General features: G+C 43.4%; 3 protein-coding genes across 5 annotated transcripts in view; all 3 read right to left on the bottom strand.

The window, feature by feature from the left end:
- Window positions 1-12020: 12020 nt before the first annotated feature.
- On the bottom strand, window positions 12021-53356 carry LOC129385606 (collagen alpha-3(VI) chain-like). The gene is made up of 4 exons (XM_055072401.1): window positions 53271-53356; window positions 41878-41944; window positions 33347-33565; window positions 12021-12136 (listed from the first exon to the last, which is right to left on the bottom strand). Exons 1-4 carry the CDS (start codon window positions 53316-53318, stop codon window positions 12081-12083), a joined length of 390 nt encoding a protein of 129 aa, XP_054928376.1. The 5' UTR covers window positions 53319-53356; the 3' UTR covers window positions 12021-12080.
- On the bottom strand, window positions 17775-26932 carry LOC129385607 (uncharacterized). Of its 3 annotated transcripts, none has more exons than XR_008613079.2 (5): window positions 26824-26931; window positions 24398-24544; window positions 23373-23441; window positions 22237-22317; window positions 17775-19919 (listed from the first exon to the last, which is right to left on the bottom strand). XR_008613079.2 is itself a non-coding variant. In XM_055072402.2 (5 exons), the coding sequence occupies exons 2-5, from the start codon at window positions 24448-24450 to the stop codon at window positions 19807-19809; spliced, it is 312 nt and encodes a 103-aa protein (XP_054928377.1). In that variant the 5' UTR covers window positions 24451-24544; window positions 26824-26921; the 3' UTR covers window positions 17775-19806. The 3 variants fall into 3 exon arrangements, 2 of the variants coding, with proteins under 2 accessions (XP_054928377.1, XP_054928378.1); XM_055072402.2 differs by having other exon boundaries at window positions 24402-24544; window positions 26824-26921; XM_055072403.1 differs by lacking the exon at window positions 24398-24544 and having other exon boundaries at window positions 26824-26932.
- Window positions 53357-61700: 8344 nt separating the features above from the next.
- Window positions 61701-64191, bottom strand: part of LOC126533813 (boophilin-G2-like) — an 8038-nt gene continuing 5547 nt past the window's right edge. The window contains exons 3-4 of the mRNA XM_050181017.3: window positions 63690-63899; window positions 61701-61823 (exon numbers count right to left, since the gene is read on the bottom strand). Of these exons, the coding sequence (XP_050036974.1) occupies window positions 61822-61823; window positions 63690-63899 (212 nt within the window). The 3' untranslated portion in view covers window positions 61701-61821. The remainder of the gene's footprint in view (window positions 61824-63689; window positions 63900-64191) is intronic.

Genomic DNA, 64191 nt, shown 5'->3' with positions numbered 1-64191 from the left:
TCATCTTTATTATGCTCCTACGGAAAGCCATCGCGCAAATAACAAAGCAACATATGTGCTGATCTGCACAGCATATGTTTTTCGCATCCTGCATTCTTTAGCCCGATAATTTGTTTGTTGAAACTTTCATTTGGTTTTTCTGTACTAGACTTCTGCACAACTCTTCTACACAACACTTCTACACAACACTTCTACACAACACTTCTGCACAATTGGATCCCGCGCCCTCGTGCTGAGCAGCTCAGCACCATAGCCACTGAGCAACTACGGCGCGTGTGACGGCTTTAGGTCGACCATTACTAACCTTTAGGTCGACAAATGCGAATTTGTTTTTTATCGCCGCCGTTGTCTTTTCTGAACCCTTCCAGGTATGAACATAGCACAAACTTCCATTATCGGACGTAAGAAACCGTAAATTGTTTCTCAAGCCAAAATTCACCACAGCCTTTACATGTTGCTAGTTTATGTTGGAAATATTTGTCCTGGAAAGCACATCCACACAGGAATCGATACGACAACGAGGAAGTGATCAGAAATTGCGTAAATGTGAACACTACTTCACAAGAGACATGTCATAAGTAGTTATTCACAAGTCCAACACATTGTCACAAGTCGGAGAAAATACCGCAGGTGGTATGATTAAGTCCGGAGAAAGATGAACATCTCACCGTGATTTTATTTCTAAATACAGGTTACTATGCGAAATCATCTATATAACGAAACATTTCCAATGACTGTTTGATGTCTATCTGTGTTGATTATTTCTAAAGGTGAATTCAAGATTAACAAAAACTGCAAGTATTTCGCCATCTTATGTTTCTGCGACCCGATTATGGCGGTCGGTTACAAAGATGACATTGCATTTAACAACAGCTTCATAGCGAGCATCAATGCGGTAAAATTACGATACGAGTTCATAATTATTTAAATTACTCATATAAGCTAAAATTGACACTTAACTGTCAAGTTCCTCACGGCGGTTCAATTAAGAATGCTTGTAGATAGGAGAGGTATAACAATATTCTTCCGAAACAAACCACGTTTTCGCGAACGTGAGTATATTAATGCGCCCGTCTAGTTAGAAAAAGCAAACTGTCAATTAATCTCAGTTGTTTTCGCCAGATATAAGTATAAAGCGTATGCCGGGGTCCTATAACGCAAAAGTATTCCAATGTGTTTTTATTACAATTTCCTGACGTCAAATTTGCGTAACTGCTGACGCAAGCATCGGGCGGTCACCCGCAGGGTTGTCGGAACAGACCAATCAAACGCTCTTTGAAAAACGAATAACATTGCCAACACTGAGCGGCTTGTTTTATCTAATTGGCTGACAAGAGGCCAGGAGCCCTCTCAAGTGGAGGGGGATTTGATGGGGCCGAGCCACTGCATGGGAAATCGATAACCGGATGAAGAGGCTGGTGCGACGTCTGCGATTGGTCTGCTTTCCCTTACTTAGCTTGCGGTGGCTGGTCGAAAATTGCGGCGGGGTGACAACTGAAGCTTAAGAATGACACTAAAACGGATCCTCAGCAAAGAAGAGTTTGTAGAACGAGGTCGTAAACGTGCGGAAAGTGCTCGAAAACGTTACGCAGCCACGCAAAAAGCTTTATTATATGGAAATAAACCCATGCTCTCCGGCAGGTGCGAATAGCCAGTGCCTGAGCGATTGGCGGCAGCCATCTTTTATTCCTTTCGGAACGGGGCAGCCTGCGGCTATTCAGAGGAAAATTTAGTTTTGTTCGGCATATTAATGCATCTTTAACGCGCACACGTCACGTTGACACGGTAAGTTTTTGTTGTTTTGTGACGTCTAGTGAGAGACAGATGAAGTGGGTGCAGCCCCGAGAACATTTGACCAATAGCCGAGGGCTAATGGCGAAAAGGCATGGAATCAAAACAACTATTTTTCTTTCGTTCAGTCAAATCATGCATAATCGTGACGTGTGTACACGTCATATCAGATGGGAAGCTATCGCGGTTTTCGTGACGTCGCGTGACAGACAGATGTAGTGGTGATGGTCCAAAAAAGCTTTTGGCTAATCGCGGAGGGCTGATTACAGAATTGGAACAGAAAAGTTTGGAATAGTTTTACGTTATAGCGCCCCCGTTGCGGCATTTCTAACATTGGTTTCTGACTATACTCTCAGAAACGTGCACTTAGTCCATAAAAAACAACGCAAACAAATGAATAGATCATTCTAAAATACAAATGCTGCGCACTTTGCAGAGGAAAGCGGCGCAACAATTTAAATTTACAAATCCGTTCTCTTTTTTACCGAATGAACAATTTCATCTTCGCGTGCTAGCTGAAGGAATCATTATTTTCGCCTGCAAATTCCTTTACCTGGCGGAGTAGTTTTCTTTTTATTTTTTCAGTTATGTTTTCACAGATCAAATTTGTTCGAGTTCGTGCTGCCTTGAACTTTGCTGTTCAAAGCAGCTGCTTTGAAGTTACTCGCAGTTAACTCTGACAACTTGATCGATTTGGCTACTTTGTTTGGCTTTGTCAGGATGGTTTCATTTTCGAATACCAGAATACCATTAACTTCAACATTAATCTTCGTACTGCGTTATTCGATGTCGCTAAGCGATGCTCCGACTTACTCGATGTCGCTTGGAATTTCACTGTCTCCAAATCTAAAAGTCATTTCTTCAATCGGGTTATTCCCTTCTTGCGTGCCACTTGACGACTCAGCATTTAATACTATTTTTTTGGACAATAGCTGGATTGAGGCATTGACTTCTACGTTTTGCGTCAAGCCAGTAAGCCTGTCTAGTCAGACTTATGTCTGCCATCAAGAAAAAAGTTCGGGATCTATCACCTATCCGTTTGTTGTGTTGGCTTTTGGTGCTCTGGACGTTTAACATCGTGACACCTTCTGTGTGCCGTGGTATTCTCTTTTGTGCATTGACCCACAGCAGCCGCATCAGTCACCGTGAGTGTAGCTACAAACGAATTCTGAGCACTTCATGAAGCGCTTACGAGTCGGTAGGGCGTCGTTGCGGGAGGCCACAGCTTCCTTTCGGCTCCATTTGTTGCGCACGTATTGCACGGAGCCAAAGCCCTACACACCAGAAATGGAGAGCATAAACCAAAAAAATGGCGAATCAAATGGCAGCGGCAGAAACATGGACCAGAAAAATTAGTTAAGATAAACTTGTGTTTCCGTCCTTCCGTCACCCCCGCCCGACATGCAAAATCGGTATGAGCCTAACCACCACAAGGGCAACCAATCAAATCAAGAATACCGTTATTCATGCTGATCCGGGCCAGAAAGCTTGAAGATGAGACAGCATGTTCCGTGTTAAACCGGGCTGCGAAGGGTATAATAAACCTGTAAAGGAGCGTCATTTCGTCCCCGTATTCACTAGCCGTGTGCTCCTGTCGTATTGCTGCTATCAACTACATAGTACCTTCGCATAAAAGGCACAAATAGTAGGTATACAAAAGCCGCATTGAACCAGCATCCTTCCCTTTATATCTACAGGCTGCATCGCTATTTTCCTGCGGCCCGATCGTAAGCCAATGCAGAAGTAGCAATGCATGCTCATGAACTCAGCGAGTTTACTATGTGAAAGTAGTAGGTTTCGTAATGGCAATTAATAGCATCGTTGATGTGTGGCAGAGGGTATACGGCCTATTTTATGGCTGCAGTAAATATTCGATAATCAACACAGAATCTCTATAGAATGTTCTTTGTCTCATCTAGCGTCACAGCAGCTGCCCGTGAACTCCAAGACTCCTCAAAAACGCGTTTCAGCAGAATTTTGATATTTGTTCATTTAATCTAACGTTCATTGATGATCCCGTTTGACCGATACATTGCTTCTTAGAGAACTGGCCAATCAATGAACGTCAGAATAAACGTCAATCGCACGGACACAGCTAAAATGCTTCTCAAAGCCATCGCCGAGCATTTCAACCGACCAGGTCATAACTTTGACCAATTTAAGCTCTACACCTTAGAGTCAAATTTCCGTTCTGGACGAGAAAGAAAATACAGAGAATTACACCTTATCCATAGGTTGAAAAGATTGCAACCAATAGGCATAAACGTTTCAAAGGGTGCTTTAAATTCTATTCACAATGCTAAATTTGAAGCTCTAAACAACACTTTGGTTTCCTAGCGTTCTTTTTCTTTTATGTATTTATTCGTTCCATTACAGTATTTTCTATTCTTTTATTGTTTTTTTTTCACGAGCACCGGTTTCTTCCGCTACTTCTATCACCTCTTTCAGATACACGATAGCCTACGACCACCAGCGAAACAGGTAATAGAGGGCGGCTGTGCACGCCGTTGACACGCCGGCTGACACACGGGCATTGACACGCTATTGACAGATGGCCGTGTCCCTGTCCCTCCTTTATTCACTCCTTTATTCTCGATTCGACACCCTCGCTGCTAGCACATCTTCTCTATTTGCCGCACCCACCCACCTTACGCCCTCTCCCCTTTAGAACACCACCTATATGTACTGTGGCGAGGAACGCTTAAGTCGCCTTGAAGAAGACAAGTCCATTTGTCGTAACCTTGGCTCCTGCTTTCACTTTGTTCTCGTTTTTCTCATTGTGTCAAGATGTGGTTCGAGGACAAGGTTTAAAATTCTGAGTAAGAGACGCTTCCGAGGACAGCAAGGGATGAACGGCAACACTCACCGCCCACAAACATATATTCAAACACCCAAAAGACAAGTACACAGCACAGGGCATGGGGGCAAGCAAGGTCAAGCGTCCCTACACAGCATTCAGAGCGGCTACTTCAGCGCACTCTTTTTCTTCTTTTTTCAGTTTTTTTCCCTTCACGCGTCATCCTAATTCTTTTGACAGTGATGACATTTTGTTTACTACAGCCCTCTAAGAGTTCAGGTTCACTTAGCTCCATCAAATCATCCGAAATTACACCATGACTGGTGTTCATAGTACAGTTCAGGATAACGGGGATAGGAAAGTCTCCAATTGATACTACATTCTGCAGTTTCTCATGTTTCACATGTAGAAATTCAAGGAGAACGTCGCTACTAGCCAATTTAGTAGCTTTGTAGCCGGCTCCTATAGCTTCTGTCAGACACTTTGAAACGAGCAAAGGATCGATGGCTTTCACTGTCTTTTCTAGTTTCATGCTGTGTGTTACGTGGTAACGGAGAATTTCTTTCTGGTGACTAAAACTGAAAGTCTTCTTTGGTGCTCCCCCTTTTCTGGCGGCGATAGGGTAATGGGTGGAAAGAGAAAGACATAAATATAATATTCCTTCGGCACGAACGCCAACCACACAATGGAGCCTAGAAAGGGGACGCTATAGGACCTGCAAGCCCCGGCCCCATAAATGCCAGCCGTGCGTTCGCGTTATAACGAAGGGTGGATATGACATAAAAGGTTAACTCCTGCCTCGAAGAATGTTGGAAGTAAATGGAAGAGGAAAGAAAACAGGAAAGATTAAATGTGAGGAAGATAGACGAACATTGGAGAGAAGAACAGGAAAAAGTTACTGGCTATTTTCTGCAGGTGGGTCAGTCTATAGGGGCCGTCTATGTGAAGCAGAGTCCAAAGAGTCGTGTTACCTCTGCCGGGGGCTTTGAAGTCCCCAACAACAGGCATCAACTCAACCCCCAGGATCTCTCTTTTCTCAGACACGGCTAACGCGCGCAAGGCTACGCGGGGGAAGGTCCAGCCCTCGTGTGCTCAGGTACGTGGTGTCGCAACACACTAAACGCCTACCGACGCAGACGCCCGTAAGGGGGTGCACGCCGTGTTTTCGCTTAGATTATCGTTATCTGAACCGAATTAAAAGAGCATGGATGCCTACCACTTGCTTTGAATTGACAGTGTCTTCAATTGTATCCATGGTGCCAAGTTCCGTTCATCAACAAACCTTCGATTTCTTTATTTGCATATTTCTGTCGATGAAAAGAATCAAGGAACTAACGCGTTCATCATCCCCGACGGTCTATATCAATTCAAAGCTATCCAATTTGCTCTATGCGATGCCCCAGCAACGTTCGAGTATATGATAGACTCTTTGTTTCAATGATTCAAATGGTCAACATGGCTTTGCTATCTAGACGACGTTCTCGCGTTCTACCCTACATTTGAGGCACATCTCAAGCGCTGATCAGCTATTGTGCAAGTCTTCCGCGAGGCTCGATGCCACCCAAATTCATCGAAGTGTCACTTTGGTCGTCGGCAGACTACAGTGCTTGACCACCTCATCTACGCTTCCGGTATTCAAGCACACCTTGACGAAATGCGTGCTATCACGTTTTTCTTCCTATGTCTCATTCTGTCAAAGACGTCCAAAGTTTTATAGCAGTAGGCTACTACTTTCGACGGCACGTCAAAGATTTCTCAGTGATTGTCCGAACAGCTCTGAAGAAGGATGTGCCGCTTGCATGGGGTTTCGCTTAAGCTGCCTGCTTTTGCCCACCTTACCACCCTTCTCACCACGCTAATTATACTGGCCCCCTTTTACGCGTCCCCTATAACAGAGGTCCATACCGATGCCAGTGGTCATGGGATCGGAGCCGTCATAGCCCAGTGCCAACGGTGGTAAGGTCGTCTTATCACCTACGATAGCCCCCTCCTTAAAGCAGCGGAACGCAACTGTTTGATTAAAGAGCGTGAATGTTTGGCTCTCGTCTAGACGATATCCTACTTCCGCCCGTATTTGTATAGTACGCACTTCTCTGTAATAACTGACCATCATGCGCTCTGCTGCTTTTCGTCACTCAAAGATCTCACCGGCCTCGCTTGGTCATTGGGTTCTGTGGCTACAGGAATATTCTTATTCAATAGTGTAAACGTCAGGCCACCTACATCAAGATGCACACTTTATCACGTTATCTTGTGGATGAATCACCCGCCATGGGTGACATCGACACCTACGCTTTCATTTTCTCTGTTTCTCAACTGCTCCACGTCATCGACGACCAACGCCATGATGCCTTCTTGTGCACTATCGTTGATCGCTTGGAAACTTCGCCTTCCTATTCGTCTCTTTAATGGCTTCTCCAGTGGAATGGTGTATTAAACCACCAAAATTTTCGCCGGGATGGTTCTACCTCACTCCTCGTGATTTCCAAGCACCTATGCTCAGCTGTTCCCAATGAACTTCACGACATACTAACCACCGGCCACATTGGTGTGATCGGCAGTTACGACCTGATTCACGGACGCGTCTTCTGGCCTGGCCTGCCCGCTCCATCCGTAAACACGCTGCAGCATGTGAAATATACCAGTGCCGAGAGAGACCATAGACGTCCCGTCCCGGATGCCCTCAACCAATCGAAGTCCAGTTAGAGCTGTTATGTCGCGTTGGCTTTACTATCTTGGCCCTTTCTTTCCCTCTGTTAACGTCTGGCAACAAGTGGGTCGCTTGGGCGACAGATTACCCCACGCACTGAGCACTCAGCAGAGCACTTCCAACAAGCTGCACTACAGATATCGCCGATTTTATTTTACAAGACGTGATTTCACAACATGGCGTCCCACGCCAACTGCACACAGACCATGGCTGGACATTCTTTTCGAAAGTCCTCGCCAACATCCTGCCGTATTGCGCAACCAGGTACAAGCAAATAACATCTTACTAACGGCAAGCTATGGTCTCACGATGCGTCTGAATCAAGTCCGGAGAGGCACACTTGCGAAGTACATCTCGTGAGACTACACTGATTGGGACCTTACTCTACCTTGTTTCACATTTGCATATAATTGTTCGCGGCATGACACTTCTGGTTGTTCCCCATTCTTGCGGTGTTCAGCCGCGAACCAACATTGCCGCTGGACAAATCCCTTCTATGCACTGCAGCAGAGGCCAGCGAATATGCACTTGACGACATCAACAGGGCAGCCCAAGCATGCGAAATCACCCACGCTCGCCTCCTGAACTCTGAAGAGAACCAACAGAGTTTTTATGACCGACAATACAGAGACGTGCACATTTCGCCTGGATCTTTGCTATTGCCATTGTTCTCTGCCGGTTATGTTGGGCTTTCAGAAAAACTCCTACCTTGGTACACCGGCCCGTAGGTGCTGCGTTCCATGTCTCGAGTTACATACGAAATCACACCAGTTAATGCCAGTGCGTTATCTGCCACGCAGTCGACAGACGCGGCGCATATCGCACGCCTCAAACCTTGTTGATGCGCAAGCATTCTTTGGTAAGTAACCCGGACATATTTGTGAATCACTCGAAAAGAGTAATGCCTCGTATCTGCACAAAGCGAAGACATTTCACCGTTATAATAGTCTAAATGTATATGATTGGTAGCTTTACAAGTGATAAGAATCAATTGAAACAAGAAAAATAATCAGAGAGAATACCATAATGATCAAATTTATCCCTTGGCGTACAGAGGGCTTCATAGAAAATTCATGGCAAAGTCTATAGTAGGGATGAACAGACTTGAAATTTCGGCGTGGGCACACTTGCAACGTGGGGGTGGGGCAAGTTAAATTTGGGGCTGGGCCAAGTTGCAATTGAGGGGGCCAACTTGCAATTGAGGGGGCCAACTTGAAGTTTAGGGTTGCGCCGACTTCAAATGTAGGTGTGGGCCCATGGAAATTTGTGGGTGGGCCAAGATGAAATTTGGGGGCGGCCAAACTTGAAATTTGGGCATGAGCAATCCTAAATTTGGGGGCGGGCCAACTTGACATTTGGGGATGGCCCCAGTTTAAATTAGGGAGTTCACCAAGTTGGCTGGTTATGGTGGAATAAAGGCCATCTCTAGGCGCAGATGTACAGCCACCTATGAACATCCTAGATATCAGGAGGGTCCTACTTTGCGAAAATTTTATGCCAAGCACGCCACATCGCCGATGCGTTTCAGTGGTCGCAGGATGCATCTTCCATTTGGGCATACCTTCAGCAACCGAAATTCTACCTGTCTCTGAGAGCTCATGCGTTCCGCGTCGCGCAACACTGGCACATAACAAATCAGTTTATCAGGATAAGCAGTGACGAGGGGTTATAAGCGTCTTATGAAGTTTGATAATTGTTCGACAGGTAGGAATAAGGTGCTAAAGAGGGATAAGGGCTTATCAAGGCTGGAGAAATTCTGATAAAGCTTATCAGTACCGATAAAGCATTATATTAAAGAATTTATGATAAGTTTCATGAGCACCGATAAGTGTTGGTAACGGTCGAATCATGTCTGATATGGTTGATGATTACGTATAAGCGTTGAAAAGAGGATCGATTGTGATAAGGCTGACAACGACTGATAGGGGTTAATAAGCACATTATGGAGTTCTATAAAGTTGGCAACAACCGATAACAATTGATAAACGTCGCACCTAGTCCGATAAGTTTGAAAACGAAGGATAAGTTTTGATAATGATTTGTACTAGTTGGATCAAGTTTGATAAGATCGATAATAACAACAGGCTATGTGGAGATGAACAAGTGGCACAGTTCTTACACATAACCAGACGACTAGTTAGACCTAGTCAAGCAGAGTTTATCTGGCTTTGTTCTTTTCAACCAAGGCAACGTCTGAATAAACTGAAACTAAAACTCCAGTAGAGTTCCTGCGCGAATTTCCCCACAAATATTCTAAATGTCTCTTGCTTATATCGACAGCTGGCCGGTTGATGCTTCCGTCCACTTTAAATTCAGGTGCTTTTGGGAGGCGAGCGTTACCTACGGGTCTGACTGGTTGAATCCCTTTATATTTCATTGGCATGTATTGAGTAGTGTCCGAATTTTCGATGCGGCATGCACATGCCTCATCTATTTGCGGAGATTTGCTCTGGTGTGTTTTTCTCCTTGGACAAACAACTCGAGCCTCAAACAGCAGTGCCCTCCCCGTTGTGTTATTCTACAGCTTTTCCCTCCTAATTTCCATCTTCTGCCTTTTGTAAATCTTCATAGTTTTTACTGCTTTCCATTGTTTGCATACAATTTGCTATCACTGTTTCATACTCTTTCTGATCACTCCAGGTAATTTACGTACACTTTCAATTACATTGTAGTTGATTGCAAGCTTTCTTGACCTCTCCCTCCGTTCGCTGTGCACGTTCTTCCGTTGCAGATATTTGTGCACTTTACCCGGCCATTATTTTGATTCATGTTCCTGAGTCTTTCTTCAAAACAATTTTGCTCTGAGCTTCTCTGACTTAAAACGAAGCCCAACCCATGTCATCCCGCACTGTCTCTTTTGTAGTTTTGGCACGAGCTCCCAAAGCCAACTGGCCACGCGATCTCTGGTGAATTTCCTGCGCAGACAAGATATCCAGTTGAAACACAATATGGCATTTGCGAATATTAGCGCTGGCACCATTACTCTTTTCCAGATTCTACGCACCACGTCATATTTATTGCTGCCCCAAGTGATCTATGTATAGTCCCACAAGGTTGAAAACAAGCGATAAGGGATGAAAGTGTTCATTCTAGTCGGATCAATTTTGATAAAATCGACAATGACATTGGGCTGCGTGGAGAGGAGCAAGTGCCACAATACCTACACATAACTAGACAACTCCAGTGGAGTTTCTGCGGGAATTTTTTCCCACCTATATTCTAAACATCTCTTGCTTATCTCGAGTGCTGACCAGTTGACGCTTCCGTCCACTTTAAATCCAAGTGATTTTGGGAGACGCACGCTACATACGGGTCTCACTTGGTTAATCCCTTCGCATTCTATTTGCGCGTGCTCAGTGGTCTACGGGTGTTTGCTGCAGCATACACACGTGTCTTGACACGAATATTTGGCCCGCTATCTTTTGTCCTTAGGCAACCAGCTCGAGCCTCAAATATAAAGGTACTTACCTTTATGTAGCTGCGATGTATAGCCATTTTGATTGTAATCGCTATTAATCAAGTAGCCGCAGTCGATGCAGATGAGACTCCATCCTTTTTATATATTTAGGGCTGCATTCACATTGTTTCAAATTGCCGCATCCATTCTAAAGGATTCGACAGCAATTGGCATGCGGAACTTTCCTGTTTAAGCGCATGCCAAGTGACGCAAGCGTGTATTCGGGCATATTACCAGTGTTCCATGCTGTCACCTCGGCAGAAGAGGAGTGAGCACGTACGTCGTGGCCCAAGCAGGCCAAAGCTATTAGATGAATTGGGCCACTGTGCATAGTGAACTAAGTTAAATAAAAGTATACACACTCCTAAGTTGGAAAGTCTTCAAAGAAGGCTAATCGCAAAAATATATGGGTGTCATATTCAAGAGCTTGCCAATTAACAACTTGGGATAATTACTACGAGCGCTCAAAATTACGGAGAGCTTTTAAAGTGATTTTATGTTTGGCATAAAGTGTTCCTTTGTGGGGCATATCTACCTCCCGCCTTATAATGAATCTCCCAACGGCGGCCCAATTTTTGAAGTCCTTATAGTGGATCACCTGCAAAGCGTGTGTTGTAATTTACATGGTGGCTTCCCTGAACGGGATGTGAACTGTCTGTACGAACTTTTCAACTGTATTTTAGTTTTCTATTATTTTTCACAAGCGGTTAAGGCTTGCGCCAAGGTATTTATTTATCATGTGCAATGTGCTTGCTTCAACGTTTTGGTAAGTTTAATTATTTATGGTCAAGTATTTCTAAAGCATTTAATGAATTTATTTTCTATTTAAACAAAACTACCTTTTGCGTGCCTTGTCGTGTTGATATGTTGATTTCAACCGCTATGTACTGCTGGCTGTTGGCACGCACACTAATGCCACACCAGCTACGCCAAGGAGTATCCAGCGTGTAACATGATTCCAACTTCTCCTGTTAGCACCCCTTTTTAAAGAAGGACGAGTTGAGGACCAAGATGTCTTGTGGCCTTTCTTGTTTATGCTTTGTTTCTTTTCGGGCGAATTTACAAAAAATACAGGTGAGGAAACAGCGATTTTAGCGTGTGCCTCTACGGTCCTTATTGCTTACCAAAAGAGGACTGGCGTCAAAACGTTTTCTTATGATGCGTGGAATTGTAGAATAGCTTTTTAAAGTTTTCTTATAGGGTGCTAAGCACGCTGAGACACATTGGCAAGGTTTGTGCAGCCAAAATAAATTTATTATTGAATTGCAAACAGTTTATTTGAAAGCTGTGATGAAAATTTTGCTCCATATTTGCGCTAATGTGCATTAGGCAACTATATCTTCTCCAAGTCGCTTTTTGTATTCATCCAAGGAATACGTGGCTGTAAGGGAAAAAAATGTGGCGTAAGCACAGGTGCCATCATTGGCGCTGCTTGGAGCACGTGCACTGACTGCGTTGGTTTCAGATTGTCTTCAATATATCTAACGAAATTGCGCCTGTTCTGCCTTTTGCTTGATTCCTCGAATCGACCTAAATCTACTAGAATCAGTGTGACCTATTGCTGATACATAGTCATTTACATTCTGCGCATTATAATTATTCAGCTCAAAAATAACAAACATTTACATGCAATATCGTCTGAGACATGTAGTACAACATTACTAAGAGTTGGTTGTCTGTGACGAGGTGTCATTTCGCTGAATGAGATACTCACAACCCCTGGCACAAGTATTATTTCGCATCATTCCAAAATAATTACTGCATACGTAAATTAAATTTATGCGTACCAGCAAAGTAGGATGTTGTACATAGAAAGAGAACATTTCTTCCTTCCCGGAAGGTCTTACGAGTTTTCGAAAACTCTATGTTCAGTTGAAACTAACTCAATTCAAAAATATTGAACAGTACGTCATAGAAAAAAAAATAAATTCGATGATTATCTTTCACATAGAAAGGTCTGAAAAGTAACGTAATGCATTTACTTTTTGTGGAACATTTTTCTATGGCGTCTTGAGAATAAAAAAACATTGAGCCTAAAAATTTCGCGAGCATATCGCGTTACCTAGCATTCCAACTTTCACAAGCTTGCAGTATGACGCGTTTTTTGTAAATTTTTGCAATTTATCTTAATTTTTAACTAGTGCTGACTGTTTCACTGCTACTACAAAAGGCACAAGTACAGGAATATAGCCAGAACAATTAAAATACTGCAAAATACTTTGTATGTTGAGGAAAGCCGTCAACGTATCCTTCATTTACTCTCAATACCCGTTCAAGCGACTTAGTGACATCGGCGTTCCGCTGATTGTGTATGTTAGAGAATAAATTCAACTGTAGGATAACTGGGGAATAAATTTAATAAATTCCACGTGCAGTGTCCGCATTTCAATCAGGCAGAAAGGCAAAGACACTCAAGTACTTAATTTAGGTGCGCGTCGACTAACCATGGGTGGTAAAATAATTTCGGAATGCAGCAGTATGGCGTGTCTCGCAATGTAACGGTGGTTTTGGTACGGAAAGCGCAATAATTTGCAATCCGATTTTCAAGGAATGTGAGGGTTACTCTCTGCACCTAGATTTTACCTAGTATCGTCGTGTCGTAGCCGACAGGGCAGGCGGCGGTGTCCTTCGTGTGGTAGCAAATTACTTATCGTTGTCAATTATAGTCCATGAAAAGAACCTGGAGATAACATGGGTGTGCGTACACAGCAAACCAATCAACACAGTTTTTCCATCGGATGCTGACAAACGTAAAGTAAACCCTCTTTTGTGATAACTTAGAAGACGTACTAACGAACATAATGTTTAACCGATGGGTTTGGCAGCACTACAGCTATGGCGACGAACGTAACCTATGACACTTGTTTGTCGCGCAGGTGCTCCTGCAAATGTAGAACGTACAGTGGATGAATAACATAATATTTGCCTTAACCAGAAGCAGGACATATATAGTCCTCAGCAAGCCATCGAAAGAGAGAGGCAAAAATACTTCGCAATAACCAGTATGAGGAATGGGACCAATGAATATGATGCCTGTGCCAATCACGCGGCTCCGGAGAACACCTCGAAAGGAGTCATCCGAGGTATCTCTGCCGATGAAAGTCCGGAAGACATCGATAGGAAGCTAGTCACTCCACGTAACCCCAGCGTCTTCTACGCCACGCGCATGGGCAACACAAAGAACGTAATCGTCATTTTTGATGGATATCATGTCTCTAGCTATGTGAACTACTTGTTTGATGCGCACTTTACAAGAAACAATTGGACATCTCTTATGAATGCGGAAGACTTGGTCACTGAGCGGACGTACGCCCTAATCCTACTGACAAAATTAGCCCGAGCTGCGGCACCAAGAATCCGAAGCAAGACCACGAATGCCAACTATGTGGAAAAAACTACCCGACCGGGGATACACGGTGCAAGTGAGGTACCGCATCCCATACCTCGGCAAAAGACAAAGATGGGAACGTGCCCATAGAGAGGAACAAGTGGAATACAACTACGTCGACAAACAAAGAATTCCAAGCGCAGCCGGTAGGAACACATGAGCCAAAAGCAAATCACTCTCTGTCAACCAAACAAGGTCAAGGTCCAGACCCCACAGTGGCAACCCCATCAAGCCAACTAAGCCATTGGCAACAGCAAGGGCACTAACGCCAACCACACCACACTCTAAAAACTAAGGGAGTGCCGGGCACTCTCTTTGAGGGAGTAGCTGCTTGTCCCATATTTCACTCTCTTTTCGAGAGTAGATCGACCCTCTTTGAGAGAGAGTAGGTCAACTCCTCCTGACAGAGTTTTGTTACTCCACCGCAAGGGATTGCTAGTACTCTTCCGCAGAGTGATAATACTCTTCCCACAGGGAGTGCTAGTACTCTTCCGCAGAGTGCTAATACTCTCCCCACAGGGTTAATAGTACACCGCCAGACCGAGTACTTCTACTCCCCCAAACAGAGTGCTTGTACTCCTTCAGAACAGAGTGCTAGTGCTCTTCCCAATACCCTCTTAGCCAAGTCCTGGTCACGCATGCAGGCAGGAAATCAGATCAAATTAGGGCCGCTGATATACTGTTCCCTAGGCGGCTCCTCAGAGACACAGGCCCGATTCCAAGCGGCCTTCAGAATAGGCGCGAGCAAAGTTATGCAGGATTTTAAAGTCATTTTTTCGTGGCTATTTGCCGACTACCGTGAGGCGTGACTGCTCTGAAGCGGCCTATGCGTATGGGTCACGAACGCCCCTGAGGAGAAAAAAAAGCGAATTAACGCTTAATCTGCAAATATCTTCGCAAATTTCACAATCAGGAGTCACACAATCTAATTAGAATACAAATGTCAAGGGAATCACATACTTATCGAGAATCACAATGCTCTATACATCATGTGGATTCGAACCCGCGTACACTCGCATTTGTACAATTCAAAACACACATCATAACCATTACACCACAGCGCCGCCACGCCCAGTCGTGTTCTTTTAGAGCTTATATATATACCAAACGTATTTGATGAATCGGCTGTGGTGGGTGGGGTTTCTCTGCAGTGTGCTGTGCTGTTGTGTACTGGAATACGTGTGCGTTTGCATCATTTCCATTCCTTGCTACGACTAACGAAGGAAGACAACGTAGACGACAACGTCAGAACTATTCACGGCTTGTCGTCACTGCAGGAAAATAACAAATGTGCCGTTCAGCTCATGATCGAGTGCTTCTCCAGTCCATGTTCTCCAAAATACGCGGATACAAAGTATTGCGCCAACCATCCACGTATGTGAATTTAATTCACGCGTATACTGGTGAGCAACTGCGACGCCAGTACCAGGCATTTCGACGTGCCTCACGCTGCCGTGTAGGCGTTCTTTTCAAGTGCATTAGTTTAGAGTTTGGTTCAGTCCGCTGTGAGCTGTTGTCCTGCATTAGCAGCGGATCGTTAGCGTTTTGAAGCGCATGCATTCCAGCATTTGGAGACTGCTTATGCCGATAGCCGCGTCAAATGCATTGGCACGCATGTTTAAATGACTAATGTGTCCACTTGTTACGCGTGCACTGCTCGTATCCTGTGGCAGTGCTCGTTCTAAAAGCTTCGAAGACCATCTACACTCATGCGTGTGTTCAATTTATATATGCACAGGATGGACTTGCCGGCTAGTTGGTTGAGCATTTTAGAAGAAACAGCGCAACACAAGGACGACGCAAAAACATGCCACACCACGAAGCGCTGGTGTGGTTGATGCTTTTTTTCGTCCTTGTGTTTGCGCTGTTTCTTCTTCCACGATTCACGCACACCACAGGTACGCGAAAGTTTAGGAGCATAAGTGGTTAACTCTGTTTTCCCCGTTTTCTCTCAGTGTCAATGGCACAGTGCGTTGCCCGGAATTGTGCACGCTTACCCCCATATGCAGAAATGCATCATAAATTGAAGCCCATGCTTGACTTGATCTAAACGACGCAAGTCGTGAACGCACCAAAAGAAAGGCAGTGAGCGTCTTGGGGGACGTTCGCACCAGGCGTCGTTTGTATCAAGTCAAGCATGAGCTTTGTATTAAGATACATTTCTGAATACGGGGGCTAGACATCTGCTTCTTCCAGAAAATGTCGAAGAAACCCGCAAAAACCAGGCACATTCGTAAACTTAACTAGGCAATACGAAGCTCCATAGAAAAAAAGAAGAGTGGTATTAAAAGCTTTCAGTATTTTTCTTTACTCCAAAATAGTTGCGCTCTCGTGGCTTCACTGTACAGAGATAGTGCAGCGTTAGCTAGAAAGCATGAATTTCCTAACTCCATGCCAAAATAAGCTTGTAAAATTTAGGTGCTAGAATCCAGGGTTTGTAGCGATCCTTGAAAATCCTTTATTTCTAAAATGCCATTTTCAAGGCATTGAAAACCCTTGAATTTTTAGAAGTACTGCAAAGTCCTGTACACTTGGCTAGACTTAGCAGACATTGCCAAGCGCTTTTTTTCCCTTCTGTGACACTCTTTCGCATGTCACAGAAAATTGTCTCTGGAGGTAATAGAAGGAAAGCGACATCCTTAAAGTTGAAATTACAAAGGAGCTGCAGATACCAGTTTTATGCACATGGAACCGGCGACAAATGTGCTTGGAGGAGCAGAAGCAGGAAGCTCAAGAGTTGAGGCATTCGAAGAGAAGCCGTGAAGAGTAAATTGAGAGCGACAGACACAATAAAAAGAAATTAGAAATGACTATTGCTTATTTGATGGTGAAAAAAGCTGAGGCAACAGATGACATCACGTACACTGTCAAACCAAACCAAACAGTATTCAAGAACTGCAAATGTTGCAGGTCCAAGTAGTTAATTGTGCTATTGCAGAAAAAAATTTGAGCGCTTTCTTGAAATGCTTCCTTGTGTGCGTTTAGTGGTGGGCGGTGAAAGGCAAATTAGCAGTCTTTCAAATGTTTGAAATCACTGAAATGCGATTTGTTTTTTCTTTTGTTTGCATTAAAGTTAACCGTGTTCTTGAACAAGTTATTGCCTGTCCAAACTACTACACACATTGCACGAGGTCCTTGAAGTTACTGTGTCGGGGCCTCGAAAGTCCTTGAAAACCATTGAATTTTTTTCTTCAATATTGCTACAAACCCAGTAGAACAACTGTCATGGAGTAAAAACCTTGGCTGAACAGGGGCTTATACGCAGAGCACAGGAAGACTAGAAATGCAGTAGTAGGCATGGAGGGCCCTGAAAAAAATGTGCCACATCCGCTCGTCTGCCTTATGTTTCTGCACCGACTGTCACATTTTTAATAGAAGTGCACTTTCTGTTCTACTCCAATAAACGCAACATTACGAACTCCATTGTGGGGCAGTCCTTCAGCCAGTGCAGAACTTTTTCTGTACATCCGAGTCAGCTCTGTCATTTTTCCAGCATTGTAGTACAAGATTTGTTAAACTGGTTTAGCAGAATATGAGCAGTATACTCTTTAATTAGCTGTTTATTTGTATGCACAAGTTCAGGTCCTCAGTTTGGTTGCATAACAAATTGCCATACCTCAATAGATACAAGAAACAATTTTATTACAGTTTAATAAAATCCAAACAGTAATAATCACAACAATATAATGACATACATTTCTTTTGGTACGTATACAGCCCATGTCTTGGCAGTGTATAAATTCAACTATACACCGCAAGTACTGTGTCCTGACCACTATTATTCACATGTGTAAAACCATCACAGCAATTCAACAAATATCACAGTAATTAGTGACATACACTTTGTAACTGCTTTACATGAGCATAATGTATACAAATGGTCCCTGTGTACCTACACATGACTAGTGACACCCGAGTACTATTACGCACAGGTGTAAAACCAACAAAGCAGTTCTTTAAAAAATATCACAGCGCTTAGTGACGTACATGCTGTAACTCCCTTGTAGAAACTTAATACAAACACGTGAGGACACAGAAAGCTAGCAGTGGGCATACATGGGAATACCACCGCCTCAATACTAATTCACAAGTGTAAAACCAACCAAGCAGTTCTTTAATGAATATCACAATGCTTAGTGACATACATTTTCTAACTAGCTTATATAAGCTTTATACAAACATGAGAACATACACAAAGCTAGCGGTGCACCCGCATAGCAGTGCGGCCATCTGAACACGATTATTTGCAAGTGTAAGCTCAACAGAACAGTTTGTTATAGTGACGCACATTTTGTAACTGCCTTATACAAGCTTAGTGCAAGCACAAGAATGCAGAAAAATATAAATTTAAAACTTGCTCTATGCATACACAAACAGATCAACACAAATGGTAAACACCGCTTGGAAGACAAATGTGACTGTGGCAAAGCGCAGTGCTGTGCCGGTTGAAATTGCCACCCACAAAAGTATTGAGCAATGCTTAAACCACAGGCAATAAAGTGCTGAAAGACTGCGTCTCTAACGTAACTATTTTAATTCAAATTTCCTGAATATAGGGCTCGCTTGCAGATAAGGCATCTGATCCAACTGACCCGATTTTACACCTGCTACATGCATACAATGCCCTCAGATATAACTGGTAATAATAATTATAAAAGGCATTTAAAAACTTGATGGTATGATGAAGATGCATGACTAGAAAAGTTCTGTCCCCCTCGTACTTGTTAAAAAGGTGTAAGTACGACACATGTTCTTTTTTTCCTCAATTTTTGCATTAATGGACAGCCGGGAACCTCGAACCGACACACAAAAAAAAAAGATACTGCTATGTTAATAGTGTTATGAATAATTTTTTGTGAAAGCTTTTTTACAGACAAGTTGCAGTCTCGTTTCTGGAGGTTGAGCTGTATCTTGCAAAATAACTTGAAAAGTGGTCACATGGGAGCATGATATCATAATGTTAGTTTCAGTTGACTCTCTTGCCCTACAAGTCGCTGCTCACTGTGGCCAGTGATGCAACAGCAGTGTCTGTGTGATTTTCATCACACTTCTGTCCTATGCCATTCTTACCAGAGTTGGCGGCACATAGATACCCAAATTTCGATAGTGTTGCTTTATCAGGTGGTTGCTTTTGATTTGCTCAATATCAGTTGGCACTTCAGCTGCATCAAACTTCTTTTTTACCTCTTCAACAACATCAACAACAATCTTATGACACCTGTGTTGTCCCTCTAGTTGCCTACAAAGACCAGTCAATCTAGCAACAACACTGACAGTCTCTACTATCTTGTAATGGGGGAGAGGTGTGTCCCACCATGTGTTCCACATTGTTGTCACTATGTGGGCTGGCTGGGGAGGCAACAACTGTAATATGTTTGCATTTGCATATATTAAAGTGATGCTTGTACTGTGTTATAACACCTAACTTAGTCTTGCACTTGCTGCACAATAACACTGGCTCACACTCGCGGTGAAAAGCTTTTGTATGTTGAGCAAATGAGTTGTATCCACTACAAAAAAGTCAGTGATAGCACACATGTTGCTCTACCAGGCCTGGTGTGGTTCCTTCTGACACTGCTGCTGATGCTGACGCACTGCTGCTTGCCTCGTACACTGTTGCAGCTGCAGTAGACATGGCAGTCTCTGTATCTATTGCTGCCGTGTCATCTGTCATGGTAACTTCCAAGTGGTATCGGGCTCACTTCTGCAACAGAGATGTTGTTTGCCCCTTGAGGGCTCTCATGATCAGGGCCAATAATTTCGTAGGCATTGTCTCCTGCATCAAAGAACCAATAAGAACAGCATGAATTAATAAACATAGCTCTAAAAAGTACGGACATCAAGACTTAATCACAAGCTTTGCCCATAAGTGACCGGGCTTAATGAATAATACTTGCAGGAGGAGTTACACAATTGTTTGTGTATATTACAGTAAAGCCTCATCAGAAGATATTCAAGAGGCACGGGAAACATGTCTCTCGAAACCAAAAATTTTGAGACACTGAGGAGCCAGACTAGATCACTTTATTATGCATCATCACTAAAGTATGTTTTGATATATCTGAAGGAATAAATGCTCAGGGTGGCTTAAAGGGCCCCTAAACCACTTCTCGACATTTTTTGAACATTTCAAGTAAACACGCGTATCGAAATCAGAATGCCGTCACGATCGACGAAGCCAAATGCCAGAGTGCGTAGCACTGCCGGAGCACCACAATATGAAGAAAATGACCCTGTGCGTCTCTCTGGACCTATCCTGCACGCCCCAGTTTGTCCTGACGTCACCAGGCTGTCTCTGATGATGTCACCAGTTTCCGGTGCTGTCGATTGGTCAAACGAAAGTGTGCGACTGCCGGCAAGGCCTGCAAGCAAATACACATACTCCTTCTTCCTCGTCGTGTTGCGCGCGATGCCATTGTGGGCAGCCAATGGGGGCAAAGAACAGAAACGCTAACAGAAGGGTCTCCCTATGAGCCTCTTCAACACGAGTCACCATACAGTTCCGTTGTATTAGCGCCACCCCTCGCAGGACGACGGGCCAGCGCAACAGCAACAGAGCTCATTGGTGTTGGCCTGTCCCGTAACATTTGGAGGTGTACTAGGCAAGGAAAAGACGATACTGTCCATATGGCGTGTACCAGATGAAAGAGTAAAATGAGTGGGGACTACTTTTCGATAATCAAACACACGTAGCTACACTATTACTGCACCGTTTCGAAAAATTCTCGTGGCTACCTGTTCATTGCCTTATTGTGTAGAACTGCAACACCGCAACTAAATTTCAACCTCGGTGGTTTAGGGGCCCTTTAAAGAAGACATTCACAGCTTTTTAGTGACTGTAGATTGTGTTAGCTTCCTTCCCAACTTCTGGAATTTAAACACTTCACTTTGCAAGCCTTGTTGCTCGCAGTACCTTTGAGGTGCTCTTAGACGCTCGTCAGCTTCAACTGCCGACACTTTCTGCCCTGCACTGTCCTCGTTTCCCTCCTTTTCTGGTTCATGCTAAAAGAGACATGCGCGATTGACTTGTGTAAGGATTGCGTGATCTTTACGCCCTTCGGAGCACACAAGGTGCACAAAGTGAATGTGTCTGGGTTGTGTCCCTTCGAAGTAGTGAATACTTAAAAAGTCATCCTTAGTAACAAAGGTGTCTCTTGTATACAGTATTGTTAACGTGGCAAACATCGGAAAACCAACCAAACCATTTTCAGATGTCTCTTACAACCAAGTGCATCTTGTAATGAGATTCTACTGTACTGAATATTTTTCAACTATGGATCATCTGCATGTACATATAGTCACAAAGACATGTTGTGTGGAATGGCGAATCGGGAAACAGTTCGTACTCTTACTTTTTGTCCCTAACATAAGCAGCTGATAACAATATGATAAAAAAGCAGGCAATGAGGCTAGAATGGAACATAATCCTTCAGCTCTAAACAGTTTTTTGGGCCCACATCATTCCCTCATATGACATAAGGAAACAACTTGATTGCAGTAATGGCTGCATGTGATCTGAGTTGATTGAAACAAACTATACGTAAGGTTGTCCTGTATGTAATTTTATCAGAGTGCTTTTTAGATGTCCTGCTGGTGATCCTGGCTGCGCGATGCTTCTCATGCTTTTTGGCACGATTTCTTTTTTTCCACTCCACTTTTTTTTTCAGATTTTCTCCCCTTTCCCTTCCCCCTTGTGTAAAATAGCACACTTGAAGTATCAAATTTGTTGAACTAACGTGTGTATCAAACCTGTTAACATGTGTGCTTCTCTGTGGTCTGTGTTGTATTTTTGCGCTGCACAATTCAATTCAAGATGAAAGATGGAACGTCCCTGCCTTTAGTTTAATTGTGTGTGTGTGTGTGTGTGTATGTCTCTCTCATGTTTTGAAATATATGTACATTCAGGAGTGCCTGCATGCCCTTCTCTCCTGCTCCAGTGACGAAAAGGAGAGCCTGTTTATGTACCATAGTAAAAAATTCAAAGGTTTTCACTGTGCCCATAAAATCCCTTATCATATGGATCTGTCACAATACAGAGTAGCAGTGGTCCATAATACTAGCCCATCCCAACATAATTATAAATTAACACATACCGACATGCTGCGAAACAGCTGTTGCAAAGCCGCTGGTGAAGGCAATTTCCGCAGCACTGCAGTGGTACAGCCGAGTTCCACCTGTATAGTGACAAATCCATATGCGTGTTAGCAACTCACTAGTTGCTGATGGTTTCATAAGCTTTACACTACACAATAAAGTAATCTAGACAACTTTGTTGGAACAAATGCACATAATTAGGACACCACTTAAACACTAACACGATTATTTGCCCCCAATCTCTCACTCACTAAGGGATAATACTACTGAAACATCGGTGGAGAGCTCAGATTAACACAGCCCATAAAGGACAAGCGTTCTTTGAGGAAAACAGCTATAACAGCGGTTAGTTTTCTTGATCATTTTATGTGGTAGCTTTGATTTAAATGTCATGCAGTACTATAAGATACGAAGTGCCGCATTTCTAGCAGCAGAAGGCGTCATCAGGCTCATGGTACAACAGATTTTTGCACTGTTTGTCAGTGAGCCGACACATACAAAGAAAACCGAATTCACACATACATATAGAGTGCCAAGTGCACTTCTCCTTCTGAAAACGCAGCCACCAGTTCCAATGTTGCTGAAAGGAAAGGTTATATAAAGTGCGAGACTGCATGGAACTGCCACTTATGACTGTAAATGTATGGTCTGCTGATTGCAGAGGTAGTCACATACTATTTCTAGTCTCTTTTAGAAGCATCACTAAAGAATAAATTAAAATCTATTCATAAGTCACGAATTTCATGCACCCACAGTTTGGCTAAATAACCTGTGAGAAAAAGACATGTTTACCTGGAATAGCAACCTTTTTTCCTGCTGCAAAACTTTCCTTCGAATTAATGAAATAACTTCACAGCGTCATAATGCGTTTCCCGCAACTACTTGCCGGCAGTGGCGAGTTAGTGTTTATATCCGACTCATTGGGCGACAATACTGCCAAACACAAATGCTTCACGAACACGAGAACACGTCCCTGGCAGAGAATAGCAACCATATATGCGTCTGTGAGACATGATCGCACCTTTGTGGTCAAAGTGTACGTTAGAACGACATCACCATCTCATTAAAAAAAAAAGCCTCCGTACAAGGCAGCCACCAACTGCATAATGTGAAATTGCAACTGATGTCCACTTACTGGTGGCCTGTGTTTGAGTCACTTTTAGCAGTTGACTGGGTGCTGAGAAATGCACGTCCTGGGTTGTCCCTGCAAAACATACAGGGTTATGTCAAATGTTGAAAATATATATATGCCGGCATTTCATCAGTCGCAAAACAAACGAGTAAACTAATAAACAACTGTAATGTAAACAGAGTACACATCATAAGATAGGCTGTCAACTGTTAATGCATTACGCAAAAAACCTAATGCATAGGAAAGACTATATGTATACACACGAAGCTGACACACAATTCACTCTAGGTTTTTCCGTGCAGTATATTCAAATTATTATGTCTCGTGGTTAAGCAAAATTAGTGTAAATTACGAACTAAATTATCTACCCTGGAAACTTTTCTTCAATATGCACCTGTGCGCGCTTCGAACGAGTAGCGTTGTAAAATTTACGTAAATGGCATTTAACATAGTTGCTGAACACGGATTTCCTTTGCCCTGTGTCGTGTACAGTGAGCTACATATATCTGCCCCCACCCCCCTTTTTTGTACAAGCCATACTGCGTGCCACTGCACCTATACGCACGTCAATAAACCTCACGACACAGAAATAAAAAAAGCGCCAATCACCCATGCCTGCATGTTGTAGTGGGCCTAACCTAACCAAGCATGGGCTGTTGCTTTTTATAGTAAACACAGGCACCGTGCTCATTGCAAGTATGTATCATGTCTCTAAGCAAATATGCAATTTCATTGTACCACTATTTTTTTATCACATGGATATATCTGTTGAGAGGCAAGACAAAAAGCAGTCACTTCTCAGAACTAATCAGCTTTCTTAAAACACATTTTTAACTTTTCAATGACACTTGCTGCTATGTGTTTGTCTCCAGAGAGCATACTTGATTTGACTTTCCAATCAGAGACATTACATAAATATACCATGTTAAGATGACTGCCTGGAGCACGTGAGAATTTTCATCTTCGTGTAACATACTGTATCTTGATTTTGTTGACATTTGGTCAAATGGTACACCCAATATACCCACATACTAGTTTTCTTGTCCAAATAACATGCCAATGTATTTTGATTTTTTGGCATTGGCTCCTCTGCACTACGTGAAGTCGCGCTGCACTGGCTCTTTCACATCCTCGTGTCCTTGCAGCTGCCTTCTTGCGTTATATAAAGCGGGTGCCTGAAAAATATCGTATGCAAAAGTCAACACAAGGGCATGGTGCAAAACAACATCAAGACAGTCAAGGCCATGGCAATAAAAAAGTCTTAGCTCTTAGTCTTCCTAGTGAAATGCATGCAAAACATCCAAATGACTGCAACAGTCAACTGCTAAACTAACTTCAATTTTTAGATTTAAGCAAAAAAACAAATAAACCACAGTTCATCCTTGTTTTTCATGAATGTTAGAATACTCCTGCTAATGAATAGAATATTGGTCATTTTCAGACGTCATAGTTCTGTCATGAGTCTGGTGTATCGCAAACACCACTTGTGACACATCCTAAGCACGTGCACAGTGTGCCCCCCCCCCCCCCCCCCCCCCCGCACCATCCCGGGTTGTGCCACTGCTGAAGCCATAATTTGAGGATTATAGCTGCAAACATGATGCTCAGTAGGGATGAAAATATTGTCCTTCAGCTCAATGGATATATGGATGTGCCTATAACAATGGGCAACAAGGCTTGTTATGGCAAGCTTACCCACATTTCAATACTAACAAGTTCACTGCGGCCTGCATCTAAGCTTACTAAAAGGCATGAACTTATTTTCATGCATGAGGTGCGCAGTGGAGTTCATTTTTGACAGACCAGACTACTGCTGCAGTTTGAAATCTAGCATTTTAGATTCTTGTAGGCATGTAAAAGTTGCAGTTAAACCACAGTTATTAGTTTATTACACCAACCTATTGTTCTGCGTACGACAGAGTGGTAACACGGAATTAAAGCAACATTTTATTTTGATATTTTATTTCTCTACTAAAAATATTCAAGCGATAAACACATCTTGATCTGCCATGCTATAGCAAAATGCACACATTACGCTTGTAACCCCCAGAGGAAGGCTGATTTAGCTGTTCATATGACATAACTCTGACACGCCAACTCATATTAGCAAATGCACAGGCATGTCCAAAACAATAAGCGCATGCAAAGCGCCCCTGCAATTGTAATTCCACACAGCAGCCGTTATATTCGATGCCGATGCGTAACTAGCTGCTCGACAATTCACCGAGTTCGTAGACATAAGCATCCTTTCAGTTTGGCACCGCGCACGAAAACCGCAACAGGAGACAAAACCAGACCTATAATCACACCATTTCAACATGAGCAAAAACAGTTCAGTCTTAGGGATAAACACTGTGAGAGCGATTTAGTGCGCGACGGCGACGAGCGACGGCTTCGAGCGACAAAACGGGCCGTCGCTTGAACAGATGGCTCGGTTCTGGAAATCTAGAAATCGTCGCTCGTCGCCCAGAAGTGCTATGAGCGACTAGCCAATAGCGCGAAGCCGGAACTGGATGTACATACATCGCTCAAATACTACCGATTGTCGGGCGGAACGAGCAAATGATTCAATTTTTATACGTGCAAGGATAAGAACGTACTGCAAGACCTCCGGAAATATTTTATGCTACTTTTTATAGTAAAATACATCAACGTAAATTACTAAAGCACGCGTTACGCGTGACTGCAGCCCTCATGCCGGCAACACCGGGGAGGCGTCGCTCAAAATCGTCGCTCGCACGGAGCACGACTTGTAGGCGACGAGCGAACGCGACAGACATCTCCGTCGCGTCGCTTGTAGCTGCCGCGCACAAGATCGCTTATATGGGGTTTATACTTTTTTCAGCATAAAACATGGATTCCTCATGCGTTTTCAGTAAGTTCAGGATAACGCGCCCAACTGACCTCTTGCAGCATGCAGCTGAATGCCTGCGGCAAAGTTTCTAACTAGCACTGGTGCTGCACGTAACTTCAGTGGTCGCAGATTCCACCTGCGCGAGGCACCGTCAAGCGCGCGGTTTATTTATACAAAAAAGCATGCTGCCAGCAAAATGACGCCTTCTGTTATGTGATTCCTTAGTTCAACAGCGTTCCGTACACAGTATACTGCCAAACTGAATAAATTCAAACACACAAAACGCACGCTAATCACGCTCCGCATAGGCTCGGAATCACAGGCTGGTGAGCGAACCATTTTAAGCGTCCTCTCGCCTGGCGTCTTATTGAACATACCATAGTTCAGGCAGCGTTTGCGATCTTTAAAGCTCTTACGGACAACGGCAAAGTGATAAAATCACATGCAGTTATCGCGACGACTGGCTTTTTCGATTGACATCGAGAGACACAGCGCGTATGCCTAGTCCTTTGTCAATCGCGTCGGCTAAGCGCAGCGACGACTTCCTGGCGATAGCATGACATATACGGACAATGTGCACCTAAGTTAGAATTCACTTACCGTGGAGGATTTGCTGTTATATCCAAGGCATGACGAACGACTGTCGTGTTTTCGTGGCGACGCGAGATGGCTGCCATACGATCTCCCTTGGCTGGCCTTTGCTGCTGCTGTGCTGCTCGGCGGAGGGATCACTTTTCGGTGCTGTGTTGTTCCGCGATCTTGAGTGCGCGCGCGCGCGGTGGAGCAACTCCGAGTGAAAAAGTAGAGCGCTCGCTACGCGTTCCTTTGAACTGTGGCGGCCTGTTCTCTTAGAAGCAAAACGATGTGTTCTTTGCTCAGCGTGCATGAATGATACATTGCCATGTTAGGGGCCAGCCACCTACAGTTGAAGCAGAAGATTACGCTACGTTTTGTTTTCTATTGCCGCAAGAGTCTCTCTTTTCTATTGTCGCAAGAGTCTTTTCACTCTCTCTCTCTGAAGGGGAGAGTGAAAAGCACATTTCACTCTCTCCTTGGTGACAGAGTGAACAATGCATTTCACTCTCCTCGACATTTTGCGAGAGTAAAACGACGCTTTGAAGAGTGAACCGGCAGCTTCACTCCTGCGATACCCTTCCTAGTTTTTAGAGTGCACTGGACCTCCGTCACAGGTGAACTGTGCTGACGTGGCTTTCGGGGCGCACGGAGGTAGGAGTTTCACCTAAGACAAGAATTAGAGAGTTACAAAAACAACTAGCAGAGATGAAACAAATTATGCTAGAACGTCATCAGCGGATTTTCGCGCTAGAAGAGGACAACAGTAGACTGCGGAAATAAAACATTACTGTTAAAAACGAGTGAGGTGTTACACTAGGTAGTATTGAGGAAAAAGAGGCAGACATGAAGGAAGAGGCTAGCACGTCTGCCAAACGCAAAACCACAGACCATAACAAGACGATCCCAGTTAAAAAAAACCAAGTCTGTTAAACCTCTTGAGAAAAAACAGGACGAACTCGAAAGCAAAATTGCAGAAAACAAACAAGACATCCTAGATACAAACTTTAAAGAACTGGGCACGCAACTTACCAAGCAAGTTACACAGGCTATTATGACGCAACATTTTCTGGCATTGAATATCGTATGCAGACGTGGGGACCCCAAACCAGTGGAGCCAGCCCCGTCAAAACAACCAGTAAATACCCCATATTAAATCCTCGACAACTACGGTGGAGGGAACCGGAAAACTAACTGCCACCATGGATATACACGGCCATTGTACAATCTGGCAATGGAATTGTCGCGGATGCAGTAGAAAAACATCCAACTTACATGAACACCTAATTGATAAGGAAAATCCTGATGTCATATTGCTACAGCAGCTGAACTGTAAGACAAAATTATCTAGGTACAGATCATTCAGTAGTGACGAAGGGGAGACGAGAGCTGTCACCACTATCGTCAAATGTACCTACACGGTCGTTCATTATGATACAGGCGTTGCGGATGTAGACAATATATTATTCGAGTTGCTTAGACTAGTCCAAGCATTCGTAATAAGCGGACTGGTATATGTGACATCGTACATACGATGGTACCCATCAGAAAGATACAAATTAGACTGCTTAATCAGACAAATCTTCAACCAAGAAATTGGATTCCCTACCACCACCAGCAAGGATAGGTTTTTGCAGCCATCTCTACACAATACACTGGGTGAGCTAATTGAGGCACAACGCATAGCACAATACGAACGCCTGTCACAAACCAAAACAGATAGGCAAATATTGGATCACCTGGGTATAGGGTATCATATCCAACAAAGCGTCAAAACAGATATGCCCAGACATATCACAGTCATGATAAACGTTAATACCCAAGAATATGCATCCCACCCACGATCAGGGTAGGCAGTAAACAGAAGAAATTCAGTAGCAGTAAGCATACCAGATTTGTAGATGGATCTAGATGCAGACACAAGTGCGCCTACACAGCTGTGGTGATAAATTACGAGGGAAAATGCACGACGAGCACTACAGTCAACACGCTACACGTATAAACCGCAGAGGAATAAGTGAACGTTATCTTAAGTGATTCCCAGACGGCCATATGAAACTTCGCAAACGGTCGAATCTCCCCAGTGGCACTACCACTCCTAAAATTAGCTAAAAACCACGTTAAAATTGTCGATCTCATCTGGACACCCAATCCCTCAATACCAGGCGGTTGCAATAAGGCGGCGCACCACATGGCTCGGGAGCTTACGGACTGAGCCTCGGTTAGCGCCGTCTCACCGACTACCCACGAGTGGAAGTGGGAAGATCGAATGACCAGATTTCACAAAATTACACAACACCATAGATTGCAGAGGTGCCCATTCCCGACGCCGCGCGCAAATGTAAGCAAAAATCAGTCTGTGGAATGGCGGCAGTTAAAAGCAGATCCTATCCGAGTCCAGCTACCATTTATACACGATTGACAAGTGCAGACACTGTGACTCTAGAGCCACTCTAGAGCATATACTGTGGGAATGTACGGGTATAATACACACTAAGGCTGTTGCAGCTTCAAACAGCGACAGCCGCTGCGCGCGCTGGGAGTCTGCGTTGCTCAGCCCTTACCTACAGCACCAAATGTGGGCCATTTAGCGAGCCGAGAAAGAGGCCAAGGGCCAACAAACCTTGACCGAAACGTAGGTGGCGTCCAGGCCCACCGAACCAAATCGCAGGGCACTCAATAAATTTATATGAATGAATGAATGAATGAATGAATGAATGAATGAATGAATGAATGAATGAATGAATGAATGAATGAATGAATGAATGAGTCTTTGGCACAGGTTGGTAAGGGGAAGTTCTGTGTAGTGTATAAACTTTAGCAGGGTCGGGGCGAATGCCTGACGAATCGACGAGATGTCCGAGCATAGTTGCTTGGCGGTGACCGAAGTGGCATTTAGACGAGTTGACGTGCGGAGCAGCAGTGCAAAAAAAAAGAATAAATCAAATACTTTCACAAGGGGTCGCAGAAGTTGGAGAGAATACGATTACGCAATTCAAGTAGCACAAACAGGTGAACCATGTCAATGGACGCAAGATCATGTCCATCAACCGTTCAAAGGTCGCTGGGCACTGCACAAGCGAAAACGCATTATCCCAAACTGATATCCGCCTTCAGGTGTTACGAATGCGGTCTTCTCATGGCCCATTGCATCCACGGCGATTTGCCAATATCCAAAGCAAAGATTTATCAATAAATATTAGTGGCACCATGCAGACAGTCCACAGTATCGTGAATGCGTGAAAGTGGATATACATTTTTCTTGGTGATCGCGTTTAGATTAACATAGTTCACGCAGAATCACCAACTGTTTTCGTTCTTTTTGACTAGAACAACAGGGAAAGCGAACGGGCTGGAAGAGCGTTCGATAATCTCTTGAGATGCAAGCGTTTTGTGAAGGTCCCTCTGGATAACTTGTTGCTGAGAGCTCGACGGCTGGCATGGGCTTCGGCGAACAGGTGCCTCATCGCCGATATTTACACGATGCTTCACGACAGTAGTTTGACCCAACGGGAGTCGTTAAGGTTGAAAATGTCGGAGTTGGACACGAGAAGGTCACGGAGCTGTGCGGCTTGTTGGGGGTAGAGGTCAGGCGCAATCATATTTATAAAGTCGTCGGGCGGGTCAGATGCAAAAGGCGCAAAGTGAGAATTGGTCGGAGGCAGCACAACAGATAGAGCGGTAACATGGCACCAGCTGGACGGTAACAACATGGCAAGAAACATGTCTCAGGTAAGTACTTGAGAGCACTGTCCAAAATTTAAGATGGCAAGACATGTCTGATTGCTCGTTACAGAAACGATAGTGTGTGGGAAGCGACATTGCGGGAAAGTAGGAATGAAGTCCAGGTGCAAGGACGTAGTCTCCGTCAGGTCAGGTGGGCAGCCTAAAACAATGATGCAGGTTGCTGCTAGAAGTGGGAGACGAATAAAATCCGCAGAACAAAGCTGAGCTCGGTTTGGCCAGGAAGGTCAACGGGAAGGGGCAGGTCCAGTTGTACAACAGTGGCTGAACACTTTATCATAGCAGAATGGGCGTTCAAAAAGTCGAGTCCGAGGATCACATCGTGGCGGGAACGTTCCAGCACATTAAACAAAACGGAAATGTGGCTACCCGCAACACTGGCACGTGCTGTACACATTCTATGCGCAGCCGGAGTTCCACTGTCGTGGAGAGTTCCACGATGTGGAGAAGTGGAGTCGGAGCAGGATTAAGTACTTTCTTCAAGCCCGTTTAAAGCTCTGAACTAATATGGAAATTTGCCCACCTGTGTGGTTGTGTGCGATAACGGGAAAACGCACTCACGACCACGTCCTGAAGGTTCCTACCGGTAGGAAGGGTGAACAAAGGAATTTCAGGCCGGCGAGCTAGAGCAGCGTCACCTCCAGGAGATGCCCCATTTAGTTTCCCGTTGGAGACAGGCGACAGTAAGCTGGAGACGGGGAGCGACGCAGCTCGGATGAACGGGAGCGACGACTGCGTAGTGATGGCGAGCGGCAAGTCGCTGTAGCGCAAGCGTTGTCAGGTGCGTCTTAAACATCGGTGGAGAGCGCATGCGGCTGAGGATTCAGCGGGGAGTTCCCGTGGTTATCTTTCATTTATATTTTTTTTTGCTAGCCTGAAAGCAATCGAATCTGTAGGTGCAGGTACTCACGGGTGCAGTTGCCGTTGGTCTAGTATGGTAGTACGTCATTTCACGGAGACTCTCAGTGCACCACTAGTTATTTTGTTTGCGTGCGCATAGTATACCGTATCACGTGTCACACGACCGTTTCCATGAAATATTGGACCATGCGTCTCCTGCACCAGGGGGTTTATGGTTGGTCACCTGGAGTGATCAAGACCGAGCAGTGTGAGCGTGGTAGCACCTTGACGGTGGCTATATAGACTACACATTAATGATGATAGCTCTCAGGGATCAATGGGCCGGTTTCTCATTGTTGCTGCATTATCTATGCATTGCAAATAACAAACCGGTGTGGCACAATTCTTGGCGTCACGCGATGTAAATCAAAATGATGGTCGCCGCTTGTGTGAGAAAGAGATATGATGCAACCCTTGTAGGAACGGCGCGGTCCCTCAGCGCAGGCTAGCAGGCCCCAGTCCTGGCCCGCCCACGAGCGCCCAGCCGAGCATGGAACCTCCACTCACCCTCACGGGTCACTTTGTCATCCACTTCTTCGACTGGTGGCTCCAATGCCAGAATTTCCCTATAGCCCATCCCTCTGCGTAGGCGATGATGGCACTGGCCCACGGCGGCTTGCAGCAACGGCACCGAATTTATTGAAGTAAATTCAGGTAACCTCTGAGACTTTTCTATTAGCCTGAGTAAGGTACAAATTTTTTTTTTATTAAAGTGGAAACCCAGACAATCTGCTTGATCATGCTATGGTTTCTTTAGCTTGACCATGAACAGAACTGAGCTTGTACAAATATTGAATAAAACATTCCATAACATAGCAAATGCCCGAACTGAGGTACATGGGGAGTAGTGAGGATGATGCGATATGAGACGTGATCGCATCGCTACGGCCAGGAATGTACTGAAAAATAAATGCAATCGCCGCTTTTTGGATAAGAGAATGCAATTACCAAAGTAAACGACAAAACTGTATGTGCACACTCGTTTTACGCAAGTAGTTGACCCAATTTCAATTCTCAGGGAACTTATATGCCGAGCAGATTTGCATAGCTTATACTGAAAGTGCTCGAGATGCCTTCTAAATACATTAACGAAATATTACAAGCGAGCTAATCTATTTGATGGATATCTATATTCTCAAGCTGTTGACGCTAAGAGGTGCGATAAAGTTTGTTAACTGAGTCAATCAACTACGGGTTCTGCGTCACTGTATTCCCCATTGAATCAAAGGTAGAAAGCAATGACGATTAAACGTGTTGATACATATGTAGCAGAAAAATACCATACGAGTGAAAGCTGAATTGATTTTTCATATGGTCTAAAAAAGTGTAACAAATTCTTGCATCATAAGAACGAGTTTCACGAATAATACGTCTGAACGTGACTATATTTTCTTATAGAGCCCGCCGTGATGGCCTAGCAGCCTTAGTGTTATGCTGCTTGTCCCGAAGGCCAGGGAAGAAATGCCAGCTGCGGTGAAAGATTTTTGAGGGCGAATAAGTGCACCCATATACCGTCCATTAGGTGAACTTTGCAAAAGTGCTGGCGGTCAAAATGAATCCGGAGTCCCCCACTACCGCGCCTCATAATTATACGAAGTTTGTTGCACTTAGAACCCCAGAATTCATTTTTCCTTTAGAAATGACAGAATAACTTAGCACGCTTGTTAGAAGTCAACAGCACATGCAATCCTTATAGCTATACAAAGAGATAAGTCAATGTTCACTTTGGAAGTTAAGAGTCAGTGATGGTCACTGTGTAGTAAACATAGTGCCAATTAACGGATAGTGAAGTAACGGATAGGTATATCAATAAAAAGGAATATATAATTTTTTAGCTCCAGCTGAGGTGTCCTAGTGAGGAAAGAAAAAGAAAAAGTACGCTTTTCAGATGCCTTTTTTTCCTTACGTGGCTCGCATATATCCATGCACATCCTTTTGCTGGAAAATCGGTTGTGGTTTCCGTTGCATCCGCGGTAGGTGAATTTACGGCAAGATCGGGAAGAGTAATTGTAGTACCACATTATTCCACGCCCAGTTCGATTCTTGTCGCAGCGATGCCCTCTGTCAAGTTTGCTACGGCATGGAAAGTCTTCCTCGTAGGTGGACAAAGCATCTTTAGCTGCCACTGTGGAAAGTCATCAAATGGGTTAGCATAAAATTAATATAACCAAGTAAGCATTCCTGGTGGGCTAGTAAAATGGCGAACAATAAATTGACTTTGAAAAAAAAAAACAATTTATTACAAGTATTTTTTGCGTTATCGCACCCTTAAAAGAGTCTATGTTGTCTTCCGATGAGATAAAGCTCATTCTTGCATGTATTTTTGTTGTAGCCGTGTTCAATTGCGCCATTTGCTCTCCTTTAGGCAAGTGTTTGGCGCAGGAAGTTGTAAATTTGATTTGAATATCACGGAAGTACTTTTATTTACGCCAGTCAGGTCACATTTTTCTTATTGACTAGTGCACCTGTCCATAACGTTCGTGATGACCGCAATAGGGAGACAGTGGCCTTCACTGAGTAGCCTGTGCTAAATGTGTGAAGGTGTGCAGCCTTGCTTTATTATTATTCTTATATTATTATTATTATTATTATTATTATTATTAGTAGTAGTATTAGTAGTAGTAGTAGTAGTAGTAGTAGTAGTAGTAGTAGCAGTAGTAGCAGTATTTTGTCATTTTACAGTTTCTGTGAGACGCGCAAGTAAAAAAAAACAGAAACAGCGCATTTCTCATTGATGGTCACTCAGCATGGTCTCTACCTGGGAAATGTTGAAGCTGACCTATTCGAGGATGCTGCTAAATAGCACGTCATGCACTATAATAACTTAAAGCGTGGATGGTGGCTTACCTGGTAATTTATCATGGCATTTACAACAACCAAGAAAAGATATTTTCGAACGCATTATTCACTTCTGTGCACAAACACTACGCAATTACTTGCTTGTGCAATGCGACTCTAGAAAAATATACCTGACAATATTTTTGATTTTATTGACAGCAACGATAGTTCTTGCTTTCTGCACAGCCGTGAAAATAGGTTGCCTTAAAGGTGACATGTGTGACATGGCTATGTAAAAAGGTCATGTTTTGTGTCCTTGGGGTTAACTACATCCAGTAAACAAATCGCCCTAAATCAAAGCAGTGGCAAACACGAACACGATATTCTTGGTACTCCTGCACCAACAGCGATGTACGGAAAAATTCCGACGCGGCCGCCGTCTTTCGCTTCAGGCTCACCTACGCTACGCGCACTGTAGAACTCCTGCATCCAAGATGGGGGCCCTGTTGCTCTGATGCCGACAAAGTGTGCCTCTCTAAAAATACTTTTAAAAATCCTTAACCTTCCGGCAAGTTGCAAAACCCCCAGAAAACGTTTTCTCACTGTGAAAAAAGCGCACTGTGGGTGGTAGCGATCAAGATTACGGTATGCTGAGTAGCCATCGGAAATCGTTCTTATCGGAAAGATTTCCGATAAGAACGAAACTGCCATTCGAAGTTTTAATACCAGCACGTTAGATAGCCAGTTGTAACGTTAAAATCTCAAAGTACAATTTGGTGGCTAAGTAGATTTAGCGCTCGGCTTCTAACAACAAGGTCGCGGGCATAGCTCGACACCGCGCCGGCCGCACCCCGATGGTTGCAGAAACGCTGCTGGTGTACTTTAATTACACAGTATAATGGTGGTCAAAATTGATCCGGACCCTCCCATTGGGACCCCTCTACTAAACGGTTGTTTTATAAACTCCATAACTGTAAAACCTTTTACGAAGAAATACCACTCCAGCATCATCATCATCAGCAGCAGCACCCTATTTTATGTCAACTGAAGAACCAAGGCCGCTCCTAGAGGTTTACTGATTCATTGATTGATTCTTTATTGGGTTATAACAATACAGGTTATGGAAGGCGAAGGGTAAAGGCATTCAAAGATGGCTTGAGGGAGTGCTTCGCCCCATACTGGCAAAGACAGCAGCAGTGGCGCACAAACTTTGTTTACATTATCGTACACTTTGACCAAACCTTAAAATTACCCACATTTCTACTTACTGCGCTTCAGAGTGCGTCAACTATTAGCATACATCACTCTACGTCTGCATCAAACATCAGCACGACACTTGATTACAGCGTACGCATTGTAATAGTGGCATTTAACAATATAATTAAATACAAATAAAAGGCGGTGCTAAGTTTCAAAGACACAAAACGATTGCTTAATTAAAAACACTGATGTGAAAGCTGAACTAGACAGTCATTCTTTCTCGTTATATTTGTTTACTCCTGCGCCGAAAAGGGCCTGTTGACTAACTTACCGGCTACGCCAGGCCTAACTTTCGGTGGAACGGAAAGACGTAGTACGGGTACCTGGCGAATGCTAAAACATGCGTATTTGAGCCTCAGCACCTTGCTAATATTATTTCATTGATACATCGGGGAAAGTAGAAGCGCACGAATTGCCTCAGATTTCTTATCGGCACGATAATATCAATCAGCGGCACGCTTCCTGGGGTCAATTCGAACACGTCCGAACGGAAGCTGGTTTTGCTTATTTGTTGCCCACTCCACAGTACTTCGACAATCCGAAGTCATCTGTTGCGCTGTCGTTTATAAACACATATATGCTCAGTCATTGGTTGCGTCATCGCTTACAAACAAATATGAAACGATTACAGGAACACGTCACCGACACTGACATAAGAACGGCGGTGAACGCGCATGAACTGAAAACATGTACACCTTTGGCGGAATAAGCCTTCGTTGACGAGAAATGAATAAAAAGAATGCAAGCTACTAAAAAAGAACGCGTTACTGCGTTCGCCTATTTTCTCTCAAGACCATAGCTATCCGTTCAGTGAAAAGGGAAATGCGGAAACCAAATGTAGCCTTCAGTGTCACGTATACCTACTTCCATGAATTACCGGAGCTGCTCACGCACCTTTATTCCAAACTTTGACATGAAGCAAAGATTTATGACCTGAAGATATAGCGTTATCAAATTGTACTAAGCATTGATCTTCAACAGCGCTTATGCTGTTTGCATACTGAAACCAGTACGGCACAAACGCAAGCAGCTCAGTATCCAGTACGATCCAGCGTACTCCAGCGAGAACCAGCGCTTTTAAAATGCATACCAGTGCTCCCCAGTGTCACAGCAGTGAAATCAGTGCCGTGCCCAGTGTGCCCCAGCTTTTATCCAGTGATCTCAGTGGTGTCCCAGTGACTCCTTGACGTCGCCAGCGTCCCCAGTACGATCCAGTGTCAGAAAACGTGTTGGCTTCGCACTGGAAAGCACTGGAAGAAGCTCTTTCTTGCAATCATATCAAATGAAATCAAATTTCTTTTTTCATAGATGAATGCAGGGAGGCCTGAACAAAAAGCGAGAACTAGTTCAGTTGACAAAGGTTCAGGCCCCCGTTTACGTGACAGGCAGCTGGGGCGACCAGACAAAAGAATGCACTTAGTAATACGATACAGTCGCAATTATTGCACAAGTCTGATACAAACACAGGTACGAGTAACAATATGGGATGCAAAAAAGAATCTAAAGCATATAACAACTTGGATCAATGTAATTTAAAAGAATTATACAAAACATACACAATATAAATATTAGGTGTCCTAACGTATCACAACAAATGATGTGCGTAGAGCTTTCTTTTATTTACATTTTCTATTTCAATCTCGTTCTCATGCGGATAATTCAGGAGAACAGGGAGAATGTGTTGAGGCATCTGCATACCATACGATATACGGGAATATGGCACGCTCCAAATATATGTATGATGTGTAGGGTAAATGCGTGTCGTCAATGTTAAAGGAGCAATAGAATCTAGCATCTTCTCAAGGGGGATTATATATTTTTTTAATTTTATCGCCAGTGTACATGCGTAAAGATTGGGAACGCAGGTAAGGTTAAACCGCTTGAAAAGTGGTTTAGTTTAGGTCATTTAAGTGAGAGACAAACAGCGCACAGTAGACAGGCAATCTAATACCAGACGGTAGAAAGAAATGGAATCTCGCCAATATGCCAACAGCTTTTGATACCTGAGTAATTATGTAATTGATGTGGTTACACTGGGACATATTTTTATGAAAGTATACTCCAAGTGTTTTAACTTTGTCAACCATATCCACAGCAGGATTGTTAAGAATAAGATTTCCTGTTAGTGTGGCGGTCGATTGTCTTGGAATGAAAAGAAAGGCTTTTATTTTGTTAGCTTTTATCTCTAATGAGTTAAATGTACTCCACGCGCTCAACTTATTAAAGGTTTCATTCAAGTGCCGTTGAAGCTAATGCAATGAGTACGACAAAATAGAAGAGTTTTGTCATCTGTGTGCATGATATATGTTCGTTTTTGGTTTACGCAAGTAATATCGTTGACAGAAAAATTCAACAACGGTGGACCAAAACACTCCCTTGGGGAACCCCAGTGCTTATCGCTTTAAATGTAGATAAAGTACCATCTATAGCAACATTTTACATGCGGTATGACCGATAAGAAGTTAAAGAAGTTAAGAAGTGTGAAAGGGAAGCCTCGTATTCCGTAAAGTTCCAGTTTATTTAGCAACGCTGTGTGTTTTATACGGTCGAATGCCTTTTAAAAGTCGATGTACCAGCCAGCTATGACCTCCTTTTCTTCAAAGGCTGTGAGTATAATTTTTTTCTGAGCTAAAAGCACTTGTTCAGGGGATCTTTCCTTGCGAAAGCCATACAGAGCGGTGTTTGTTAGAGCGGTGTTATAAGTCATACAGAGTGGTGATTGAGCTAAGTTTGCAATTCGGTCATGAATTATCTTTTCCAAGGCTTTGAAAAATACGGGCAAAATATAAATTGAGTGGCAGTTCCACAAGCTGTGTTTGTTCTCCCCTTTCAAAACTACAATCACTTCGGATACTTGCATCTTTTTAGGGAAGCCTCCCATACAAAGAGCCAAATGAAGGGCATGAGTAAGTGGTGCTGAGAATAAGTGAAGCGAATATTTTTTAGGTTTTCTTTGTATGCCGTCTATGTCGCATGACGTGGTATTGTTTAATGAAGCGAATATTGCATGAACTTCTACTTCAGTTGTTGGTTTAAGACACAAACTGTTTATGTTCCTGGGGGCCATTCTTGTCGCATCAGGGAGGTAAGAGCTATTGACCATGTTAAGAAAGAAGTTATTAAAGGCTTCTGAATGGTTCTAACCATAACTAGGTTTGTCATTTCAAATTATGTCAGTGGTGTTTTGATGCGCACAGGGTCACTTTAGAAATTCGTTTTTTCCTCCATACATCTGCTTTGTTATTATGATCAGTCTGTAAGAAATTCAACAGATAACGGCGCTTTGCATTACGTAGCAGAGAGTCATTTTTGTTCCGGTGTTGTTTAAATTCTTTCCAGTCTGCCGGATTACGTGTGGTCAATAAATTACAAAAAGGTTATCTTCCTTTTTTATCATATTGAGACAGTGGTTTGTTATCAAAGGTTTTCGTCTCCGGTTTGCTTTTTTGATTGAAACGAAAGGAAATGATTGAGTATTGGCTTCCTTAAATGATAGAAATGCTTCGTATGCGCCGTCAGACGCCTTTGAGGTAAGTACAGTATCCCAAGATATACTATTTAATGCCGTGCCAATGCTTTCTGATGTATTTGTATTAATGTTTCGAATCTTGCGATCAATAGAACATCCTTTTCTGACAGCTTGATAACATATGTTAAGCAAGAAAATTGGTAAGTGTTCACTGATATATGAAGTGAGAACGCTTCTTAACGTGTCATTTGGACCTTTCAATCAATCAATCAATCAATCAATCCTGATTTTTCATTCTGTCAATGATACAGAAGGAAGGACTCTGAAAAAAAGCTGTTTGTCAGAACAGCTTGACGAGGTCACAGCCCCATAGAAAAATTTCGGCATGGTAACTGCGCTACTGTAAAATAAATCAAAAATTTAAACTTAACCGACACCGTAGTACTATAGGGCACACACCAAGTGATGGAAATGCAAAGTTAATAAAGAAATGTGAAAGCAGTTTTTACAGTCTTCATAAAAATAAATACAAAACAGTTTCTTAGAAAAACTGAATATCTGAAATGCTATCAAATTACAAATATCTAGAATAAATACACTGGATGTACAGGAAGAAAAATGTAGAAATCAACTTGTTACAAACAGTTACATACAACCAGATGAAACAATTTGATACGGTTATGGATTTGCTAAACGAGACAAGGTTTGTAGTAAAACAAGTGTTAGGTAGTAGAAATCTGAGAGCTATACATCACTGTATATAACTTGCGGATATCCTGATATGAACAATCAAACAAGTAAAAATTATTAAGGTCATAGTGACTCAGAAGGGACGGGAGAGTGCAAGACAAGCGATCTTTTCCGGAATTTAATCGCACTGTGTCTACTTCCCAATTTTCTCCATGACGCGTGGAATAATTTAAATGCCTAATTCTTAAATTGGCCAGAACGTGCAAATTTGTTATGTTCTTACGAGTTTCTAATTTTTATCTAGGTTAATAATACACATATAAGTTATAGTCATTGAGTTAGGCATTGTACGTGTCGCCACTTTTATTGCATTAGTGAAGCCATGTGACAGCAACATTGTTTCAAAATGGTGCTGTGATGTTGATACTTTACCATATCTTTATTGAAATTACCACCAAGGATGAGTGTCAGTTTATTTCGGTTTGCATAATTAAGTAAATTGTCAGTATGATCTAAGAAAGTGGATTAACTTCCTTCAGCTGGACTGTACATCACGTCAATGACAAATGTTTTTCTTTTGATACCTCACAACAAGGCTTTAAATATCATTGGTAATAAAAGAAAACGTGCCGAGCAATTCGCACTCATTGGATCGCTTTACGTGCATTAGTGATCCACCTCCACGTCTGGTTGTGCCGTTTAAGAAAAATCTTGTGTAGTTTGCATCCATTATCACATCACTGTCTGACTCGAACCAAGTTTCGGTCAATAATATATTGTAAAACGGGAAATTGAAATTTTGCAACGATTGTACTTCATCTTCTCCATTATATGCTGATCGCATATTTAAATAGAAACACGGGAAACTCTTTACTCTCTCAGAGAAGAAAATCTTATTCAAGTCATCACAGTGTGTCATCATTTTGGACGCGATTTTTCTGCTGGGGGAACAGTGACAGCTTCAGTCGTATAGTATTAACATTGTAAATATATCGTTATTTACTAGCCATGATTTCACCTATCATTGAACATTGTTTGCGTAATTGTCCAAGTAAGAGATCTTCCTCTGCTTTCTATTGAGTCTTTTTGAGGATGCCGCTATCTACTGAGAATGCGTAAGTAGTGCCATTAAGAGTGCCCGTTTTTGCAGCGGAAGAAAAGTGAGCAAGCTAACCACAACTTGCGAACAGCGTCCCTGTTTCACTATTATTATACATCTGGACAGCTTCTCTCTTGACACGCTGACAATAAGGCCATGAATAAAGAGTTAGGTAATTTGTGACAGATAACTAATTATTATCATCAACAAAAATTACTAGAGGGTACTCAAGTTTACTTTTAACGTAATGTACCTTCTTTTGCTCAAGCATAATGCCCAATTTATTCATGCTCTGTGCTGCATAGTTGCAACTCTTCGTTTATCTTGAAACTACGTGTTACAATTCGTTATGCAGAAACGTGTAACCTATCCAGGAAACGACCGCTCTTCTAGCCTAAGTTGTATCTCATGCAGAAAAGTCTGTCCTGAAAAGCGATTTACAAGGCAAAAATCCTCAATTAGCACTTTCAGAAATACTAATGTAAACTGGAGGCGAAGGTCTACTTGCAAGAATTCGGCGTTGCATTCACGGAGCGCTTGTTCATGGATTGGAAATGCATAACTAAGATAGCTGCTTTTGTATGGAATAAGACTTCTGCCGACTTGCCGGCATGCTTGAATCAAATTTTGCAGAGATGGCTTGTCGATACTGTTACTTCTCGTGCTTTTCACACTTCACTTTTTCTCCTTTTCCAGTCCTATGTACAATGCACAATGAAGCTATCAGTGGAAGATGTCTAATGTGTTGGCGCGTAAATGAAGTGCAGTCCAGGCAGGCTATCTTGTGAAAAATCAGCAATGTGCATTCTGGTTCATCCTACAAAATGCAGTTTCTTAGGCTTCCGTTTATATTGAAGTGATAAGAAATGCACAACTCATGCGGCTTGCGTCACTGCAATGATCTTTCTGGATTCACCAAAACTCCAACCGCTTGCTAATATACATATTATTTGTGGAACAATCTCAATGCAAAGTTACTTTGTTTAGAAACTTCTGGATCGAAAACCTTTTCATCCAGAAAAAAAAGAAAAAAATAACAGTCGAACGTGACATAGTATTGAAACATCTCAGCAGCTTTATAACGTGTGTACAAAATGACACTTCAGCCGGAAGCAAAGTATGATTACTGTAACATACTTACTTTTTAGCATTAAAAATGAAGTGAATATAAGAAAGATGAACTTCTCCATTCTTGCGTTCTTGGAAGCCTGGGGAAAAGATGCGTAATATACATAAGGGAAATATGTTCCACTACACGGCGTACAAAACTCATGTTTGTTGGAAACGTCAAGCCATGTGACCTGGATTCACTCAAGGAATTGAGTATAGTGCTTCCTATAAAAATGTATACACGCATAACACACTAACGAAAGTTTAGGTTCATTTAGACTATGACATTTAAAAGCTTAAGGTAGAATCGGATGGTGCCAGAGAACTCTAATCGTAGATCAGGGAGTGTACATGAACTATGACCAGGTAAACGACTATTATGCTAATGAGTCACTTCTATATTTCTTATTTATATGACTGATACCACTGCCTGGAAAAAGTGACACAGCGGATGGTGACACCGCGAGATTTCTTCATTTAATTTTTTTTGCCGGATCCTGACCAAAGTAGAGCGAGATTTTTCAAGATGAGATTTTTTGAAGGTTGCGCTTGCTGCACTTACGTACTTGGTTGCATAACTCTTCTTTGAACTTGTCTGGGTTGCTTTAGCAGAGTTGCCACTCTCGCGCAACCTGTGAAGCTTGTTGGGAGTTATGACGTGTATAACACCTGCACACCAGCCCTTCCTACCACGTTTATAGCCATAAGGTGGTATTATCAGAAAAATAGGCTGTATCGTTGGACCGCAACACACAGTGGTGCTCACCACCAGGGTGAGTTATGGAAACTGGCCACGTGGTCCAGCGGCGGGGGGTGAGAAATTGCGCGGCTGAGCGGGCAGTGTGGACTGAGCCTTCAGAGATAACGGACGATCCCGTCAAGTGCCCGATCGGGGCTACGGAGTGCCCCCGGAGCTTTGCTCAGCCGCATTCGCTAATGTGAACTCGATTTCCTTGTTTTCTATATACTTAGTGTAAGCGCTGATGTCTTTCTCTAAATAAATTCAGTTCAAATTGTCGACATCCGCGATCTTAGGTTACGGGACACCGGAGCACAATAACAGCGCAGCGGCTTATGAAGAGCCGTCAGTGAACTAAAACACCAAGAAAGAACACGGCGGAGGGGGGAGGAAGAAGAACCTGCTGGTGGGATGACATTTGCTTTCGTTAAAAGCATGCTACTCTTATTTCTGGATGGATGGATGTCATGTTAACCCACCGCCCCGTCCCCTTTTGAAAGGGGCGGTGCGTTGCGCCACTAAGCTCTTGCTATTATACTGCCTAATGTCCCACCTAGGTTAAAAAATAAAAAACCAAATATAAACAAACTCACGATGGATCCCCATAACCAAATTGGGTGATCCCCTATTGTGAAATTTGTTTTTGTACGTCTGCGTGTTTTTTGTCGTTTCCCTGCTTTTCTTCCACCAATCTTCCAATCGCGTCTTACATGATGTCAGTGCGAATTCCAGGGTTCACCACACGCCAAAAGCGACGAGTATTATTTTTTACCATCCATGCTAAAAAATAATACTCGTCGCTTTTGGCGTGTGGTGAACCCTGGAATTTGAACTGACATCATTCTTACTGATTCTTATGGTGTTCCTATCCCCGATTACATTTGCGCTCAACTTCTTAATGATATGTTTGGAGCAATTTTGCCTCATGAAAACGTTAACTCATTGCCAACTTTAAAGACATTAGTGGGAATCACAATGCATGAGGTAGTCATGCAACGTTACACCTATCATTCTTCTTTCCATAGCTCGTTGCGTCGTCCTCAATTTGAGTAGAACCCTCTTCGTAAGCCTCCAGGTTTCTTACCCGTAGGTGAGTACTGGTAAGACACAGCTATTATACACTTTTCTCTTAAGGGATAATGGCAACCTGCTGTTCATGATCTGAGAATGCCTGCCAAACGCACCCCAGCCCATTATTATTCTTCTGATTATTTCCGTCTCATGATCCCGATCCGCCGTCACTACCTGCCCTAGTAGATGTATTCCCTTACGACTTCCTGTGCCTCGCTGCCAATTGTAAATTGCTGTTCTCTTCCGAGACTGTTAAACATTACTTTAGTTTTCTGCAGATTATTTTTAGACCCACTCTTCTGCTTTGCTTCTCCAGGTCAGTGAACATGCATTGGAATTGGTCCCCTGAGTTACTAAGCAAGGCAATATCATCAGCGAATCGCAAGTTACTAAGGTATTCTCCATTAACTTTTATCCCCAAATCTTCCCTATCCAGGTCTCTGAATACCTCCTGTAAACACGCTGTGAATAGCATTGGAGAGATCGTATCTCCCTGCCTGACGCCTTTCTTTATTGGGATGTTTTTGCTTTCTTTATGGAGGACTACGGTGGCTGTGGAGCCGCTATAGATATCTTTCAGTATTTTTACATACGGCTCGTCTACACCCTGATTCCGTAATGCCTTCATGGCTGCTGAGGTTTCGACAGAATCAAACGCTTTCTCGTAATCAATGAAAGCTATATATAAGGGTTGGTTATATTCTGCACATTTCTCTATCACCTGATTGATAGTGTGAACATGATCTATTGTTGAGCAGCCTTTACGGAATCCTGCCTGGTCCTTTGCTTGACAGAAGTCTAAGGTGTTCCTTTTTATAATTGCGATTACCTTAGTAAATATTTTGTAGGCAACGGACAGTAAGCTGATCGGTCTATAATTTTTCAAGTCTTTGGCGTCCCCTTTCTTATGGATTAGGATTATGTTAGCGTTCTTCCAAGATTCCGGTACGCTCGATGTCAAGAGGCATTGCATATACAGGGTGGCCAGTTTCTCTAGAACAATCTGCCCACCATCCTTCAACAAATCTGCTGTTACCTGATCCTCCCCAGCTGCCTTCCCCCTTTGCATATCTCCCAAGGCTTTCTTTACTTCTTCCGATGTTACCTTCGGGATTTCGAATTCCTCTAGACTATTTTCTTTTCCATTATCATCGTGGGTGCCACTGGTACTGTATAAATCTCTATAGAACTCCTCAGCCACTTGAACTATCTCATCCATATTAGTAATGATATTGCCGGCTTTGTCTCTTAACGCATACATCTGATTCTTGCCAATTCCTAGTTTCTTCTTCACTGCTTTTAGGCTTCCTCCGTTCCTGAGAGCATGTTCAATGCTATCCATATTATACTTCCTTATGTCAGCTGTCTTACGCTTGTTGATTAACTTCGAAAGTTCTGCCAGTTCTATTCTAGCTGTAGGGTTAGAGGCCTTTATACATTGGCGTTTCTTGATCAGATCTTTCGTCTCCTGCGATAGTTTACTGGTATCCTGCCTAACGGAGTTACCACCGACTTCCATTGCACACTCCTTAATGATGCCCACAAGATTGTCGTTCATTGCTTCAACACTAAGGTCCTTTTCCTGAGTTATAAAGCCGAATACCTGTTCTGTAGCTTGATCTGGAATTCCTCTATTTTCCCTCTTACCGCTAACTCATTGATCGGCTTCTTATGTACCAGTTTTCTTCCGTTCCCTCCTCAGGTCTAGGCTAATTCGAGTTCTTACCATCCTGTGGTCACTGCAGCGCACCTTGCTGACCACGTCCACAACTTTCGGCTATCCCGCAAGCGGGATAGCCGAAAGTGGACGTGGAGGAGCCCGAACGGCGATACTAGAAACGAAATAGACTCCATACTCTGCGCTAACACAACACTAATCCGTCCTAAACTAGAATACGCGTCTGCCATCTGGAATCCCGAACAAACATATATCATCAGTAACATCGAAGCCTCGCAGAACCGTGCTGCGCGATTTATATTTTGAGATCATTCACGTTACACCAGCGTCACCTTGCTAAAGAATAAAGCCAAGTTGGACACAGCACTTCGCCGTAAAATTTTTCGCCTAGCACTTTTCCATAAGCTTCATAACCATCCATCACTTCCCGATGATTTGTTTCAGTGACCACCAGTTATTTTTCCACGCCGTGACCATCCATACAAAGTATGCATATTCGTCCTTACCACGCACAATAAATGAATGGAACGCCTTACCTTCAGTCATTGCCACGGAACCTGACTTGGCTAAGTTTCAACATTCAATTGGCTCACGACTTATCGACTAATCTTTTATTATTTTTTGGGACTTTTACAGTGTTTTCGATGTTTGTTGGTCTTTTTAATGGCAGTTGCCTTATGTTCGCCTAATATGTATAATGTTTTCTCTGTAATAATTATGACCTAATTATCTTGTATATTACCTATGTTTCACTGCATTATTACTTCTGTTACATTCCCTTGTTTTAAGTATGTACAAACTGTGACAAGTGCCTGTGATCGCCCCACCCCATATAATACCCTCGGAATGAGGGCATTTGGGGGTATGTTGAATAAATAAATAAATAAATAAATACTAATCACTATTTTGGACATGTTTACTTTCCCCCTGCTCTCGTTGAAGCAAAGGAATTCAAAGAAGTCAGTGGTGCCTAAATCGACCGCTGGAAGATATCTTCACATTCTAATAAAGCATGCTCCATCGTTTCCGTAGCTTTACCGCAGCAAGCACATATGCTCTGCATGTGCACAAGCGCCACCTAGCGACCAAGCAGAGAAACATATAGTGGTGAAATGTAGCAACCATATGACTTACTATATTGGAACATGTTTAAGCTTGAGAAGACAAAATACCTTTTTTCATATAAAAACTTCATTCATTACAGGGTGAAAGACATGGTTTTGTAGCTTACTGTGCGCGAGCAGATGTCAAACGAGGACGTCAACCTCCCGCGAATCCATCACTTGCTGAGTGGCTGCTCTCTCCCTCCCCTTCTCACTAATTTTACGCACCGCTCACTTTGTGAACGCGTTCTCTTTCGAACAAACATATCCGTTCGCGCCCCTTGATCCGCCACAGTGGCTTAGCCGCGAACACGGCGGCCCGAGCACTCATATACCGGGCGTCCCAGTTAGACCGTGAGTACCTGGAATCCGAAGGCATTTATCTTGTAACATTCAAAGATATCACGACCTTTAGCAAAGATAAGCATCGCCAATACCCAACTCCTGCAAAAGGGCTTGGCAAGGCTAATGAACGGATCTTGATTCGACTTTTCACTAACACTTTTTGCGCCCGGCAATCTTGAAACATTTCGATAATTCCTTCACTGGCAAGTGCCAATACTGTGGGGAGGTGGCTGACACCTACCAAATGGTTTGGGCTTGTCAGCTAAACTCAGCTCTTCCCCTCAACCCTAACCCAACCCGAGAGGAGTGGGAGGCGACGCTGCTCGGTTGCTCGGACCTTCAGGCCCAAAAGGCCTTGGTCCAGAGGGCTAAGCTGGCGGCTCGTACCAATGGGGTCCCGGAATAGAGACTCCATATGCTCTGCATGTGCACAAGCGCCACCTAGCGACCAAGCAGAGAAACATATAGTGGTGAAATGTAGCAACCATATGACTTACTATATTGGAACATGTTTAAGCTTGAGAAGACAAAATACCTTCCTGTTTTGAATAAAAGCTTTCAAGCAAGCAAGCAAGCGGCTGTGCTGTTGATGAGCTAAGCACGAGGCCGCGGGATCAAATCACGGCTACGGCGGTCGCGTCTGGAAGAGGACGAAATGCAAAAAAAAAAAAAAGCGCCCTTGTCCCGCGCATTGAGGACACGTTAAAAATTCCCTGGTGCTCAATATTAATACGAAGTTCCCACTACGGCGTGCCTCAAAAATGAAATTGTGGTTTTGGTACGCAAAACATTACAATTCAAATCGCACCCTTGAATTCGCATTGGCTGCGACGCCACATCTCGAGCGCGCCTCGATGAAGAACGGGCGAAAAGTACCACCTGCTCTATGATAGCGCGCCAGGTGTTGCTGACGAGGGAGTGTCTCTTCGTGCAGGACGTTGGTGGTATGCGTCGTTGGAACCTGCAGGCTGCTGCTGCTTGATGGCTCCGGTAGCATATAGCGCTATGGTCATTACTTGCAACGTAAATATCGACGAACCACTGATGGGCATTCAAATTAATATTAATGCTTTCGCATTCACAACTCATAAAAGCGCCTCCTCTTCCTCGCATTTCCTTTCTTTGGTTCTATTTTTAAGAAGTTTATGTATTCATGCTTCGTAATTGCGAAATTTCCCTTTTCTTTCTTTTGGTTTCTTCAAAACCTGTGAGTTTTCGGAAGCGATAAAGTTCTGTTGATTTGAGTGCTTGTGAATTCTTTCCAGGTACTTTTTTCGTCATCTTAAGCAGGTATTACTGCTGTCCGCCTTTTCGTACATTTTTATTTCCAGAAGCTTGCCATACGAGAAGGTTGACTTCCTGTGAAAGACAAATCAGCGCTGGATATTTCACGTAACGTGAGCAACGCGGAATGCCACGACGCTTCATCTTCGTGAAAAGGTGATGTTGTGTGGTGTTTTATGGCGCAAGGACCAGGTTTGGCCAAGGAGTGCCATGACAAGTGGTAACGTTGACAATGTATTGTGGATGGCGTGCACAATGAATTCCTCATGGTAGATGTGGCATGGCTCTAAAAGGCCCTAAAACCTGTCGCTGTAAGTGGCGTAGAATATATAGGTGCTTAAATAATGACGCTGAATAGGTAGTTATGTGGGCTATGGCAATTGGCTTTCGTTAAAATATGATGTAACAAAACATAACACAGAGAGGAGATTTTAAACAGAGCCCTTGAATGCAGGGCTGTACGTTAGTCACGTACTAAAAGTTGCCAATTGCCAAATTATTTTTGTGATGTCGGTTTCGGCTAAAAAATGTAAGACTATTTGCAGATGAAAAAGTGGTTCATCGCTAAATAAATGCAGTGTGAAAGGGTATATTTTCTCGATATGCATAAGGGAAATACTTTTTCGTCTCTGTATCTATTCCAGGGCACTGAATAAGAACATGGAGGACTGTCAGACAATTGGCGCACCCAATACAAGTCGAAGCATCGGCCCTAGTCATAGCATAAGAGTGAGTACCGTATTTGCGGCCTGTTCTTAATCGGCAAAGAAGTACTTCCTTGTACCATGCTGTTCTCCCACTTATCCAGTTACCCAGTTTTGGTTTTATTATGTGAAGCTTATTCATCGCTTGTGTATCCCACTCGCCTTGCCAATGATTCCTCAATTTACGGCACAGAAAACGCCTGTGGTCTGTGGCATGGATGGGGATATTTCCACTGTGACGCTAAAACTCACTGACGTAGCCATTTCATCAGCAGCTACAATGCCTTTTATACCCCTGTGGCCAGGCACCCAGCATAATACGATCACTTGGTTGCACATATTTGCGGAGCACAACAAAGTAGATAGTTCTTTCAAAACGGAGTTCTTGTGTTTTCTTAGGCTAATTAGAGCTCTCACGACACTTAATGAGTCTGTGAAGACAACAGCCTTAGCGACATTTGTAAGGCTTATGTGTTGAATAGCCTTAAGTATAGCGTATGCTTCCGCTGTAATGATACTGGTGTGTGGGTTTAGTGGTCCAGATGCTGAAAATGAGGGCCCAAGAGCTGCGTAAACCACACCAGCAGGAGACTTCGAAGCACCTGTGTAAAATTCATCACAGGAGTACTTCTCCTTAAGTTCCAGAATATGCGAATACGTGTGCCTCCGGGGTTCGTTTCGATGTTTCTAAGAATGAGATGTCACATTGGATAGTCTGCCACTCCAAAGCCGGTGGAAGCCGTGTAGGAGCCATTAGGACATTCTCTAAAAGAGGGACCTCTGTTTTTTCTGAGAGTGTTTCCAATCGGAGCAACAGAGGAGACCTAGTGGCTGGACGGTTACGAAACAGCCCAGCAGTGGACAAGTCGCAAATAATATAATGACAAGGATGTTTAATATCTCAGTTAACTTTCAGGGCGTAGGAGAAGGTAAATATGTCCTTTAGCAGTGCAATGACCATTCGTTAGATCGGACATAGAGGCTTTGCACAGGGCTAGTCCTAAAGGCGCCTGTAGCATGGCGGCTGCCTATATGGTGAATAGGATCTACTATTTTCAGAGCACTAGGTCCAGAAGAATTATAGACTATTGTTCCGTAGACAAGCCGTGTTAATATTAGACTTTTGGCATCTCCTGTTACTTCCCTAAGATGTGCGTGACAAAAGCTTCAGCAGATTCATAGTCTTGTGACACTTTACCTTCAGATACTTCAAGTGCGGTACAAAAGTTAGCTAACTGCCTAAAAGGATCCCTAGAAATTTGTTTTCATGGCTCACAGATAGCCGTTCTCCATGTAGATCTATTGCGGGATCCGCCAGTATGCCTCGCTTGTTAGAGAACAGGACGCATATACTTTTTTTCAGGATTTAGTTTAAACGCGTTTTCGTCCGCACTCATAGACAATTTATTTATGCAAAGCTGTAGTTGTCGCTCGTAGATACTTATATGACATGATTTGAAACCTATCTGGATGTCAGCAACATATATAGAGTAAAACAGTACGTGGTATGACAGTCTAAATCGAGTTCATTTTGACAATAAATAGAGTGTAGCTCAGCACACCACCTTGTGGAACACCAGCCTCCTGCGTAAAAGGACGAGATAGAACACGGAACGTACGATAGGAGAGGTAACTCTGAATAACGTTCAGCAAGTTGGCTTGAACTCCCATTTTATACAGATCACGGATGATTCCAAAGCGCCAGGTTGTGTCATATGCCTTCACTATATCTGAAAATACTGACAACATAAACGGTTTATGGACAAAGGCATCAGGGATATTTGTCTCGATGCGGACAAGGTGATCTGTTATGGATGTACCCTCCCTGAAACCGCACGGTAAGGGGTCTAGCACCTTGTTGCTTTCAAGAAAATGGATGAGGCGGCGGTTAAGCATTTTCTCAAAATGTTTGCGAATACAACTTGTCAGAGCTATAGGTCTATAACTGCTGGGTGAGAAAGGGTCCTTGTCCTCTTTGAGAATAGGGATTACGATTGATTCTTTCCAGAGGAACAGAATGTAGCCGGCAGAGAACATGGAATTTAAGAGTGACAGTAGTGATTTACGGGTTTCGGGGTGTAAGTGTCTGATCATCTCACACATTATGGAGCGAACTTGTTTGCAACAGTTCAGTGAGGCATGGAACTCAGCCATTCTAAATGAACGACTGTATACTTCATTGGATGTGCCTTTCCGACCCAGTGACAGCTGCTCTACTTGTCGCTGGTATATTAGGAATGTATCTGTGTAAGGAGATGTACTAGAGAAGTGCTTGAAATGTGCTCCTATATAATCAGCTTGGTCCTCAAGACTGTCTGCTTGTGTGTTTACTAATAATAGAGGGTGAGTTTCACGGCCTTTTAATTTGTTTACCCTGTTCCAGGCTGTTCTTTCGTCTGTATAAGAATTAATGCCAGAAATGTATTTTTGCCAACTGTCCCTATTGGCGCGACCGCCGTTCATCTACCTTTTGATTTTATTTTCTCAGAGCTGATAAGGTTTTCGGTAATCGGAGAGTCATGAAGCTGATTCCAAGCTTTATTCTGTTTTTTTCGCGCTTCCTTGCATTCATTGTTGTAATGATTATGAGTTTGGTCGGTATTTGCTTGTCATCTCGCCTTCATGTTATCCTTTGCACTTTAACTACGTTCTGGTCTTGCCATCCTTCTAGTAGTTCGCTTTCACTCAGTTCGAGAAGATCATCTTCTGAGACGACCCCGCGCACTGTGTTCATGGATCTGTGGGAGCCCATTGAGAGTGAAATTTCCCCAAATGCTACAAGTTTCGAGAGCATGTCATATTGTAATTTCTCGTGAAGTTCAAGAAGATTGCCACTTCCCATCTTCGTTACATTATTGCCCGGGCAAATTGCTTCCGTGAGACATTTCGCTACAACAAATGGTGAGGTCATTCTGACTGATTTGGTATTGTGCTGACTGTGCACAACGTGGTTCTTAGGAAAAGATTGTTTTGGGTTCATGAAAAACGTGAAAGTTGCATCGTTCGCCCCCTGTTGAGGGAGCGATCAGGTAATGGTGGAAAGTCGCTTGTCATATAGCGTTGGAAATTTCGGCGGCGATGGTAGCCACTCACCACCAAGCCCAACAAGGGGACGCCACAAAGTTGGAAGAATACCTGAAGACGCCATCCATGCATCGCCACTATAACCTAATATAAAATAACCAAGGTTGGATAATCCCACCAGCTTAACCCTTGCAGCCCAGAATACGAAAGTAAGGAGAAGTGATAAGAAGACTGAAAAGAAAAAAAAACAGCGAGAGAGAAAGCAAAATATTGAAGAGGGCGACAGGAAAAAGCGACTTCTGATTTCTTCTAGGTGGGTCAGTGTGCAGGTGCCGTTTATGTGAAGCAGAGGCCAAAAAGGTGTGTTGCCTCCACCGGAGGGCCCTAAAGGTCCAAGCACCTGGTATGGGCTCAACCCCCAATATTCCCCATTTCCCCAGACACGTCTAAGCCACGCATGGCTACGCGTGGGAGAGTCCGACCTTCATGTGCTCGGGTACGTGGTGTCGCAACACACCAAACGCCTGCTGACGCAGACGTCCCTGCGAGGCTGAAAAGGTCATGTTCGCTTGAGAAAAAAGTCAAACGCGGACGATACTTCGCGCTCTGGCTCCTATCTTTTTACTGCTTGTTGCTTTCTGCAGTGGTGAGCATTCATTTTTGCGATTGCTGTTATTTTGTGCACGGTGCTCACGCATTATCTCTCTTGTGTGCACTACGTTTGTATTGCAATGTAACGTTTCATTTGAGGAACAATTAACCAACAAAGTTGCTTTTGCATAAAGGCATGCCAAAGTTTTACCTTTCTTGACTGCTTGGTTTTCTTTTCTCATTGTGCGCTCGAAAAGATAGTACACCAAAAGACGAAATGTCACGGACACGTACTGCACCCTGGCGAACTGTACCTATTAGAACGCTACATTATTATATACATCCATTGATCGGATCATACGTGATAGAACTGAAATATACGTAAATGAATACAAACGATTACCATGAGCGTAGTATTGCCGCCTCCTAGGCACATCTACAATCCGCGGTAGCGAAATGACAATGGCATGACGCTTCCGTGTTCGAGGTTGCGGGTGAATCCCGGCCACTGTCAATGCCGGAGAAATGGGAAAACTTCCTGTATTTAGACTTAGGTGGAGGTTCCAAATCCTCAGGTGGTAAAAAAAGACCCGGAGACCTCAGCTAATGCGTGCCTTATATTCAAATATTGGTTTTGGCATTAAATTTTGGGAAAATATTAAAATTTCTTTCCTAGGCACGTAGCCTTGAAGTGAAAAGTGCGGTTCCTATATGACCTCACGGACATATCAGTACACTAGTCACTTTTAAGCTTTAGCTTGCGGATGAAACAATATCATTTCGTTTTTCAAGAAATATGTTTTTAAAGTTACAATTTCGAAGACGTGCCTCTATTCTCTTTTCAAAGTGAACATAGCTAGCGAACAGTAATAAAACAATTCATACCTCCTGTAGGAATTGGTCAAGCAGGTTGTTGAATAGTTCGTGTTCCATGCACACACTGTCTCAGTGCGAATATGTAGCTATATATTTCTCCCTGAATGAGAAAGTCAAAGCAAAGTTCAAAATGAAGCATAATAAGCTAACATTTCGCCACATCATTAACTGGCGTAAAAACACATTTAGGGATTGAAATGGCAAATGTCAGAGCAGCGGCACAAATGCTGCGAAGGAAATCTGGCAGTGCAGTAATCAACCATAACGTAACAATTTTGTAGTGTCTAATGGCAGGACGTACGGCTTCAGCAGCGTGCCTAACTTTGAAGTAAGTAACAAATTACAAATCTTTGCAGATGCATTGGAACATGCTTTGACAAGAAAAGAGTCGTAGCTTTTATTTTAATTTTCAGGAAGGCTACGTACTCTAAGCTGTCGTAGAAAGAAGCGTTTTATCTATGGGTGCAATTTCAAGTTAACAAAGCTTCTTTGTTTGAACTGTGCCAGCAAGGCGACTGCCCGGGCCATTTGCAGATGCGTTACGATGATGTTACAAGAAAAAAAAAAAGGGCATGAGCTGGACATGTAATGAGGAGGGAAGATAACCGATGGTCATCAAGGGTTATGGACCGCATTCCAAGAGAAGGGAACTCTAGCAGAGGGCGGCAGAAAGTTAGGTGGGCGGATGAGATTAAGAAGTTTGCAGGGACAACATGGCCACAATTAGCACATGATCGGGGTAGTTGGAGGAGTATGGGAGAGGCCTTTGGCCCTGCATTGGGCGTAGCCAGGCTGATGATAATGATACGATGGTGTTTGAAAACAAAGTAAGACTTTCCTTTTCTTTCATTTCAGGAGCGCTACGTAACTTATGGCATCGTAGGATGAAACATTGTATTGATAGTAGCAACCCTACACCATGCAGCAAGTTCAAAATGGTATATAGGAAAAGTTATCTCAAACCCACGAGCCAATTTAACTAGTCGGCCAAGGCGGAGGCGAGGAGGTACTCTAGGCAACCTATTGCTCCAGTACGTTTGCCTTGTCAACACCACACTACTTAGAGGAAATTCACGACTTTTGCCCCGACTATATGCTGTTCCGACAGCTGGAGGCTCCATTAATCAAACCCTTTTCAGAACATAAGGCAACAGAAGTTGCAGGTAATCTAATAAATACATGTCAGGTAAACTTTCAACAATTCTTTTTTCCACTTTGGACAAGTTGCGAGGGTAAGAGGGGAACACAATCCAGGGAAAAACGAGCAGGTATTTTGTGCCTAAGGGGATAGTAGTTGGCTAGGATTAAGCAAAAGGCGTGCAAAGAAAGGAGTACAAGGTATGTCGGTGGACGTGTCTTCTTTGTGTTATCATGTGCTATGTTTTCTTTTATTTTGTCACTTGACTGTATCGTGAAGTTTTCTAAACACTTTAAATCATCGATGATAGATGCATCTTACCTAATTTTATATAATTTGGAATAAGTAACCAATCATTAGTGAATGACTTCAGTTCTTTATGACAATCCAAGAATCAAAGTCTGTACTTGTGTGATGATTTATAAAGAGTAGGGGGTCCAAGTACTACCGTGTACGGTCAGACGCTTTCAAAGAGCCGAGTCAGGGCCTCCGATTTTTTATTCTATACGATATGTCTCTCTCCTATAAATATTTCAAGGCGCAGCGGCATTTTCATAATATCTTTTGAGGTTATCTAAAAAGAAAACATCAACAACCGAATAAGAGCCTAAAAGTGCATTCATTCTGAAGAAATCCTGCCAGAATCACGCGTTCAGAAAGTGAGACCGGGAGGGTAAACATTCCTCAGATCTGACACGACCAATAATTAATGAGCTAAAGCCTCAATGTACTCAGCTATACTTGGCTATTTTACTTGGTATGTCAACTATACGTAAAAAATTAAGAAGCTGAGATGCAATGATGCCTTGCAATAGCAAAATGCGGCTTACTCAAGCTTAAACTTGTGTAAAAACCACGCACCTAACTTCACAGCTCAAAATTAAGAAAAAGAACAAACCTTAAAAAAACTTCGAAAACAAATATAAACTTCACCGACGATTACGATACTTCCTAATGCAAAATGTCAATATTTTGTGTTATGCTGATATCGGTACACGGTTCATGTGGGAAAGATAACGCCGTGAGTAGCGTAGCTGGCGCGAACAATATGTCTCGTGCGGCCCATTGCAAATAGAGTGAAATACGGCGGTACTGCTTCGCTAATCTCGGCACATCGCGAGAGGCAGCGCCTGGGTGACACATGGGCGCGAGTCACAGCAGCTGTCGCAGACAGGCCTCCGCTCTTGCAGCGCATTGTTTCCATGCCGACGACGCGCGCTACTCTCGTATTCATGTCGCAACTATCGTCGCCGCACAGCCCGTCTTGCAGGACACTACGCTTTGGGCCTCACCCTTACGTTCCACGAACGACGAGAGCGGCCCTTCGTCGCGGAGGAATCTTGCCACCAGTGTCAGCAGCGACCACACCCAGGGGAGCGTCACATCGAGCCTTACCCGTAGCCGCTCGCCATTGTCCATAGCAGGAGGCGTGACACACAACACACACGCTGGTACTGCAGGCTGACCTGAGCTGCCGTGGCCGCCGGCAGCTCAGCCCATGCGCAGCTCATTTCCCCTCGTCTCCTCTTCCACTTTCCGCCTCACGCTTTGACTGTAGCCAAGCATGCCACATGCCCCCACTCTTAAAAGCCGGCGTGTTCGGCTGCACACTGGAAAGTCCAACTGCAGCTGAAGGTAAATTTTCTTTCTCAGTTGAGTGAGCACCTAGGTAATGCTTTTCTTTACTGCGTATCCGGTACTTGGGCAGCGAGGATCGTCTTTTTTGCATCCTTCGGTCGTGCTTTAGCGGACGACGTGCGGAATTCCCCAAACAAGCTCACGCTGGTTAGGCCTCTCGCTGCGCAGTTCCGTCCTTAACAAATGTCAGCATGCGCTACTTGCTTCATGCCAGCTTTTTTTTTTTTTTTGCTGAAAAGGTCGCAGGAATCTGCTGTCATTTAAAGGCCAAGCATTACGTACATGCCGAGTTTTGTTACTGTGGGAACTGCGTGGCTTCTCTGTCGCCGAATAGGCAAAAAAAAAAAAAAAAACAGTGCATCACCGCCACTGGGTTCACTTGCGTCATCAGATAGCTCTGGACTCCGCACATCCACGGCAGCAGCGGCGCGTGCTCGGAATAAAGAAAGCAAAACTAGAAAACTCGCATTCGCGCATCCACCGCTGCACAGTAACGCGAAAGTTAACACTACTCACGGATGGAGTGTATTCGAGTTGCGCTACGTGTGTAGCACATTCTTCCTCTGAAACCATGATGCGTTCAAGGCGTCCATCGTGCTCAATAGTAGCCGGTAACTCCACTTAACAAGAGGGTCGGTATAATTTGTGTGCGCCAGTGCTTTAGTGCGTGTGTGTGTTTGTGTGTGTGTATGTGTGTGTTTGTGTGTGTGCGTGCGTGCGCGTGTTTGTGTTTCGACTCTTTATACACTCGCACAAAAGCTTCGCCGTATACAGGGCGTTTCAGTAAGCACATTCAATTTTTGTTCCGACGAGGTTTCCCAAGGTGGATAGCACAATTTTAGCTCGATGTGTTCTACTCAAACGGGAGCACATTGCTCGCACAACAAATTGGAATTCATAATCGGCTAATTTACCAAATATCACTAATAATCGTTTTAACTACGCGGGCGATTGAGAAATCTTTGTTCCTATATTTTTTGCGACGTTGCGGCTGTAAATACGAAGTCAGCATGTCTATTGCATTCCCGCCTCTCTTGGACCAGCCGGGAATTATCTGCTGCTACCTCCGCGGCACGGCCCTTCTATCAGTTGTTCAAGATGACGGTTGTGCTTCACACGTCCACGGCGTACAAGCAGCGAAATCTGATTCGTTTTCCATGGTAGGAATGGGCGACCGTCTATTGAAATCCACAGGGGAGCGCATCCCACATATGGGGAAAGGTGTCTCGCTTTGAGAAGTGTCAGGTGGTGGTGTTGTGTTTCGCAAAATTCCGTGAAGTAGAATTGAGCATTGGGGAGGCTGCGTGCGTCGCCGATTGACTGATGGGGTCTTTCAAATTTAGTGCTGCGTTGGGACAAATATCTTAACCGGTGTGGCGACTAAAGGTGAAAATAGTGTAAGGTACCTAGAATAGTACTATACTTGTAATTGTCTGCATGTACCTTATTTTGGCTAATAAAACTAGGCGCGAAGGCTTTCCAATTCGCCCTCGTAGTTACCTTATGGTCAATATTGCAATTTCTAAATTCTAGCCGAGGAATTCGCAAGGCGGATCCACTTTAAGCGAATTCCCGGAATGACATCAGTTTCCAGATAATAATTCCCGACATTGCGGAGAAGTGCATTGGTGTTTCAGTTACATTTGTGCTTCAATTCATGAAGCGACGTTGTGTTAGGAAGGTAACAGGACCGCCAATGCATTGGAGCACAATTATCACTTCGTTTAAATTATTGCCCTTAATATCACAAAACTGGTATCATCCTGAAAATTCGTTCCAAGTGGTCCCGCCTCGCGCATTCCGCAGCTAGAACTTGTAAATTGCAATGTGGGCCATAAGTTAATTAGGTACGTATGAGCCTATTTGCGAATTTTTGTCAATTAGCTGCTAATGCATTTATATTTATTGGGCACGTGATGTCTGCCTTTTCGTGTAGACGATCTCATAGTGTTCGCATAAACACCCGGTATACATTTCAACTCCTTGGATCTGCTGTATTTCTTTTTGCTTTGGCACGTTACACCCAATAATATAATTTTCATTTCGTGTTCTTGTGAATATTGCAAATAATGTATGTTGATTGTACTCTGTTCTCTATAACCTCCGAAATACTATTACTTAAACTACCGATGCATGTAAGCAGTAGAATTAAACGCCAAGCACAATTGTTTGTCTAAGTAATAAAATTGCTTGCAGCAAACGTGCAGTCTTTATGTGCGCTGTGGTGCTAATACTGGGTGGGATCAGGGAGGTCTGTGAGGGACTCATTGCTTTTTATCGCTGTATCATCTTGAGATTTCATATAGTTGCAAAAAGAAATGAAATTTATTTAACAAATACGGCAAAAATATTATATTTAAGAACTAAAAAGGTAGAAACCATTATATTTTATGATCTACTGAAAACACCCCTTTTATTGCGTTTCGCTCCAAACTTTCACACTGTACCCTTATTCACCAGGAATTGTGGCTTTGCTAGAGACCAAGCCTGATACTCCGTGCGCCATTTCGGTCTGGTATTACCTCTGATACACCGATAACTATGCCGCTGCAGTAGAAATAATATGGAAGGAATATCAGAGGAAATGTTTCTACGTCGGTCTATATTCCCGAAGCAGCGAAGCAAGTTTTTCATCGTCATCAGTTGGAAAGAATGGATGCACCGGTTCTGTGTGTTTTGTGTTGCTGTGTAGTGCATTTACTGTTTGTTCATTCGCTTGTAAAACACCGCATTTGCACATCGTCCTGCGAAGCAATCGCTGATTGCGCAGATTTCTGTTTTTCTTTCAATTTTTCTTAATAAGAGTTGGTATCGCACATCCTGTACATGTCGCAGTGATAATGTTTATGTGCAGAAATTCTTCTAAAACTATTTTTTTTCAATCCACCTTCCCACCGTAGGTTCTTGAGACCTTTTCGGAGACGCACTCTCCGGACATCCATAAGCAGCCAGCACACAGCCATAACCATAAGAATGCGGGAACATTTGCGAATATTACTATATAGCGGGTAAGATATTCTATATGTTTCCAAATAGTTTCCTCAGACGAAGTAAAAAAATATGCCAAAATTATCAGAAATATTGCACCGGAAGTGCTTTGGCATCTTGCGTTTATAAAAATCCGCAGCAGCTGCAGGATATGTCTTTATGATTTAGGTGTTTCAACAAAAAAAAAATTGCCGGCTCTCCCGTAATGTAGAGTAGATGTAAGCACGAAATGGCAACCGGCATAGAAGATTAATTAGAGGTGATACTAGCCAGTCTTAAAATGGGTGCAGTGCATATTCGCAGTGGCACACCCCTCCACACTGCGCCGCACCACACCATACTGTGCACTGGTCCACATGGACGCTGCCTATCTAGAAGAAGAAAACTGGCCTCAGGCAGCACGACAGGAGCGAAAGACGCCAGAGAGAGAGAGAGAGAGAGCACTGCGAAGCTAGATGAAGAAAAGCGCCTGAAGGAGGCGCCACGGAGCGTGGCGCCATCTCTCGAGGCAACGCAAAACGCGCGCCGCTGAACTCACGGACCGCTGGTGTTTAAAATAGCAAAGGCAACCCTGTCTCAGCGCCAGAAGATTACAATAAAGTGTATGGTGCCTTTTTTTGTGCCTTTGGAAGTTGATATTGTAAATGACCAATAAAACTCCAGCGTACGTGAAGTTACAGCTTTAGGGATATAGTGAACAAACGTTAGGAGGGGAACTCGAAATGAATATCTTTTGTAAGTTGTTTGTGCAGTAACTAGCGTGTGTATTGCGGTTTTTTACAAAGGGTTGGCGGCTAGAGGCGGCATGTTCTTAAGTTCTGACTGGTTGCCCTGATGATCTCGTTTTGTTCTCGCAACTTGCCCTGGTGTTCTCAACAGAGTGCTCGGATAATGGCTCTGTCATGAAGGTCACTTGATGGTCGCAGACAGCGGGAAGTAAAAGCAGGTCATGTTTAATACTAGAGAAACCGCGCTACTTTAATTCCCCTACTTTCTGAAACATATTAGAAAAAGATATGTTTACAGAGAAAAGGAGGACATCAGAGTTAAAAGAGGAATATATATATATATATATATATATGCGCGCACTCTTTTGCAAGTATAGCCCGGTGGGAGCATTTACTAATCATATCTTGCGGTTAGTTAAGATATGCGTTAATATACACGATGTCTTGGTTAAGAACCATGATAGTCTTGTCAATGTGGCAATTAAGTGAACAACGAATCTCAATCATGCATAGACCACACACGCTCAAAACGGTTTATAACACTTTCAAGTCTCCCTTTAAAAATGGCATTTCAAGGCAGAGTTGGAAACTTCAGGAGCACCAATATATCTTTTATTGCCAACCATATAGTTTATAACAGCTAGTTTATGATAACGAACTGCACCAGATAAAAGGATTTTTTTCTGCACAACTCACAAAATAGCAATTTTAATCTTGAGACCGCATGGCCAGTGGAGCTCAAAATATTTCTCGTTTGCTACGCGGTTCTGAATACGTGCAGTGTGCGCTTTCTTGGCTTAAATTTTTAGAACAAGGTTGTCTTCGTTGACCAAGTAATACATCAATTGGCGTTTAGGGACACAGAATCCATGCGGACTCCTTCTCGACAACGCATCACACACTAGGCCACCGAGAGGTTAAATAAGTAGCGTGGGCCGTTAAATCAGTAATAAACTTATATAACGGTTCCACCATTGCTGTTCATTACGTTTGGTGTCGCCTATAGCAGTAACAGAGTGATAAGCTCTTTGCGACGTTGCATTGCTGGGCGGTTTGTGGAAGTTATGTACTTTGAAACTGCAAGTGTAGGGCATTCACGCAGACACGGCTGTATTGTTCCCGGTACATATACGCCACGGCAAGAGAGAGAGAGAGAGAGAGAGAACAACTTTAGTGAAAATGCCTGCAGAGTCGGTTAGGCTCCCTCCACGCAGGGAGGACAAGCTTTTACCGCGACGCGGCCACTACGTCAGTCTCGTGCATTCTGCTCCTCCCAACATTTTTTCTCCTTTTCAGGAACAGAAACTTCATTCATATCTATATCGAAAATAAAATACCAAGCTTTTGCGTCTCCAGGCAAATTTAACTAATAAAGATTTCTAAGTATTTCAGAGAATTGCAACAGAGTTCCATCAAAAAAGTTGGCAAACTAGCGGTTAAATTACGGTATTGAACGTAGGAAGTACTAATTATAATCGTAGGAGACACGGCAGTATAAGTGCAGTGTTCAAGTAAGCGTGTTCAGCGTCAGCTCAGATCATGAAAAGGACGAGACAAAATAGAATGCAGCGTTGTACCAACAGCCAGTGTTCTAACGTGATACGCGTTGTTGTGGAATAAGAGACGGAGAACTTTGAACTGATGGAAAAACGACAGACGTCCTTTCGCTTCGAGCGCATCAAGAAGACTGCTTTATTTTTCACTAGAGGGTATGGGAAATGGGAGAGAGTATTGAGAAGGAGAAAGTCACAATACACCATGCCACACAAGCATTCTTGCACCACGCACGCACCAAAGCCATCGCCACAGGCCGGGCTGCCAGGGTCATGAGCCTCCGGGACATGAACGCTTGCAGACGAAGGTCGGCAGGCACCACTTTCTTTATTACGGTCAGTAACAAAGTTCCATAAGTGCCAACACGCGTGCAATAAAGACGAAAACACATAATGACATCTTCGGCCTCACTCAACAGTATCCTTTTATTTACAAACTACATTTTGGGGCATCGCCGATGGTTTGAGAACCCTCGACATGCCGATATTGATGAGCAATCCTCCGGTAATTCGGATTCTGTAAAGAAAAGAAACAAAACAACTCCCATTAATAGAAAAAGAGGGTTCCGCTGGAATTTCATTTGGCGATGTGTGTAATTCTGTCTGGTGAACAAGCACACGCTTGCCTCTGATATCAATGAAACGGAAATAGCCAGATATATGAATACGCTATAAAAATATTTAGTTATATAGATCTCACTATGGTGATTGGCTTTGCTGTAAACTGAGGACGTATAAGCAGTGATAGCTTGTACCACAGCATGTTCGCTCTGAAATCTTCGATAAGTAGCACTGTAATAAACTTGTCTATGACGCTAGTTAAATTGAACGAGGATGGATGAGCAGTAGCTGTACATTTTTTTTCTTACATGAAATCATGTGTGGGATGCACTGTGCATAAAGAGCTGCCATTGATTCAAGAGTTTCTGCTTCAGTAGACGCGCTAGCGTCATTCTCAAGAAGAGGATCAAAATTAAGAAGGAAGGCCAAAAATACCACATGCAACAAACAAGAGCCACCAATATGTTTAGTCACCACAAAAATCTATACCCTTTCCATTGGTTTATACTAAGGCGAACATTTTCGGTTGCGTAGGGTATTAAGGGAACTCAGTATGGTTAACTGATGGCTTGCAACGCCCCAAGGGGATGTCTTGGCTATGACAATTAGGTGCTGGTTAATATTTTGGCGACCCGTGCTTTTTAACACGCAACTAAAGGAAACACAGGCCATTTATACATATTTCTAATACTGTCAAGTAGCTATCATGGTGAGAGCGGCAGTAAATGCACAAAGTTGTCTTGCGCAGCAGGTTTTATTGGCGCTGGGACCGTGGGATAAGCCAACTATTCCAAGTGCAAGGCGACAAGAATGCCGCTACGTGTATACAGGGCACTCAAGGACTTGCATGATTTATGCAAGGACTTGGATAAATCTGAAGACCTGATTGCAGGTATTCTTTAGGAGGGGAAACCGAAGCACAGCAATGGTTCCTGCCAAGGACCATTGGCCAGATACTTGCTCAATTGAGTCAATTCTATTGCTAATTTTTCACTTCCTGCAGTATACGTAACATGATTTATATAGAAGTAAGGTTTGTGAATGTTAATATAGCGACACTGTTCTTTGTAACATTATTTCTGGCGCAACTATAATCGCCCAGCGCTGAACAACAAAGCGGCAACTAATGGTTCAGATTACTTTAACGAGACATTCATTTGCGTTTAAGACGTTCATGTCTACAAAATAAATCACCATTTCTGAACGTCATCCAGCGTCCTGCTTCATTGATCAAAGAACACTTCAATACACCAGTGAACATTACAGCGTTCTTCAATGGCTTTTTGTGAAGAACGCTTTTTGTAATTGAAGAGGGAGTTATCAAAGCTCAATGGATAGTAATTTCAAAAGTCCCATGACATTCATAGCCACAGGTCGGTCTCAGTATTTTTGGTGCAGTCTATTCTGCTGTATGAGATGAAATTGAAATTATTTATGCGGACTATCTGTTTTTAATTCCGTCGACTACGGGTTGCACAAGCCCATTGTCCTGGTGGCCGTCCCTCTTTCGAAGATGAGGTCCTAAAATTTGAGCTCTGCAGTTGAATCAGGACTAATCTCTTTGTGCATCGTTCCCCGCGCGTAACTCAACAAACTTAGGCCTCACTGGAAGAAGCCCTTCAACAATTGCTCGAAATACATAGAAGACGGGTCCGCAATAGTTCGATTCATTCGGATAAGTGCATTGGTCCTTATTATCCCTTCAGTACTTGCGTGTTGAAAGGGCAGAACGTGCACATTAGGTTAGCTATTTCTGTTCCGAATGAATAGGCTAGACGGGAAAGCGAGCACAGAACGAGCGCAAATCGTTCATCATACTTACACGTGGCCTTGCAGGCGATTTCGCACTCCCACACGCTTTCGTAATTGTTTTCGTTGCCGCCGCAGCCTCCGTAGACGAATGTTTCACACTTTCCCGAGAGGACGTTGTAGTACCAGCGCTCCAACTGTTGGTTGCAAGAACCGCTGTCGGCCGCCGGCTTGCAGCCAGTCTCGAAGTTAGCGCCTTCAAAGTCGCTAGGTCTTTCAGGTTCTGCATATCAACGAGATGGTGTGTTTTGAATGGGCAGTTCGGTGCGTGGAGTTTCAGAATTCTTGAGTATTGTCAGGTTCCGATAACCAAATTTTACGTATCAGCACGTCCACCGCAGAAGCGCGTGGCCGATTGTGCTGGAGAAAATAAAGGTTGAGAATCTAGTTTCGAGAGATGTACGTACGGCTTTTCTTCTAGGTTAATTTCCCCTCCCCTTCATCGCGTTCTTCGCAATTGTATAAATACAGCTCTCTCGAACTCGATAGTGAAAAGCAGTGCCCCATATTCTTGT

Source organism: Dermacentor andersoni, chromosome 7 (assembly GCF_023375885.2).
Source record: "Dermacentor andersoni chromosome 7, qqDerAnde1_hic_scaffold, whole genome shotgun sequence".
In the NCBI taxonomy this organism is placed as follows: domain Eukaryota; kingdom Metazoa; phylum Arthropoda; class Arachnida; order Ixodida; family Ixodidae; genus Dermacentor; species Dermacentor andersoni.
This window is presented reverse-complemented; position numbering and strand designations above follow the sequence as displayed.

What these genes read in the sequence shown, in the direction of transcription:
- LOC129385607 (XM_055072402.2), bottom strand. Translation starts at nt 24,450, where the DNA reads ATGCCAAAAAATCAAAATACATTGGCATGTTATTTGGACAAGAAAACT. An exon ending in GACTCAAACACAGGCCACCA is followed by an intron (nt 22,318 to 23,372) that starts GTAAGTGGACAT and finishes GTCACTATACAG; the next exon opens with GTGGAACTCGGCTGTACCAC. An exon ending in AGCTGTTTCGCAGCATGTCG is followed by an intron (nt 19,920 to 22,236) that starts GTATGTGTTAAT and finishes TCTTTGATGCAG; the next exon opens with GAGACAATGCCTACGAAATT.
- LOC129385606 (XM_055072401.1), bottom strand. Translation starts at nt 53,318, where the DNA reads ATGGAACACGAACTATTCAACAACCTGCTTGACCAATTCCTACAGGAG. An exon ending in TTGACCAATTCCTACAGGAG is followed by an intron (nt 41,945 to 53,270) that starts GTATGAATTGTT and finishes TCTTTTCCCCAG; the next exon opens with GCTTCCAAGAACGCAAGAAT. An exon ending in TTCATTTTTAATGCTAAAAA is followed by an intron (nt 33,566 to 41,877) that starts GTAAGTATGTTA and finishes GACTTTCCACAG; the next exon opens with TGGCAGCTAAAGATGCTTTG.